We start from the raw sequence: 69,248 nt of genomic DNA on the forward strand, positions 1-69,248 counted from the left end.
CAACCACTCGATCAACTGGTTGCTAGATGTTGGAGGTGATAAAAATCCAAGGCGAGAAGGCCGGTATTTCCCGCCAATATAACTAGAAGGTTTTGAAGGCTTAAATAAGAGAGACACCTTACAGATTCTTGCACGGCTTTGTGAAGTCTAAGTTTCCCTGTCTGTTTCCATCCGAACCCTAGAGCCTGTCGTTTCGTCTTCCTCTCTTCTTTCGAAGAGTAAAATTCATTTCGCTTCCACAGTTTCGTCGAATCTTGAAGATGTTGGAACTGAGGCTTGTGCAGGGGAGTCTGTACAAGAAGGTTCTTGAGGCGGTCAGGGACCTGGTGACCAATGTTAACTTCGATTGCTCGGCCACCGGATTCTCACTTCAGGCTATGGATTCCAGCAATGTAGTTCTTGTAGTCCTCCTCCTGAGATCTGAGGGCTTCGAACACTACCGCTGCGACAGGAATCTGTCTTTGGGAATGAACCTCAAGTACATGTCCAAGATACTCAAGTGTGCCGGCACCGAAGATATCATCACTCTCAAGTCCGATGACGGCGGCAAAACTGTCACTTTCATATTCGAAAGCCCTAGTAAGTTGTTTTCCATTTCCCGTTTCGTTTCTTCTTCTCATTCGATTATTCTTTAGGTTTTTTCTGTTGATTTCTTTTCGATTTATTCTATTGCTTGATGATTTCCGTGAGCGTTTGGTGTTCTTTGTGTACACGCTTAGGTTTTCGTTTTTGCCCCTTCTTCTTTCCTTCTTTTTGCACGGAAGATGTAAAGAATTCATTTGTAGAGTTCTGATATTAGATTTCTGGTTTTCTGGTCTCTGAATGTATCAAAAGATCAAGATAAGATTTCAGATTTTGATACGAACCTAACGTACATCGCGAGCGACCATGTTGAAATCCCCGAAGCAGAGTACCAGGCCATTGTCCGCATGCCTTCGTCTGAGTTCGGCAGAATTTGCAAGGATCTCAGCTCCATTGGCGATATTGGTAACTGTTAAAAACATAGATTTCATTTGATTCAACATATGTTCGCGATTCAATTTGTTGAATTCAAAGACAAAACCTATTCGTTAATTTTAATCTCTTGGGGTGATGGTTTTGGCAGTTGTGATCTCGGTGACAGAAGAAGGCGTAATGTTTTCGTCAAGGTGTGATGCTGGAACTGCAAATATTTTTTGCAGGCCGAACGCCTCTGTCGACAAGGTATGTCTATTTGGCGTTTCGTTTCTTCTACAAATTTCCATTCGATCATAATCTTTAAAATGGGGACAGCCTCTCTGCCTTCTATTCTGACTTTTATTTAATCTTTGTTAATTTCGTTCTTTCCCTTTTAATCCTTGTGCGATTTAAACTGTTACAGCCAGATGAAGCTGTCATCATAGAGATGCAGCAGCCAGTGTCGTTGACGTTTTTCCTGAGATATATGAATTCTTTCGCTAAGGCGGGTCCATTGTCCAGTACTGTCACTATTAGCTTATCTTTGGATTTGCTTGTTATGGTTGAATACAAGATTGCAGAAATGGGATACATCAGATATTACATGTCTCCTAAGGACGATAACGATGAATATTACATGTCTCCTAATGAAGATGAAGAAGAATCTTAGTCTGACATCAAGAATGAGGACTGAAAAGTTCCAACATTTAGGGACGCCTGCCTTCCGATCCTTTCTTTGATTCTTCATGCAGGTACTTGGTCATATTTGAAGGTTTTACCAACAGTTGACGACCACTCTTAATCGGTAGTTAGCAGTAGTTAGAAGGAACCATTATTTTTTGGCCCGTGTGACATTTTAACTGTACTAGTGCCATGGAGCGACTAATACCAGTTCCTAAAACCGGTTACTAAATACATGATTGAGAGTTGTTCCAAAAGAAGAGGGTTTTATGATGGCGACATGCAAATCAAGTAACGTGTGGCATCATAAGATAAGCATCATCAGAATATCTTTCAGTGAGTAACTAAAAGATGGATATAATTAACTAAAAGCATATAAATTGGACAGAAGAGACCCAATTCTGTCCCTGAAAAAATTAGCAACATTCCTCCTTACTTTCCAAATAGGAAGACAAGACAAGACTACTAATGGGTCTCTTATTGAGATTGTCCTAGTTGTTCCTAAACTGGCCAATTGCTGTTGATACTTGATACAGGTGGAAAACCCTATCATTGGTTTCCAACAAAAAGAATTTGGAGAGCACAATATGTGAATCGAATGAGTAACACAAACTCAGCTCTGAGAAACTATGTAGCTGTGCTCTTGATAAAAAAAAAATAAAAGGATAAAATACATGAAAAATGCATCTGCATGTTGTTTCCGTACAGATGCTTCATTTGCTCCGTTTCTTTGCTTCACTGTAAAGGATAACTCCTATAACTGTTAGCGAGTAACCAAGCATTCCGGTCACTGATACAGGATTTCTGAAAATCAAAATAGAGACTACCACAGCCACAGCACCTTTTGCATTTCCAAGGACCTGAAAGAGTAGAAATCACATTAATCTCAAAGTGTTAATACCCAGTCTTTTGAGATGTATATTCAAGATGGATTCAACTTATCTTATAGCTACAAAGAAGAAGACCGACCCCAGATGAATAATTTGAAATTATTGTGGATATATTAAAGAAATTGAGACAAAAGACTATCCCAGTTTTTCTTACATGACTGCAATATTGCAATTTAAAACAAAGGAACAGTCCAGCAAATGTCTTCTCAACAATAGCTAAACCAATGCTTGACAAATGATGAAATCCACGTCTCCCTTATATAAGACAAATTCCATATATTCCAATTTGGAAACTTGTTGGAAATATGTCCATAACAGGTTCTAAAGAAACATTTTTCTTCTTACCCAGTCTATATTATACCAGATCTTAGTTATACGCAAAGGAATGCGGCAATTCAACTTATGCTAACAAAATAGGGTCAGCTAAATGGATCCTCTTTCTCTAATAAACTCTAATCAAACCATAGTTGTTACTAGCCCCAACCTATCTGACTTCTTCACTTCTGCTAGTCATTTTAGGCCTAACCCTCGCTCTGCTAGATGCTGCAATCTGAATCAACTTGCTCAGTTGGTATTTGAGCATTCAAAGGCCTCCATTGCACATATTCATGTCAGCTTGTTTGACATCTGCATTTAGTTCTTACATTCAGGTATTTAGATTCTCTTTCTAATAAACTGGGCCATGCAGTTTTTTAACCCTAGTTTAACTTGGAAAAAGTTAGCTAATCATAGTGGAGAAATCTTCTCAAAAAAGTTGACAAATAAATAACATTATTTGAGAGATGTCCTGACAAGTGTTCTCAATAACTATGGACCAACCTGCCCTGCCTCTAAATCTTTTTATCCGGCTGCTGGTCCATAGTTCATGGCATATGCTCTGGTGTGTTGGTTGAATAATTTTTTCAACTGAGTTTGTACCAGCTGGTATTCACTGATCCAGAACCATAAAGAGCGTATATGAGCTGATACCAACCCCTTGATCCTTGATGAGAATGGGACAATAAAAGAATTCAAATCATAAACAACAGCAAGAAATTCAGATCATTTAGACCACATTGGGATTGGTCAAAGTTGTAGCCCAGAGGTAAAGGCATCGAGACAGTCTCCTTGCAAAAATTGTTGAGGTAAGACTGCGCGGGGAAATTGCCCCTTGGGACTATGCTTGTGCAGAACCCTTTGATACCGGGTTCACACTTTTTTTTTGGGATTGGCCAAAGCTGACCCAAGTTACATTCAGCTAGGACTGGCTGATCAGTACTGGCTGGAACCCTGATCCAAGCCTGAGTTTGATTCAGCTATGACTGGCCATTTTGATAAGACTGGGGGAGAAACACGATAAAACTCAGAATGCAAAAGTCTTTCCAATGCAATCATTGCACAGGTTCTGAAATATACATAAGTAGGTCATCAAGAATAAACTGAGCAATCATTCAACACATACTAGTACAGGGGCAAGGTACCAACATCAGTACCAGAGAAACAAGAGGATATCAGACTAGATGCCAGCACTTGACAGCTGGTGACATAATCAGGCAGCATGTGGTCCCAGTTGCTGTTCTTTTCCAGATTTCTCATTACATTAGGAATCTCTTCTCTTGTCCAATCATGGGGGTGGAGGGTTGTTATCAGTTTAATTTTCCTGTTTTCGTTGTTCTTAATTGTCATTGGTCAGGCAGATTAGGTTAAATGTGTTCTGGTACTGCATTTTTTTCCCCCTACATTAGTTAAGTTTCCATGTCAGATTAAAACTTCCACAGATCTGGTTGATCTGGAAGGGTTAGAATCAAGCGATATAAATTTTTTAAGACATGTAGCAACAACTTGCTCTTGCCTTCACATCTCTAATGTATATTATGTGATTCAAGCTAACAGTGAACAGACTTTGTATGCATTTGGTTGGGGAACAAGTATTTTAACAGCCATCCCAAATGTAAGAAGTAATAATATTAAGGACTAGATTAACTATTCACAACCCCAAGCCTGTTGGTCCATTGGTGATTTCTAGGGGTCAAGTGCCTCATGAAGCAGCTTACCTGGGATTGGATGCCCTTGGTACCAAGCTTGGGCCACTCAACCTCTTTGGAGTGCAAATGGCATGTAGGGGGAGAGAGAGAGAAAGAGAAGAAAAAATCCAACTACCCCACAATCTAATTCCCCCCCCCCCCAACCACCAAAAGAGAGAGAGAGAGAAGAAAAAAGAAAAAAGACCAGTCATCCACATAAGACATTTTCTATCAGACTTATCCATCAAATTCACATATCAGTCAATCAAGTACACCTTTATTTACAATTTCTTAATAAAGGTATCATTATCTACATTTTTTTACTAGAGGTATCATCTACAATTCCATTGGAAGATCCTAACCAGTATTGAGTCAACAAAGAACCTGAATCCAAGGAAGATGCTAGCACTGAACTCATGACCGTGATGGATTACGGGAAAGGGTGATAAACTACTGATTAAGGCTGTCCAGAAATATGGTTTAACCTTCACTTTTGAATTTAAAACCAAATATGCCTCCATTCCGATCACCACATAAGCCCTAGAAACCCTGGATCACATTTCTATTTCTCTGCCACAAATCTAGCATAACCTCTTAGTGGCATAGCTACATCAAAGACTGGAAGGGAAAGACTTCTGAGTTCTGATAATTAATATATCCACAGACAAGCACCATTGAGTTGGAGGAAAATATACATCCATTTAACATATACTGTGCTTTAAGGTCTGGCAATTTCCTTTATTACTTAAAGCATGTTCATGATAACATAAAAAGACAAACTACAGGAGGATATTGTCAAGCATAACACATGAATGTTCTTCATCTCTGTGGCAATTCCCAGAATTAATGCCTAGATAACCTTCATCAAGAAGGTTATCATAACCATTATCTATGATAAACATTTCTTACCAATTTTAACCTTATACTTAATCACTTATATTGATCAAAACATTTCCCCCCATTATAAGGTTTACAAATCTAAAGAAGATCTAAGAACTTGACAGAAATGATAAAAATGTAAGAAGGGAATAAACATAGCAATACTGAAATTGAATCTAGAAACTTCACAAAAGACTAAAATCCAAAACTGAAATACATTATTCTAATCTCATGAGAAATAGTTTTTGCAGAAATGAGCATGTACTTGACCAGAAGGGCATACCTGAAGAGTCAAAGCACTGGTGTGCTTGGTGACCAGGAAGTTTGTCAAATTCACAAAATACGCAAGTGCAGAGTTGAAGAGAAGATACCAAATGATCTTGCTATCATCTCTTGCAAGTGCTATTGCGATTCCAACAACATTCTCCTCCATTATTAGTGAAGTGGGAAGAAGGAACACAACAGCAATTGGAGCCATGTACAACAGCAGATTCATGGAATTCAACTTTTCCCTGTAAACATTGATTTAAGAACTTCAGCATATCTTTATACTTCCATAACTACTTTGAATGCAAAACAAAGATATAATGCTAGAACCCAGACATGGTTACACCATTGATGTTCCTTACCCTTCAGAGGACAGCAAAATCCCTTGAAGCACCGACTTTAATGCCCTTGCAGCAGTAGCACCGATACACATTAGAAACCCAAATAAATGAAAACTTGGTTCCCCCTGCAACCATTTCACAACACAATCAATATAAAAGACAATAATAAGTACCTTGGGGTCCTAACAAGTTCCTTAGCTTGGAAACCTTGCCCCCATGGTGATCGACAGGTACAGACAGGATTACAAAACCATTGACCCATCAAAAATCAGCTGAGAGGCAGTGCAGAACTAGAATATCAACAAAGGCAATTACTAAAATTCGTAAAGAAAGCTGCTCCTTTGTCAATACCAATCCCTCTGCCCTTTTGATTTCTCCGTTTTGGCGGGTAAGATGAGTTTAGACAGACCAACCAAAAGCAAATAAATTACTCAAGAGAAATACAGCCTCAGTTTTGCATTTTTAAGAAAACTAAGAGACGCAAGCAAACAGAAAGTGAACACATACAATTAAAATCAAAAGCAACGTGGCAGAAGAAGAAAAAAAACAGGGAAGATGGATGGAAGAGGACTCACCCCGCTGGCAATGATGACCCCTGTAACGACAGGGATAAGAGTCATATAAGTCAGCCAAGCTTCCCTCTTCACCGTCATGATATAGGCGAACACGGCGGTAAAGAATGGTGTAGTGGCACCAATTGCCTGGTTGAACGACACCGGAAGGAATCGAAGCGAGACATTGCCGCTAACAACGGAAGCACAGAAAACGAGGCTAAGTCCAGCGATCTTCATAAATTGAACACGGGATCGGATAGTCTGCATTGGAACCATCTTCAACCAAGCGATGGCAATATAGCTGAGCAAGGAACATGCTGTCATGTGGCACATAGTAAGGAAGATCGGATACTTGAATCCATAGTTGCTCAGGAGATACTTGTTGAGCAATAAAACCCCGATATTGGACGAATACCATGCCGCCACGAGCCCAATCGTAAAAAAACGGCTCGTGCTCTTCATCGGAAAATGAGGTCAAAGTTGTCTAGGGCTTCTGTCTCTTCCAACCAAATCTGTACACAACGGAAGCTTGCCGCGGAAGAGACTTGGTAAGGTCTTTAACTGCAAAACATGGATCTGTTTTGGCGCAGCAACGGCAAGCGGTAGGGTTAAGATGTAGACTAAAACAGGGACATGAGGAGGAGCATTTGTAATCCGCAAGATCAACAACGGAGGAGTGATGATCTCCTATGGATCTGAGACAGTTTCCTGTAAGATTGCTTGTCCGAAGACTCTGCAATTCAATGTTCCTCTAAAAGGCAACGAAGAAGCTTCTTCTTCTTCCAAAGAAGCTTCTTCGGAAGAAGAAGCAGAAGCAGAAGCAGAAGAAGAAGGAAGAACGCGGTGGAGGAGAGGGGAGTTTTGATTTACAAGAATTATTAATTTTGTTTCCCCCTCTAATCCTTCTGTCCGGCGTCGTTTCTGGTTTTAAATATATATATATATAAGCAAGAAAAACGCATTCTGAAGCAAAATGTGAATATACGGAAATCTCGCTCCTTTGAGTCCTTTCTCTCTTTCCCTCTCAGGCGTCAACTTTGATTTTTCATTTCTTACGTTTCAAAACTTTTACCTCGTTTTTGGCGATTATGGGAACGGACCTTCCTCTGTCTCTCTCTCTGTCTCTCTCTCTCTCTCTCTCTCTCTCTCTCTGTCTCTCTCTCTCCCCTCTCTCTCTCATGCTCCTCTTTTTCTTCTGCTTGTCTTTAATTTCTTTCAAAATTGGCTCGGCCAAACTGTCAAGTGGGTTAGCCACGTAAAGGGTGTGAGACCCACCAACTTCAGTGGGTCCCACGTTATATAACGTTTAACTGCCATAGAGATCGGAGACACGACTATCACGGCGAAAAATAGGGAAGGAGGAATATATGAAGGAGGGTAGTGAGAGGTTGTAGATTATATTTTTCCTTCTTTTTTTTTTTTTCTTCCGAAAATAAATTCATTGCATGACAGAATTAATACAGATATCAGCATCTACTGTACAGAGTTTAAAAGTCAAGAATTCAATATCGGAGATTCATTGACAAAGTCAATTTATACAAAAAGATCTGCTACTAAATTAGTAGATCTAGGAACCATTTTTTTGGAAAAAAAAAATATGGGTCCCATGTGTAATTAAAAAAAAATAATAGATTTTATAAGAATGTTTTAAATATGGGTATTACTTTTTAATTTTTCACACTTTTTCATAAAATTTCACATATTTTGTGAAGCTTTGAAAATGCATAGCGGATGAAAAAGTTAGCATTCCATCTCCCCAAACAAGCTCTAACTTTCCCACCCCAAGTAATTAAACAAATCATACTTTTTGGATTAAAGGAAAATTTTGAGGTCAACAATAGTATACATAAAGGGCCTAAAGGCATCCAGGTAGGGTTAATTTTCTTGGGGGTCAAAGTAAGGTTAATTCAACAAAAGGCTTGGTGAAAATTTTGTGTTTTTTGTGTCCGGATGCAATGATTTAAATATAAGGCAATAATTAAAACAACCACTAAAAAATTTAAATATAAGGCTTGGTGAAAATTTTCTTGTTTTTTAGACTTCATCTTAGTTCGGGAAATTTAAACTCTTGACTCCATAGTTATAAGCTGTTAGTATTACCAACTAAACAACCACTCAAAATTACATAACAAAGAATGGTTTGAGCACGCCTGACTCTAGTTTTATACCCTAATCACTAATGCACTGATATAAGTTCTTTATCTTTTTTTCCACTTTGGTTTACACTTTGCTCCATTGTTACCATTCCTTTTCTTCTACCAAAAAACAACCAATTCTCTTTCCATTTCTTATGCCCTCTTCATGCCCACCAACTAGTTTACAGTAGACAAATGGCGTGTCTATTCCTCTTTCCCTCTAAAAATATAAAATACAAATATGAAGTGTCATAGAAATGATCAAGAAAAAAGGTTCTTGGGGTAGGCTAGTGTTACAAGAAATGACTAAAATTTGAAGTGTCATAGAATGATTTCGAAAATGGGAGGATAACAAAACCATTTCAAGCATATACTTTTTGAGAGAGAGATTTATCTTTCCCTTTGCCTTCTAAAGTGTGGGGGATAGTATAGCAATATCATAGGTATCAATACACATGCATTGACATATAAAAAAGATAAATTTAATTTCATTAAACTATGAAATTTAACACTAATCTTCCTATTCAATTGGGAGAATAGACGTATCATCTATCCATGTAATAGAATAATATCTGTAACAAACAGTTGGTGATCATAAAAAATTACAAAAAAGAAGTTTGTATTGACTTTAGAAGTGTGAAAAGGAGTTCCTACACAAACAATTACTAAGAGGGGAAACATAAGGTCGTATTCATTTTTTTTTTGGGTAGGAAGATTATCCATTTTCCAATAGTTGCTAAAGTGTGATATCAATATATTAACGTGGTTGATGAAGATGCTTCAAAGATGCTTCTTGCTACTACTATGTTAAGAAGGTTATAAAAATAGAGAATATAATTTCTTTTGGTCGGTGGACAGAATCAATAACAAGGTTCTCAAGGTTACTTGTCAATGGTATAGGTTCAACTCGAAATCATCTTAAAAAATTTCCACCATAACCCATGTGGGTTATTAAGTTAAACTTACGCCATATGCACAGTTGGAGCAAGAGAAAAGTTTGATGTAAAGAGATAATTGACTAGAAAAGACTCTCGAAGATTATTTTTAAGAAACATCCATAACTCCATTAATATGAACCTTAGAAATTGGAATTGCATCAAAAGTATGACTCACAAATACAATCTTTAGGGTTGTGGTAAATTTCAAATCAATTTCAGTGAGACTCAAAAATTAATAGACCTTCACTTTGTAACCAATTCCGAAACTGATGATTATTGATGAATGAACACACCATTTATCTTGCATTTCTAATAAATTCGATTAAGTGACTTGATCAATGTCAATTAGATTCTAATTTAATAAATAAGAGAACTTAAGATTCACTTGCTAGCAAGACATATATCACATGAAAAATATTTAGGGCATAACATTTTAGCTAAACCAGGAAAAATAGGCTCCATGAATTTTCAAAGGTTTATGATTTCCACCATGGGAGAAATTCCATTTGGGCTTGAAACTTGATTGGTTGTTAGAGGATGGTAGGACCGTAGGATCAATTGACCCTATCAAACCATTAACACCAACCAGAGAAGCTTCCACATTGAACTAGTCCAGGACTCCAAGTTGATAATAACAAAAGTTATAGATGAAGTCAACAACTCTTAACTGCCTAATATTTGTGTGACAAACAACGCACCTGCTGAGCAAAGGAAGAATTCAAAGATTAATTAATTATTTGGTAAAACTCAACTAAAGCATGATTTGAAGCGATAAAATGAAAAGGAGAACTGAACGAAAGTAAATAAGCCTACTTAATTATGTGCATTAAATTAACACATAATAATGTGATTTTTCAAACTTCCACCGTAGTGGGAGGAAAAGTAGGAAAAGTTCAAGACGACTTGATGTTTAGGTTACTTCATTTACAACTTCGATAAATTTTCTTAATTTAATTTATATAACCCAGTAATAATTCCAGATAAGAAGAAGTGAAGAACCTCACCTTGACCTTTTCGTTTCCCTTCCTCATGTGTGCAAGTGCATTGCATGTGGGATGCGTGAGGTTAGACTCAAAACTACGTATAGTATAATCTCTTTTGGTGAGCTTTTCCCTTTTAGTGACTGCGAAGATATCAACATTGTTGAAATACATACATAATTTAGTTTTGGGGGAGAAGAATTCTCTCATTTTTTGAAACACATGGGTACAAAAGGATCATTATAGTTTTACGAAGATAGAAACTTTAAAGGCATTCTAGTCTTTGCGTATGTTTGAGTGAAAATGTAATGCACGATTTCTTCATTAAAAGTTGTTGGCCATTGTCAACTGGACAACCTACTTTAATAGAGGTTTTAGTCTTTGTCAATTCAAATTACTTCATAATAATATAATTAAATAATATTATACACGATTCATTCAAACTACCAATGGCAGCTACTTTGTACTACCTTACAGTTGTTTATTGATTTTTCTTTTTCTTTTTTTCCAAATTTTGGATGAAAAAAATTAATTTATTAGTTGCACAGCTTGTGACAGCTACATCTTGTAACTTACTTCAGATTGATATTTGACCACCCCCATATACGTCCTTTGTTCTACATATCTTTAGGCATCTACTTATGCCCATTGGCCTCTCTCTGGTTCCAAGACAATTTTCTTCGCTAACCCCATTAAGTTATACACGAGTAGCCGTATATCACTGGCATATGATACATGAAAGATGGTGAAAAATATCAATTTTTTTTTTTTTTTTTGGTACTGGTGTTTTTTTTAATACTGAAAATGTAATGTCATCCGCAAGGGTCGAACCCAAGACCTCACACTGAGAAACATGGATCTTAACCACTCACCAACCTTGCATTGGCAAAAAATATCAATTTTGGATAGCTCTAGTTTGATCCTGAAAATACTTTCCAGGAAGTAACTTTTTTAAGTGCCGAATGCAAGGGATTAGGGAGGAAAAACTACCATTAACTAACAGAACGATATTTACATTAGTTCCAATAGTCCTGGTGCACCTCAGTCGCAACAAAAAGCGACCAAGTCTTTTGTCGCCAACCTTTAAAGCAAGAAGATTTCTATCATTTTTAATCATGGAGTTAAAAGAGTCAAGATGCCAACAGTGTCAACAGGCAGACCCCATACCTTCTTTCCCTCTCAATCCAATTCTCGGGTCCCAGTTGGGGTGAAAAATGTCGGCCAGGATTTTTATTTTATTTTTAAATAATACTCAAAACACTATCTTATCAAGGGAGCCTCGTATCACAACTCACATGTAATACATGAAACGAAAAAACGAATGTGTAAGAATTGACGAAAATTCTCGTCCAACACCGTAACACTCACGCGCATCAGAATTTTTGTCAGGCTTCACACTAGCGGAAGAAATTAACACCTCATCATTGTTAGTGAAGCTGTGCTGCTCTAAGCCTTTATCAGGCAACCGCAATATCGCAGGAGGGGAACACAACAGACAACAGCTTACTCCGAAGTACAGAAATTTTCATAAAAGATGCACTACTTGCAAGGAGAAGGAAAAAAAAATTAGCAGAACGTTTTCCTAAATTCTAAGAGTTTCCACCTATAATCAATTCCCACACCAAATCCAGGTTCTTCCACACGACGAATTATAACTTCCAGTAAACATAACACACGAAAACAAAGATAACTGAAATCTTAAACCCTTCCCTTCAGCCACACTATAACCAAGGAAGAGAATCTCAACTTATGTTTTGAAGACAAGGCGCTTTACCTGGTTCAAAATGAAGTATGATGATGCGCTACGTGCAGATGTTGAAATGTTTGAATATTACAAGGTGTTGGACCAGTTTAATTTACAAGATTGTTCCAACCATGAGCTGGATATTAGATAGCCATGCAATGTGAATGCATCATGTGATAGAATAAATCTTAACCATGTAAACAATTCCCATCTCAGTACCTGAATCAATCTTTTTCCACTAAAATAAGCAGGACACTTTCATTATTGTCATTCCAAAGAACCATCTCAACAAAAAGTGAAAACTTTCATGGATTTTGAGCAACTCATATAACCCGAAAATGGCAACTTACAATTCCTAGCAACAGCACTGCTGAATGATTGGGAGCTCCAGAAAACTTGATTGAAGCCTCATGTTGAAGATGATGAACAGGACCAGTAGAAAAAGAACCAGGAATAAAAGCAAGGAGAATAATTTATGCCAGCCTCCAACGTTCTCCTGCATAATCTGCTAGGTCTCCAAGCTCTTCTTCAATTCGAAGTAACTATGAATAAAAGATGTTGAAAAAGGCTATCAGTTAAGTCTATTCTTATGAGGCTTGAAGAACATTTAAGGCCAGCAGTAAACCATGCAATCAAACTGAACCAAGAATGGACTAATATGTTTGATTTTGAGTGAACAACTGGGGGGCCATGGGGTTACCATTTCAAGGTTCTATAGTAATCAACCACTTAAATAAGCCAAATATTAGGAAGTACCATACCAGATTAAGTGGTTAATTTATACATTGTCCAGGTACAATAGTTTCTATTTTGAGAAAAAATTTCAGCTTGTAAGAGACTCTCCCCAACATATATAGGTGTTTCCTATTTTGTTTATTTACACAAAATTACAAATAAAGAATGCAGCAATATGCTAACTACCAACAATTTGAACGATGTGTTAAGCTTATGCCTGCTTATTTCCGTGAGATTCGGGACTCACTAGCTGCAGCGAAGCCCATGATGGGATGCCAAAGGTGAACTAGTGAGATGTAATCAAGTTCTAGGCAGGGAAACCTGGTTCATTTCTTCATTAGATCTTCTATTGCACTTTTCCCTTAAATTCCTATATGTGATCACAGTATTCTGCAATAGTTTAAGACTAGTAGCAGCCCCATTCTTTGCTTTGTTTCCGGTACTTCTTTTAGTTGCTAGTTTGCAGAAAACTGTCATTGTGTTTTCAATACTTTCTAATTCATTTCTATGGTTTCTATTTTGGTTATAGTTGCTAATCTATGAGTTATTTATTGTCTCTGTTTTGGCAGTTTTTATCTTTTATGTACAGTGTCCATGTTCATTATCTAGTTACTGAAACCGTTCATGCAACTTTTTTATTTTGGTTTCTCTTGCTATTTGACCTTATAGTTGCTGTCACACTAATGTTTCTAAATTCTTATTCCAATTTGGTCTAGAATTCATATAGCTGACCACATTTAGGTGTGATATTGGCATATTGCTGCGTTGTTGACATTGTGCTGTTCTTCATTTTTACTTATATTTGTCTTTGAAAGGATCCATGTAACATACCCGAGTTAGTTGGGAACACTCAGTTGTTGTCCCTGTTGCATTATATAACTAAATATGCTCAAATCCAATCATTGCCTCTGGTTCAGACTTGAAGGGTTTATTCTTCCTGTTAGCCCACTTACCAGAATTTTGGCCCCATCAGAGGTGTCCATTCTCTGTTTAATTACATCTTAGTTTCTGGTTTTGCTGGACGTACCCCTTACAATTCTGTACTTACAATGATGTTAAGCCAAATTCTCAGCTGATTAGAATAACCCAACAATTTTCCCCTTAACCTTGAGTAATGAAAGAGAAGTAGGTGGAGGCTAATATACAATACTTTTAAACTAAAACATTGGTTACAAGCATATAAATATGGGACTTCAATATGTTCAGTATATTGGTTACAAGAATATCAATAATAAAAGAAGGATCCTGAACCATTTAAAACTCACTAAAACTATTCTTACTTATCCAAAGGAAATAAATATAATACTAAATATCTACTAGACTAAAACCCAATTCTCGATCAGGGTTTCCAAACGGGTTTGGGTTGGTCCAAGGTTGTGCACTCGCATCAATTCCCCAGGTGTACAGAAAACTCAACCTTGAATCTTGCAACATGGTAGAAATAAAGCTCATGAACAGGGGGTTGCTATAGGTCCCTTGTCTGCAAACTCCCCCCCCCCCCCCCCCCAAAAAAAAAAAAAAAAAAAAAAAAAAAAAAAAAAAAAAAAGGGGAAAGCTTTTGAGGGAGCATGCATGGTTATTCACTGTCGGGAAGAATGAATTGATGATGCTGAATAGCTTTCTCCACACCAGATTCCATCATCACACAATCCATTTTCTTCTGATATTCCATTACCACAATTTCCTATTTTACTTGAGACAGCATCACTGATGCTGCCTCATTTGGCTTTGAACAATTATCATCTACTAAACCATTCTGGGGCATGTGGAAAGGGACGCACATCTTTCTGTCAGGCAATGATCCCTTTTAGTTCTATCCATTCATGACCTAAATTCTGGTGCAACTTAACAGCTTATATTTTTACATACTTTGAGTAATTAGTAGGTTGCAGGGCTGTTTTGGTATGATTTCTGTTTCAATTTCCAGGGAGATATTCCTTCTGAAAATTGCCTGGTTTGACTTTTAGATCTTACTTCAGTGAAATAGAAATGACGTTCTGAAAAAGCCAATGAACCGTTTTGGATTTCTATTTCATTTGAATTTACCATTGCTATTTAACAAGCACATGGTTAATTTGATGGTTGAAGTAGTCATTTCAAGCTACAAAATAAAACACACCCTTCTTCTCTTAGTGGTCTTGCTGCAACCATGCCACCACCAACAAGAAGGCAACAACCTTCCCAAAGAAATATGGTGAATTTATTCTCAGAAATTTAACTAATAAACTGGTACATTTTTAATTCTTTAAATATTTCAACCAAAAAATGTTCAATTCTTTGATCAACGATTTATTTGTCGACTGTTTCATGAAATCAGTTCAAAATTTTTTTTAAAATTATACACAATCTGGCTGCAATAGGAATAATTAATTCCAGCTCTTAATTACAAGTAATTCTTTAGAGAAATTTTACATGTGGGTTCTCTTAGTCAAGCCTAAATTACGTGTTGGGTCCTCTTAGTGGGAAACCTTACATCTACATATAGGGGTCTCTTTAACACTGTGAGTAAACATTAGTTGAATTCAAATTTTAAAGACCAAAATACTCCCCTTATCATTTAATAAAAATAAATTTACAAAAATACCCCCATACCCTATTTTACAAAACCATATAGGTGGGTGAAGAAGAAATCCCTTCACCCATCTTCTTTCTTCACTCTGCTGGAAATCACCCACCACCGGGGGGGGGGGAGGAACCTAATCGATTATACCAGGGATTCCAAACTCATTCAGGTGGGTATCTTGGTTTTGGGTTTATAGTTCACAAACTATGGTTTATAACAGGGTTACAAAAGGGACCTTTCCAGTCGAGTGGTGACTTTGGTGCAATGGATTAACAGCTGGAATATTAAATCAGTTTAAAGCTTTGAGGATAAAAGCCGGTAGAGATTATTTAGGTGAAAAGCAATTAACTTCAGTGGATTATCAAAAGAGGGCATACAGGACATTGGCTCAATCACAGCAAGAATTTTGCCTTGTCAGCTGCCAATGCAATACCTAGTTATCATTGTTATCTGTTGATGGTATGTGATTGTCAAATTGTAGAACGGGCATGTGATTTGTTAAATTGTAACGTGAAATCCCGATTGAAACAGGTGGATGTCTCATGGTAATCAATTCAATCAAATGGAATTTGGTTGGTTGATGAAGGGCTCCAAGCAAGATTCAAGACTGCTTAATCTCTCTGGGTAAAATCTTTGGTTGGACATACCCCAAAACTTTAGGTCAAATATCTCACTATGGCAGCCATTTTCAGGGAATTGGAGCTGCAACTGCTTTGTCATTGCCACCTTTCTCTTTCAACCTCAAGGGATTTCAGGACTGGGTGATTTCTGGTAGGGTGAAGGTGGTGGGTTCCCCCCCCCCCTTCCATGTGGTGGGTGATTTCCAACAGGGTGAAGGAAGAAGACGTGTGAAGGGATTCCCCCTTTCACCCACCGATATGGCTTTGTGAAGAATATAGGGGTATTTTTGTAAGTTTACTTCTATTATTTTGTTCCTTTGAATTTTAAAATTAGAATTCAACTAACAGTTACTCACAGTGTTAGTGGCCCCTATACCTAGGTGTAAGGTTTCCCACAAAGAGGACCCAACATGGAATTTCCCTAGACTAAGAGGACCCACACGTAAATTTCTCAATTGTTTATTATCTAAAGATTTTTTATTTAGTCTAGGACACCTCCAAGTCAGTCATTGACTAGAGGAATTTGTTTTTTCCATTTGGATTTGTTTCTTTAATAATTCAAGTTATATGAGGCGGGATAGGTCTGTCCATTGCAGCCTGCAAGTTGGAAAGATTTTGTTTCCTTCCCCTTTTGGTCAGATTATATAAGCATGCAAAGGGTTACTCCCCACCAATGACTTAAGAGAATAAAGAAACTTTGCTTTGTTTTCGCCTGGGATTTCATGCTAGCTCAGTGGATTCAGAGTGTTTTGCAACTACGGATCCAGCAGTGGTGCTGTTTGACTCTTCAATATCTCAATTTTCTGGTTCCGAATTCTGATATATGTTAATGTCCCTGTCTTATTGTTTAATTAGTCAACTAGATCATAAGTTTGACTTCTCTGTACCCCAATTGTCCTCCAGCATCAAATCTACAGTCATGTGGGTATCCAGATTTGTAGTTTTAATTGAATTCTTCCAACATATTTGATTCAGACAGTTGGATAACTTCTTAATTTTACTGGTTTGTTCTTCATACCTGACGGACTATCTGACGTATTTTGGTCAAATCTGATCCTGTCTTTATTGAGCTTCTGTTTTGGGGGTTATTTAAGTTCGTAAGTATCCCTTGAGTTCTTGAAAACTCTTAGTTTTTAGTTGATCAGAAAAGTTTGTTGATCCAACCTTCCTACAGTTCAGACCCAACCAATGGCCAGGTTTCCTATATTATCTGTTACCAAAATTGACTCGTTGGTGGTGCCACATGTTGGTATCACATTCAAACTCAAACTTGCCATGTGATATTACTCTCCACCAAACTGCTACATGGCACATTCTAACAGACCATTAAGAGAAGGCTATCTAAATGAGTTGCATGGAAAAGTTGACCATGAACAAGACCAACATATAATGAATATACCTGGTTGTACTTTGCAAGCCGCTCTCCACGGCAAGGTGCACCGGCCTTGATCTGACCAGTAGCCAGCCCGACAGCTAAATCAGCTATGAAGGAATCTTCAGTCTCCCCAGATCTCTGAGATACCACGACTCCCCAGTTAGCATCCTTTGCCAGCTTCACAGCTTCAATGGCTTCTGTGACAGTCCCAATCTGATTCACCTGTGTTCAGCCCATCAAAATCACCAGAAATTAAGAGCCTTTCTGCAAAGCAGTTGCAGCAAAAGAAAATAAACCAAATCTACAAATAAGAGAAAGGCAAAACGAAAGTTGGAAGCAGAAAGCACACAATGGAGACAAAGAAGAAGGAGAGACCTACAACATGATGGGAAAGAAATAACCTTATCACGGTCTAGCCTCATATAATATTAAGACATCAAGCCATCAAACTCTCAGTAGGAATCCTACTGAGAGTCTTAAGTCTAGTTACAATAAGGGTAAAAGGTTAGCACAACACCAGCTCAATTTCAAAATTGCATGCGGGCACTCCTCATAAGACTTAGAGCACCAGCCTTAGTAAAATGTATCATATACAACCCCCCCCCCCCTTTTTAACTTCTAACATTTTCCCCAAGGAATGGTACTGCACGCAGTCCACGTAGAAAACCCTCTCCCATACAATAAAGAGTAATAACTTGGAAAGGAGATAATAACTATATAAAAAAAGGATCCACCTTTGAACAAAATGAATAGATATTAACAGAACAATAAGTCTTGAAACAAATATAGCAGTCATAGCCACTAGTGAACATAAGAGAACAAAAGTAGCAGTCATAGCCACTAGTGAACATAAGAGAACTTCATTCTATTCATGATACCAACTCAAGCAATCATAAGCAGCATAGTTGAATAAACCCAGACAGAAAAAAACAAAATGAGCAGCAGAGGATACCAAGCTTAGGTCAAAAGAATCATAGCAGCAACAACATAATAAGCTCTTCTCAAGGAACACAAGCAGTAACCTTCAGAAGGAAAACATAAAGTGCAGCATAGATCGATGCAAACCATTGATAAAAATACTACTTAAGTTGCTGCAAACTACTCATTAAAGTGCAAATTGATGTGAACCTCTACCTTGAGAAGAAGGGCATTATAAGTGGATTCATTTATTGCTCGCTCAATGCGTTTTAGATTTGACATCAGCAAGTTATCTCCAACAACCTGAAAAACAGCTCTCCCTTATAAATGTGCTTTTGTTGACGATGATCAATTTAATAAAATAAAAGAGGGATTAAAAACTCCAGTCATGATTTTCCATAAGGCCAACTAGGAAACACATGGTCCTAGTTACACCTGTAATCTCATTAGGCAATCCTAACAATCAATTTTCATTTGGAGTAAGCCACCATATAACCTTTCAATAACGAAGAGGATGCGTCTACCAAGAAAGTATAATACAAGAATAAAAGTAGCATCGTAGATTTAGGAGCATTTGGTCCGACTCTTCTGGATGCATATCCTAAATAGTCATGAGGTGTAGTAGGTCAGATCCAAGTTCATGGTTGCCATCTCGTAGGCCTAAACAGAATTTGGATATGTGGATTAGCTGCCAAAATCTTATTTTCCTAAGGAAATAAATGACAGACCTGGCATATGCCAAGACTGGAAAATGACTTTGTATTCCCCCAGTCCTCCTTGTCAAATGGCTCCTCAATTGATACAATTGGGTAATCTGAAATACCAACAGAATGTTTCATGTTAAAAACATTAAAGAGATAGAGGCCTTATTGAAGAAAAATATCAATTAGCTCTCAAGAGATTCAATCCACATTAAAATAGTTCATGCCTCAGCAAAAAATATTGATAAACTCTACCTGCACAGATCTGTTTGTACATCTCGATCAAATCCTCTCCACTCTTGAAATTCTGTCCAGACTTATTTGGAGATTTGAAATCTAAATCATACTTTGTTCCTGAATCACATGGAAACAAGCCTCCTCAATAACAACTGATATGAGTAGATACAAGTGACAGCACAATTCACAACCCCAAACCTCTAGTTATTCCTAATGATAGACCATGTGGCTTGAACAAAGATAAGGGAAATGACTCAAGATTTCATCACAACCCTTCCCTTAGAGTATGGGTGTTGAAACTACTACTTTTATAGTTAAAGTTTGTTAAATAATTATGATACAACAGCACAAGGAAAACCTAATCCTATAGCCAACAAATTAATGATACTTTCTCCTATCACAGTAATATGATTACCGATGAACTTTGAATATATTTTTATGAGAGAGATAAGAAGAAGAAAGTTTGACCTCATATACACCTAAGGCTATAAATCATTCCAAAAAAGAATCATGATTACCTATGCAGAACTCAGTAGCAGCTACATCCATTGCTATCTTGATTCTTTCATTATATCCTGTTCTTTCAATCGCTTCATTAACAAGATCCAAAGCTTCTGTAAAACTGCAAATAGAAATAAAGATCAGAACCCAATTATGTTATAAGGATATGCTGAGCTGCGCATACAACTTAAAAAGAATTGCGAGGTCTTCAATCTTGTGTGAGATTATTTATATATTATATATTATAAATGATAAAATATTTGTGGAACTTGAGATAGATAATCTATAATTTAAAAAACTAGCATTTGATGGAAATACTTGCCTGGAAATATTAGGGACAAATCCACCATCTTCACCAACATTGCATACATGTGCACCATATTTTTCAGTAATAACAGCCTGCCTTTTTGTGAATAGAAATTAAAATCTTTGAAAAAGCAGAGAAGCATGGGTTGGAGTAAAAGAATTAGAGGCATCTGAACATAAAAGGTCACCTAAAATGTTTTTGAAGCCTTCCCAACAGAATACTACATAAATGATCAATAAATAAATACAAAATGGATGTGCCCTGAAAAATGAATTTGGCACATGGATTGTGTAACCGTTAATCCAGTTTATTACAAATTCAAAATGGGGTGGGCCCACAGATTATGATAAACATACAAGCACACAATACCTGAATACAACAGGATTAACATCACATACATGGTATCAAAAGAACTGAAACATACGGTCTTTATACAGCAAGGGAGTCATTATTAATCCAAGTATATTCCTCTCCCCATACTGAGGAGGACATCAGTTGACGGTTTCAAGTCTACACGCAACGCCGGTGTAGATATCATTCCACGACAGCATCTCCTATGTGGATGGACGATGAATTCAGAGGCTATCGGATTGCTACCTCCCAATGGTTTGACAAGCAGCATTGCCCATAGATAGTTTGTTATTTTCTTTTCTCGAGTCCTAGTGGGTTGGGTATGGTTTACTATTAATTTTTGTTTAATTTGATATGTTTTGAGTTCTTGTGGGTTGGCATGGATTAGTGTTGGTCCAATTTTGGGTTATTTTGGGTTTAGGTTGATCCATGGGTATATCTAGCCCATGGGATACTTTTTTATTAACACTTTGAGGGTTTTCAACTTTGCCCCTAAACCTTTAGATTTGGGTAGAGGAGTTATTTAGGGTTTTTTTTGGGAATTCAGTTGTAGGGTTGGAATGGATTAAATTTTTGTATTTAAAGCCTTGTATTCAGAATCAATGGATGAAGTAGATGAATGAATTATTGAATGGAAAAGCTTCCCACGTTTTTCTCTCTCCTGGCGTCTTTTGCTCTTCTCCTCTTCTCATGGTATGTCTCTTTTTCCCTTGTTCTCTCTTCCTTGCATAAAACAAGTCCTCCACCCGTTTCTTTTTCTGTCCGGCAGCCTTCTTGTTGCCCTTCTCTCCTTTCTTTGTCACTTTTTCTCAAAAAAAGAAAACCTCCTTCTGTCCAGCATCTTTACTGCCTTATTTCATCTTTCTCTCTATTTTCTTTCAGTTGTTTATTCATTTTCTTTCTTTTCTATTCTGTCCGCCAGACCTAACTGCTGCATTCTTTCTTTTGTCTTTTTCTAACCATTGTTTGCAGTCCCCATCAGAGCCATTCTTCTTCTTCTTCTTCTTTTTTCTTTTTTCTTTTTTCTTTTATTTTTTTTTTTCCTTTTTTTTTCTTTCAGTAGGTTCATGAATATAAATGTCTAAGGTTTCTTTGCATTGTTCTTTGATGACTTTCTTGTTAGAATTCTGATCTTGACTAGGACAGCAAATATTCTTTTTAGGAATCTTGATAATGTTGCATTCAGATTTAGGGTTACAATGCCATGATCCCTATCCCCTTGTTTCCCTATTTTATTATTGTTTATGTTTAGTTATATTCATAAGATAGGACTGATTGTTCTTCCTCTGCTTTAATTGTCTTTATCTGAATGCTTAATCAGATTAAAACTGCTGCAAGATCTTTTTTTTAACCTACCTATTGAGAATAGGTGTATACCCTAAAAGTCTAGTAACCAACCTTGTAGGTCCCCTAGTTTCTACGGCTCCCCCTGCATCACATACCCTGACACACATGGTATTATAAAGAATTTTTAACATGAGCCCCCTCCGTTTCCATTAGAAACATGGCACACCTCCCCCAAAATCAACTTCATGTGCCTAACACTTGCTAATTAAACTGAGTATGAAAAATGCATTTTACTTAGGTTTTCCCTAAGGTTTTCTAGGTTAATTTAATTAAACCGGTTGAACCAGTGGTCCAATTTAGATCATGGTTCAACTTATAGCACTTGACTAATTAGTAGAAGCAGTTAGGACTTTATTTTGAGTCTAAGTTCCTAGTCAGTTAAGTTACCTAATAAGTTAAGGATTGGGTTAGGCCTTTCCTTCATGGAGCAGGAACCTATTTTTCAGCCTCTTACATAAGGCAGTGATAGGGTACTTCATCGAACACGAATTTCATTATTGATACTGCTGATTGCAAGCTTGGCTGCTGCATTCCTTCTTTATGAGAGAACTTTGTCCACTATTTAAAAGCTAGACTGATTAGCTCCATGGAATTTCAAGTCCAAGTTGCTGTTCGTGCTATGGTGCTTAAAGTCCAGGAACTAATTCTACGATGATTGGTGCTTGCAGTCCAAGTATTAGCTTCTTGGTGCTTGAAGTCCCATGTTTCCGCTGATTTATCCTTAAGAAAAGATTCTTAATAGCCAATAATATAATATTGTCTTTAATGCTGTAAGTTCTGCCAAGTTAATTATTACATGTCATGCCCTACTATCTTTATCAGTTGACATCAAAGTGAGTTGTGAGATTGACATGAAAAATGACATTCATGTGAATTATACCATCTTTCCAAATTAACACAGACCACCCCCCCCCCCCGCGCCTGGGGGGGGGGGGGGGGAACCAAATTCTTTCAGGCAATTGAGTAAAATATAATACAAAATATTTCCTGAACCCCCAAATTCATAGTTGAATGGTGAGATTGACATTGCAATTGAAACTCCAAAATTTGGCCATGCAACTCTGCAGGGGGGGGGATTCAGGATAAAGGTTTCACTATAAAGATGAGATCAGCATGCCAACCGCCACCAATCATGTAGAGAGCTCCTTGTATTAATTCAGAGAGAAAAAGCCAATAAGCAGCTTTTTAAAAGACCATCAGGATGGGGAATTGGAAACAAAACTCAAGAGGCACTAGCCATTTAGTAAAGATAATTTACCATGTCACACAATCACAATTTAAATACCCTGCATTTTCAATATTTGCTTCAGAATATGACGCAAAGACAAATAGAAGAACCAGATTACCTTTAAGTGATGGTAAGTCTCAGAACCCATCTGCATGGCCTCCTCAAATGTGTTTGCACCAGTGGGGAGAATCATAATTCCCTGATATTATTTACATGATAACAATTAGTTTTTGTTGACAAAACTTAAATTGTGGCTGGGAGATATTGGGATCATTGGTTTACTTGAAAGCAATTTGAACTATATCAGCAACCTCACAAATTTATGGATGAACCTCTAGATAGGAAAAAAGAACTAACAACAGCTTCATTCTCATAAAATTGGAAGTTGATAAAGAACAGCAAGGAGACACTGAAGCTCTTCACTTCAGAGCAGAAATAGGGAGAATAACCAGGTACAACTATGGAACACGTCGAGACATTAATGAGCATGGACAAAACCTAAACATGATTAGATTAATACTACCTATGATTTTTATCCTTTTCTTTTATTAATAATATATATATATATATATATATTTGGTGGGTGTCTGGTAGGAGAAAAGGATCAATAGTCTTAACATATTCTTGTTTAGGAACCAAATCCTTTCTAGCAAACATCCCTCTGGTTGTTACCTAAAACTGTGCATGCCATATGTGTTGCATGGAAACCACGTCTTCAAATCCTAGTCGTTGCTCTGAGCTGAAACTAAAAGAATTGAACTTATCTAGCCTAATCATGGTTCTCTAGAAGCCTAGAGGCCCAACAAGGGTTGGGTTTCAAAAACTTGAAGTACCAGGATCATAATGAGATCACAAAAGACCATAATTTAGATTTCCAAAAAATAATAATAGTAATAAATCAACAACACTTACCACCCCTATTTATTATATATTAACACCTATCACATCTTCTAAACACCTGCATCAGTAAGTAACTAAAACTGTGCTGTTTTTTCCACATTTGTTTTGTAACAATTTTTTCAATTTAGCCGTCAATTGTGGCAAGTTTTTAAAGTATTTGAAGTACCCCAATAACCGATCCTTGACATAACTTTAAGGCCCTTCCATGGGTAATTTTGGACTGTTCCTGCCTATTTTCTTCACATACTATTTTGGGGGTTTGCTTGAAACTTCATCTATATCCAGTAGATTAATCTGAATTCGATATGTTAATGATAATTGATAATACAGGCCCCCCCCCCATTCCATCAAGTTCTTTAGCTGACGCTTTGTTTCTTCTATAGCTTTCATACTGTAGGGACTCATAAGTGGGAGGTGGTGACACACAACGGCCAATCCTGAAAGACCACTCTTTTGTCTAAGAGTGCTTACCGCCACATGGATCATTACCTGGGGGAGGGGCGGGACACTGTGAGGTGGGTAGTTTACCTGGGGAAGATGCCTCCTAAAGAGTAATGGAGGTGCAATAAGTGTTACGTGAGCTCCTTATAATCAACTACCTCCTGATTACTAAAGATTAGTTGAGCTTCACATTAGATTATTTTATTGGTTAAATAACATTCTTTTACTTAAAAAAAAATTATTTGAATATTAGTCTGTTAGTATGAGATTCCCAGTCTGCTAGCTTAAAGACAGCATGACATTACATACCACCAGGACCAAGAAGAGCATGCAGTCTGATATCCATTATAAGATTAATTTTTTTCCAGTGAAGAAGATTTACTGAACCATCCAACCCTGGATAATTACCGCCCAAACCATCAGTAAGATCAAACCTCAGCAAATTTCCGAAAACACAATACCATGCAAAACTGATAGGCATTTAATATGTTACCAAAATAATATTCCCTTCATCCCCAAGGTATGAAAACAAAGGGGATAAGCACTAAAGAATAGAAGGATCATTTCATTGCTACAAGAACCTTCTCTCTCTTTCTCTGTCTTGAAGAAAAGGTAAGGTGAGACTAAATTCTTTCATGATATGCTCATAAAAGCTGGAGACATGATGGTTTGATTGTAAAAGATAAGACTTTCTAATACACCAAACATGAAATGTATAGACAGCCATATAAGTCTGGAAGAAAAAGAGAATCATAGAAGCTCGACTCCATGAACGTACTTACAGAACTTGTTAGAAAGAGGACAGCTAACTTAGAGAGCCATTAGGCATAACTATCTCAAAATGCTAAACAACCATTTAGATTTGTAACCTGGATTTATATAGGGCATACTTGGACGGCCAGATTATTCCCAGCATGCTTTCCACCACTAATAACTGTGAAGGCTGGGACAGGAAGCAGCAGGCCAGTATTACCCGAAATATCAGCAATGTACTTGTAAAGCGGAACCTGAGAAGAAAGCAAGAAAAGAGCAAGTCATTAAAACAATATAATACACACACAGTGACACAGGTAAAAGTTTAAGTAAACAAAGGAAAATCCATGCCTCTTTTTCAGCAGCACCAGCTTTGCAAGCAGCAATAGATACAGCTAAAATGGCATTTGCTCCAAGTTCAGCCTGCAGAACCATATTAAATGGATATGTAATGCCTCAAAATGTGCACAGCTGTCATAATTTCAAATGTTCTCCAGAAAGAGATCGTTCCCTTATTGAGGAACACCTCTTGTGATGTTTAATACAAGTAAGGATGGGGCATTCATGGTTCTGTCATTGTTCTTTCCAGTCAGGCCAATGACAATGAGATATTATAAAAACATCTGGCTTTTGCAACAAATGGCCACTAAGACAGGTAAATTGAAAAGGCACGTGGGTGACATCACATTACAAGTCACAATTGAGAACCGGATCAATCCCACTACGTATTAATTGCTGAACAGCCAATAAAAAAACTGGAAGGAAATCTCATCATGTTTAATATTAAGAGAGTGACCAGTGATGCAGTGCTAATCTGAACAATTGCAATCCATATTGAGGAACACCTATTGTGATGTTTAATACAAGTAAGGTTGGGGCATTCATGGTTCTGTCATTGTTCTTTTCAGTCAGGTCAATGACAATGAGATATTATAAAGACATCTGGCTTGTTGCAACAAATGGCCACTAAGACAGGTAATTAAAAAGGCATGTGGGTGACATCACATTATGTTTACCAAAAAAAAAAACATCACATTACGAGTCACAATTGAGAACCAGATCAATCCCACTACGTATTAATTGCTGAACAGCCAATAAAAAAACTGGTAGGAAATCTTATCATGTTTAATATTAAGAGAGTGACCAGGGATGCAGTGCTAATCTGAACAATTGTAATCCAGTGAAAGACCAACTTGCAACATGATTACCATTATAGGGACAGAACGTGATGAAAGAACAAACTGATAACTACAGGTAAACAACCTTGATATTCATGAACCTCTGGCCCTATGGTCAATTTGTCAATGAGAACAAGTCTGAATAATCTTATATCTAATCTAATGGTCAGATTTGACAATGTGGGGTAATCTCAAGGACAGCAAGTCACAAAAAGAAAGCATATTTCATAACAAGCACAAAACAGCAACTAGGAACCAAATTAGCAAGTCAAACTCAACATGGAAACAAGAAACCAGATCAGGAAACCAATTGACTAGCGGCCAGAGTTAGTAACAGAAAAAACAAATCAAGTATTTTCTGCTGGTAACATTATTTTCTCCCCTGCACGCCCTGCGGGCTAACTTCTGGCCCCCCCCCCCCATTGATATCCCAAGGAACAAGCTTATTGTTGTCTCCTGGGGCCTTAACTCTTCTTTGCGGTCTTCCTCTTAAATACAACTTTGTTTTCCTTTTCATAATTTAATTATTTATTCATCCAAGAAAAATGAAAGTATTTTCTAACATGATGAAGTAACAAACATGGATTTCAACTTTCCTAAACTTAATCAAAGTCTAATGCTTTTTCTTTTTTCCATAGTTAACTATCCACCTTGCACTATATCAACTGAGACGTCGAAGGGTTAGAAATATGTTTTTTTCCCAATCATTCACCACAATTACTTCGACACTATTTGTGCCTCTCACCGCTGCTAGTAATGAAGATGCCCACAAGGAAATATTCCCGGGGGTTGCAAAACATGAATGAATGTAAAGGTGTTTATTAAAAATGTACTGTTTAATTAGAACTCTTGCAACATCAACAAAGCCTTATCCCAACTAAATGAGGTTGGTTGCACCGATCCTTGCAAGGATGAAATATCATAAAAGAATATTATAAGAAAATGGCACAACAACTCACTAACAACCAACCTAGTTGGCATCAGCTATATGGATACTTGCCCTCCATTCAGCTCTATTTGAGGTTAGACCTGAGACAAGGCCTAACCTACGCATGTCTTTCCTCAGTAGTTCTCCTAGGGTATTTTCGGCCTACCCTTACCTCTTTTAGGTGCTTGATGGTAGTATTATATATAAAAAATAAAATTTCAACAGATGATAATACAGACCTGAACTCATATAATCAATTAAACCATGAATCTTGTTCTTTTCAACCACAATATCATGCATAATCCCCACGAATATGAAAAGGGCTATCGCATCTACTTAAATGGGAAAAAAGTATTACCTTATTTTCAGTTTTGTCCAAATTTATCAAAGCCTGGTCAATTTCATGCTGAGGTATTGGATTCATACCAATTAAGGCTTCCGATATCTTCTCATTAATATTCTTAACAGCTTTAGAAACACCAAGTCCAAGATATTTTCCCTTGTCTCCGTCACGTAATTCAACAGCTTCATGCCTGTATTCACTGAACATAACAAGCGTTGCTTAAACCCAACAAGAACAACCAACAATAATGTTGGTCTGATGAACAGAAGAAGCTGAAAATGTGTAATATATATGTTACTGGAAACATTTTGATGTATCACATGGAGCAATAAGTTGCATGTGTAAGAAAGAGCAGCAGAAGATGCGTTCTATCCAACTTAATATATGTAAGGAGGATGAAAACATGGAACTACGTTGCTTAATAAATCCCTACGGTTTGAGACTGACGAAAGCATTGAATTATGTTTATATCTGCTTCCGGAAAACACAGAGAAAGGCAACCAATGCGATAAATAACAAGAAGAATTCAGAAACTTCAACGTTCTGACCCAAAATAAATGAATCATTCAAGTAGGGGTGAACCTACATTCCAGCGGAAGCACCGCTAGGAGCTGCAGCCCGAAACATCCCCTTATTAGTGTACAAGTCGACTTCAACAGTAGGAATCCCTCTGCTATCAAGGATCTGCCTGGCTTTAATCTTCGTGATTACAGAAGGAACGGATTTCTTCATGTGATTCGACTGACATTATCAGAATGGAAGAAAAAACAAGTTAAAATGGCGGAATCCTATATTAACAGGCAATGTACCGTCACAAAATCACCAAGAATCGGAAAGAACCTACGATGAACAGTACAGGATCGGAAGCCTTTGCCCTAACGGCGGCATTGACAGCATCCTCGATTTTGCGGGAGAGCATGTACTTGTCCAAGTATTCTTGCACGGACATTTTGTTTAATTCCGCCGGAAATAGTTACGAAATATATCACTGAATCAAAGAGCTTGCTTCAGCTTCTTCTCTTATCGCACAATCACCTCGATCTTGGCTGTAACTCGGAAGGAAATAAAAAAAATAACTCTGTGCCCTAGACTGCTCTTCTTCTCTGGAGATCTGGTCCTTATAGCAAAAAGTGCTTTAGAATAACCATTTGCCGATTCTGTTTTTGCCTTTCAGTTTCAGATCGCGCCCTAGCTTTTTACCTTCTTCGCCCTAGCTTTCGCGCCTACGTACTGTTGGAGGTTGGAAGACTAGTTTCCACGCTACTCCAAGTGAGTCCAGCTGATCGGCTCACCCTTCAATTTTTGTATTTATTTTTTAGTAGAAACATTTGATTAACTAGAAAGAAATATATTGTTAAAAAAAAAACACTAGAAATAAATACAACGACTGGACGCTGGCCAATCCAACACAATCTCACGCGTCAGGGCCTCCTAGGCCAAGGAATGAACTACAGTGTTAGCCTCCCTTATAACAAAATAAAATTCACATGAAATGAGGGCACAAGTCAACCTACAAATATCAACAATTACATTCATCAACCTAGTAGGGACTGGAAGAACTGGATGTAGAAGCAAATTTATCACAGACATCAGTCTGATTCAGTGATGATATGAAGCCATCCTTCCTCTTAAAATGAAGACAGCTCACCCTTAAAATGCAAAACCCTAAAACTATATCAAATTTTTTTTTTTTATAATATAAAACTATATCAATTTTACAATAACCCCTCAAAATGTTTATTTCATTTGCAAATAGAACCATGGTTATATAATTTCAAAACTCTTATGCTACTCTTAATCAATTCTAACTGTTTATTTTTTATTTTTCATATACAAATAAACTTTTTATATATAGGGGATGGGACATTACATATACCATCAACTATGGTCATTATTAAATAAGAAACCTTGATTTGGTAATTATTGACATTTTTATCCAACTAAATTAATCCCATATAGTTGAAACTAATACATGGACTAGCATTGTCTTAATAAATTTTGTCCAATTGATCTCCATAGAACCTCAATTTTGATTGGCCATTTGGCCCCTTTGTCTATTTTATTCAATTGATATACCATCGTCATTATACAATGATTGACAATGCATCAAACCGATGAGAATTAGCTGGAGCCTGGATGCATTGTGCATATGGTAGTTTTATTCTTTTGGAAAAAGAAAAAAAATTTCAGTGCCACCCCCAAAGTTACTCCGTAAAATTAGACATGTAAACGGATCAGATTCGGCTTGGATACACTAGTAGCCAAATCATAATCCGATTAATAAATCGCTATCTACATCCGAATTCGAATCCGATATAAATTTAGAGAAGGTATCCGAATTCAAATTCGGAACTTTTTTGGATATCTGATAATAATCCGATCCAATAAATTGTTCGATTATTGATTGGTGATTGTCATTTTTTTTGTTATTTTCGATTTTCGATTACCGATTACTAGTTTCTGAATCCGATTATTAGCCCATTTTTTAGAGAAAAGTGTTTAGTACTTTACTTTAACCGAATAATTTCGGATTTTCGATTATCCGGTTACTGATCACCCCTGTAAGTCCGATTATCATAAAATTTCATATGAAAAAATGTTGAATGCTTTACTCTATCCGGATATTATCTGATCCGATAAACAATTATATGATTTCGAATCCGAATCCAAATCCGGTTGCTTAGCGGATGGATACAGATATTATATGGTAAGAAAAATTATGAATATGGATACCCTTAAATGAATACAAATACGAATTCAGAAGCGGATTTTGACTATCCATCTATAGGTGTACCTAAAATTAATGCCACCCAATTAGTTTTATAATTTATGGATTGGACCCCTATTGAGTGGAAATATATCAAAACACCTTAACCGTTAAGAAATCATAGACAACTAATAATGTAAATAAGTTAAATATTTCAAAAAGATAAAAATAAATTTAAACAAAAACTTGTAAGCTCAACTCGTCTATTTGTCTCCCTGCATACATGAATTATTCTTCATTCAATAATAAATCCCCGGAAAGTTTGGGAGCTACAATAATGTTTTTAAACAAATACATGGGTAAGACTGAAAATGGATAAATATAAGCAAACTAATACAAAAGCTGTTAGTAATAAGAGCCTAACTGATAAATTGGATAATTAAGATAAATTAATTATTTGAAGGGGTTGTCGATTCAGGATTTCACAACCAACAATATGTTCTTTCAGTAGAGACGACCAACAATTCAACGTTGAAAGGCAATAGAACGGAGGAATGGAACGAACCGATGGAAAGATCGCTTCTGGGAACGCGTGGACTGGGGAGAATACCGAGGTGAAACCATGAAATCCACCCGAAATGCCGATATGGGCATTTTCAAAACGGTGAAAACGACCGAAAGACGGGCCCGTTTGTCGCGTTAAGGATAACAACAATACTCCAGAACTTGTTTCTCTCCCATTAGTGTTACGGTTGTTCAATTTCCTTAGCGACGAAGGTAACCATTTTTATATACTGGTCCATGATCATCATCATCATATCACCTCTGTATCATTCCCCTCACAGCAATAGTCAAATCTAGAAGAAGAGTTTATGACAATGGAACAACCTCTACTGGCAGGTTGATGTGTTTTGGGCTATTTTTCTCTTTGATTGCTCTGTAATTATCAGTTTGCAGTGCATTCTAACGATATCGTCGCGTCAGGTCATTTGGAAGAAAGTGAGGTAGGAGGGAAGCAGAAGGAGCAACGGATTTCGTATCAGTATCTCGGAAGAAGTGGTTCTGTACTCCCCTCACCGTACTTGGCGGGAGCGGAAGTAAGCATCGAAGAAATTCGATCGGCGGCATCTTCTGATCACTACCCACCTTCAATCCACGCCCATTTGATTAGTTCACCTGAGCCCGAGCCAAATGGTACTATAAATATTGATTTTTTGTTACTCGCTTTTTGAAAGTTCGGTTTTGATTTTGGCGTCGTCTATGATGATATAAATATTTGAGAATTTTTTCTTTTCAAAACACAAAGCTGTGCATAGTGTTCGTTATTACCACACAGCACCGATCATGTGCAATACAATTGGTTGATGCTGTTCATTGGATGAGTAAATTTTCCGCTTCGTTTCGTTTGCAGCTAGACACAATTGCATTTGTTCCGTCATCTTGCCTTTGGATTTCTTTGCCCAGTTATGAAAGCAGCAATTTCTTAGTAAAACCCAAGAAAATTGTCGTTCTTCCTCAAACCCCTAATTCATTATTCTTTTGGTTATACGTGATTTCTTCATTATGTGTCAGAAAATTGGCATAATTTTCTGTTATGGTGAAACATAAAATTAGAATGTCTTCTTTTAATACTTGGACTTCAACTTTTTTTTAACTTTACAATGAGCTCAGTGCATTTGTTGGTATTCTCAACATTTGTATATGATTTCTGAAGCAGTAATTGCGTGGTAAACAGAACCAGCAAATATTGAATTTCAGTGATTGGTTATGGAGATTAGATGCGCAAGGGGAACTGAAAACTTCTTACCTTTTAGCAAATTTGCTTGGGGAAGATTGTGATTTTAACACCCAGTGGAAACATTGAAGTAGATATTTGATGTATGGCCACTGCTTGCTAATGTACATAGATCTGGGTATTCATTTATGACAAATTATCTGTCATGACTGTCTCAGAATCTCCTGCTATCTGTAAATCCACTTTGTTTCTTTAGTTTACGTTGGATCCGTATGTCATCAGCGAGGCGGCTCGATTGTCTGTTTTGCTATGGCATATCTTGGTGGCACACTTACAGATCCAACTCGGATTCTGGAGAGGGTGAATATCCTCTTCTAGATGGGTCTTGAAGGGCTGTCTTCCTTGTGGTTAGGGTAGTCTAAGCCTTCTTTGTTGCAATATGGGTTGGCCATTAGCTACGGGCATGTGCTGGAGAGTGGTATTTAACATTTCTATATGATTCTCAGCCTATTAGGATAGTTTCCACCAGCATGGCATTCATATTCGCTGCTCTCCATATATCTTGATTGTGATGAAATATGATCTCCATTATTCAATGGTTGATTATGGTGCATGCCTGTGTGCTTCCACTTAGTAGCTGATTGTGTTGACAAGTTGACTTAGGTGTTGTGACTGTGTGCCTTGCAGTCTTAAAGTTTAATGTGAGACAATTCAGTTGCATTTCTATATTCTGCAACTGCATGACTAGCAGTGTTATTATGGATGCCTGGATGCATGAGTGCAACCATATGGGATGCTTGTAGCTGAAACATGGTTTTTCATGCAAAAGTTGGGGTTTTCCATTTTTGCTTTTTATCAAGAATAGAGCACCATAAGATAGAAATTGGAAATATGTCTGGTAGTTAAAGCTGGCTTCGGTTGAGGCTCAACCGAGGGGATTGAGCTCCTCTACAGGGCTTAGCTGTGTGGCATAATCTTGATGGCTGACGGGCTGATGTTGAGATGTGTATGACCCAGCCCAGGCATGGGATGGCTCCCTGGTGTTCCTGGAGGTGGGGCTCCATGGAGATGAGGCTGATCCACACTGAGGTGCCATAGGGTTGACAAATACCATAATTTTGAAGAATTTATCAACTGGACGAGAATAAAGATAGAGTCCCATTTCACATGTCAATATTTACAGCAGTGAAATCTTATGGTAAGAGGAAAATCTGTCGACTTTATAAACCGTGAGTGTTCAAGTCCCCCTATCCCCCCCCCCAAAAAAAAAAAAAAAAAGAAAAGAAAAAAAAAGGGGTTGGTTCATTCCCTAACTCTTTTTTTTCCCTTCTTGGGTTCTTGTTAGCAGTTCCAATTTCAGGACAGTTTGGACAAGGCTTCCTAAGTGAACCATGTAGAATACCTTTTACCTTGTCGATTTATGATTTATTGTTTATGGACTTTGCCATTTGGAAGTTTTATTTTGGTTTGGAATTCCACTTTATAGTAGTTCCATGGAAAGCAATATTTGTCATGATCAGTGATAGGCTTTGTTGCATTTCTTCAGTTCTTTGCTTAAATTCCATATTTTAACATTGAGACATCCTTTTTGTTATTCTCTCTCCCCTCCACCAAAAAAGAATCATGCTGAAGGTTGTATTCTTTTCATTCATTCTCCATTTAACCATCAAGTTTCATACAATAGCTCATTTAAAGAAGGGTTGGACTGGTTTTATTCTTATGTCATAAGATTTATGCCAGCAAGCAGCATCACAAGACATTATGGATGAGGCAAAGGTGTGAAAAGTTGTAGCTTTTATAATCTCAATTCATGTAAGCTCTCCAGGCAATGTGGTAGTAATGGTATGGATAATATGTGATCTCACCTTAAAGGATATACATAGAAATAACCTTCAACACCTTAAGCAACTTTGTTTAACTGGAGTGCTTTAGGTGGTCCACATTCAGTCTCACCACAGTTTTCCTAATTTGGGGTTTGGAATGGTGTTTTGTCAGAAAATGTTTGTTTGGAAGTTGGGAGTGCATTCTTTTGCGTTTCAAAATTATGGATCTTCTTTTGGTTTGGGAACAGTTGAAGAAATTTAATGTGTATTTTTTTTTTTTGCTTTATCTTTTATAGTTAAGCCTTGCAGATAGCTAAAGTCTATGTTCACTGTTTGCACATCACCTAATTTGCTTTGTCTATCACTGTTTTGGGATCAAGATGTTGTTTATCAGGGTGGATATGGAGGTGGTCTTGGTGGATATGCTTCAAACGAAGTTCAAAGGTAGGTTGGGTTTCTAAGGCATTATTCTGATTTCAAGCTTGAATTTTCTTAAGGTTCATTCTATAGCTTAATTGCATCTCTCTGTTTTGGCAACCTTCAGTACTCCTTTTATTTTTATTTATTTTTTATTTTTGTATTTTACTTTTTTTTTGGGTTGGGTGGAGGGGGGGGGTAGATGCATCCTCTAGATGACGGAGTTTCAATATTTAAATATGTTAGGCAAAAAGGCCTGGGGTTGGGTTTGGAGTTGATATGTGGTTCGATATTTGCCATTTTGGTAATAAATGTCTGATTAACAATATTTCTACATGACAGGCAAATATTGGATGAGGCGGAGATACGGGAGTTACTCATTGATCATGTAGGCCACCGTTGCTGTTGGGGAAGTCGTCCAGCCCGGACCTGGGAGATACGGGGAGTGGAAAATTGCAATGTTTATATTGGGACTCTAGAAACTTTTATTGAGGAGAGAGAAATTACAAGAGAGATAGAGCCTTATCTTGGTGGAAAAATTAATGGAAAGGATAATGGACCTGAACTTGGACTATGGGAATTGGATCTGAGGTCTGAATTCCCTCTTCTATTTGTACAACACAAAGAAACACGGTCTCCAATCCCTCATTCAGGAACAATTGAGAAATGCACAGGTACTTATTATGGAGCCATGGGTTTTGTGTCTGTGAAACTAGAATGTCCTCAAGCTCTTTGGTTTTATTTATTTATTTATTATCATTTTTATTATTGTTTATTAGTTCATGATAAAAACCCATGGTAAACCTGAAGTATGTACGGTAGTGTTCATATAGTACACAGAAGGGTTTCTGAAGCAAAAATGGAACTAGATTTTCTGTTCTCATGGGCTAGTCCAATTTAACAGCCTTAGTGACTAACATTTCCATTCCATTTATGGTCTAGAAGGTCATGCTTGGTGCATTGGTCAAGTGTGTACTTGCTGACTGCTTGGAAATGGGTTCAAGCCCTGGAAACAGGGTGAGGCTGTGTATATCTGACCATATTGAGACCCTGCTATGTTCTGGAGCCTTGTACACTGGGTATGACTTTTCTTTTTATGTCTTTTGAGTTTTCCAATATTAATAGTTTCAAGTTCTCCTCCAAGTTCACCCAGAAATATAATTTCCATAGTCAAGATTAGAAGTCAGAGTGTTCCACTGTCAACAGACAACAGCTGCTTGATACTGGCACTCAAGTTAGCCATATTACCATTGAGACACTAAAATTGCAGCACCTTAACCTAGCTTACTGTGCATGGTTTACCAATATCTACATCACAGTTTCCATTGTAATCCCTCTGTATTGTACCACCTGACTATTCATTCTGTTCCACAGGCGGCTTGTGTTGGTGTCTAGCTTAGTCTGACCTCTTTTTGGAAGATTCCATTTTTAATTTCTCAGACCCATATCCAGTCCAATGGGAAAGACATTCGAACGTTTTTAATGGTCTACAATTGATCTTATCAATAATTTCTGATACCTAAAGCCTTGCAGGTTAATTCATTTCAGATATTCATTAGGGCCATCATGATAGTTTATAACTGCATAATATTTACATAGTGAGTCTCGTTCTGTTTCAGTTTACTGGCACTGGCCAAATAATCTCAGTCTGTTTCAGTTTACTGGCACTGGCTGCTATTTGGATAGTTAAAATGACTTCACATGAACATTATTCAGTTTAATGCTCTAGAGAGAAGAAAATTAATTGGGTCTACAAACATAGGATTACACAAAGAGGTGATCAGAGGTTTCCAACTCACTTCTGCAGTAGTAGTACAATGTGTTCACATTTGAGTTCTGTTCAGTAAGAAGGTCATCATTGGGAGGCAGCCAATTAGACAATATTCTTTCTGAAAATTACGGAATCCTTAAATTTTTCCATATTCTTCAGAAGGATATGTAGTCCTGATATAAGTCTTCAATTTGGATGGCCCTTATTCGCCAATCGCCACCCTACAGGATATACTAAGATGGGACTCGTTGAATGATCTACAAATTTAGAGGGTGAGAACTGAGAAAATGGTGCTTTGTCTTGCTAGTGCTGTAGCTTCTTGTTATTGTTATTTTTTATTGTAATTTTCCTTGTGCCCTATTATTTTTCTTTGTGGGCAATGGCAGAGTATGTACACTTCTATTTCCCAAAAATATTAGTTCATGCTGTTGGAAGTCCAGTAAAATTTAGAATGGTAAACTTGCAGATTGTGGGGGACGAGGAGAAATTCCATGCCCGACGTGTAATGCTGATTCTGAACCAGGATGTTACAAGAAAGATCAGATGACAAAGTGCCCTGTATGTTATGGCAGGGGTTTGCTTGCTCATAGAGATGGCTCTGACACAATGTATGTATTTTAAATGCCACCCCAAGTTTCAGTTTTGTCAAAATTTTTAGTTTTGAGAACAAAAGAATACTCTGTTTACATTAGTTCTAAGTGTACTGAAGAATCTGCCATGTGGAAACTAGCCTGCCCAAAAATTTGTCTGCCTTACATGCCAAATCTTGTTCATAGTATAGCACTGTACTACTGTGACTAGATGTGGAACATTTAACTGCTTTATGTATGTGCAGATGCGTCAAATGCAATGGCAAGGGAATGCTTCCTTGTGTGACATGTGCATCTCATGGATTATTGAAATGTGAAACATGCAGAGGTGGAGGATCTATGCACATGCGCAATGTCGCCATTATCAAATGGTAGGCTCACTTACTTACAGTTACGTCCATATATATCTGAATTGCAAACAATAGTGATTTCCCAGAGAGACAAATCTTCTCATAAAGCATGCCTTTTATGCTCTATGAGGATGCATTTGAAACTCCTCCCAACTGAAAGCTAGGACCTATAAAACTCTAGAGGGAAAGATTTAATGAACAAATATTTTCTAGAAGGCCAACGGAAGGTGATAGTGGGAATGTTTGATCCATGGCCGAGCCCAATGTGCCGCGCGAGGTGCTACTGTGGTATGACCAACTATGATGGACGGTGCATATTGTTGGGCTGTTAATAAACATCATATAGATAAACTCAGTGTAGCTGAAATGAGGATGCTAAAATAGATGAGTGGCAAAACTAGGAAGGATAACATAAGGAATGATCATATTCGAGTTAGTCTAGGGTAGCTTCAATAGGTGATAAGCTTCGAGAAAGTCATTTGAGGGTGGCATGGTCACGTTCAATGGAGGCCTGTAAATGCCCTGTACAGAGAAGTGATTTCATCCAGATTGAAGGAACTAGAACAGCTAGCGGCAGACCTAAGATGACCTTACGAGAAGTGGTGAGAAAGGATATGCGTAACTTAGGCCTTGTATCTAGTATGGCCTTAAACCCCATATAGTTGGATGAGGCTTCTTCTTGTGTATAAAATTATAATCTACAAGGCTAAGACAAAGCAAGGATGCTTGGTTTGGTTAAACTCACGTGTTTTGAACATCATAATTTGGCAAATAGGGATATGGGAAATTGTCTTCCTCAAAACCAAAAGTGATAGTTTAAGTCCAAACTAGTGTTTTACTTGTTAAAAAATAACTTCACACAACATTGGGCATACCTAGTGCACGAGGCTTCCGCTAATGTTGCAGCCTGAACAACCGCTTTGTGAAGAAGGTCATTTCCTTACTCAAACCTACAATCTACCATTGCGCCAAGTTTGGCTCTTAGGAGTTTGATGTACCGCTTATTTTTGGCCAAAATTCCAAAATCTGAAATATTAGTTATTCATAAAGTTGGCTCAAATCTCAAGTTCTTTGAGTTTTCCAGATTTTGCATTCAGTCACTTAACCCAAGACTGAAATTTAGCTGGAAATTAAAATTATGGGGTCATGTTTACTTGAGTGCATGCATCGTTCTCATTCCATTCTGGAAGTTTGTCCTGTACTCAATTTTCTGTTGAATAAGGGAACAAAGCTTTATCTCTTTGCAGGAAAACACTTGCGACACGAAAAGTAAGTGCCACAAGCGGAGCAGCTTCAGTTCCAGATGAGGTCTTCCATAGAGCCCGAGGGGTCCAGCTGTGCAACACACAAGCATACCAGTGCACACCTGCCTACTTTGCTGACTCATACTTCCTTAACAAGTTCTCCTCAGAAGTTATTGCTGATAGGGCTCCTGTTCCTCCCAGCGCAAGGGTAATATGCGAGAGGCATTCCATCTCTGTTGTGCCTGTTACGCGTATTACCATGGGTCGTCGTAATCGGTTTTTCAGTTTCTATATAGTTGGACTCAGCAGAGAACTGTATCTGAAGGATAACTATCCTTCCAGGTTTTGTTGGGGACTCTGTCCTTGTCTGGAATGGTTGAGGCGATAGTCAGGTGGATCAAATATCCATGGGTGCTGATCCTGGAAACTACCATGTTTACGTGTCTTGTAAATGCCGGAATATTTCCTATTGTGTGCCTTGTTTTTGTTATATTGTCATTGTGATTTATGCTTCCCATACTTTGTTGCTGTATTTTTCCTATTGCAATAGCAGTACCTGTCAGCTGATAGATGTTCGTTTTTCACACATTCATGAACTGGAAAGGAGTGTGTTTACCTCCCATATCTTGAAGTGATAGTCTTTCACTCTTCCATCTGTTCTTTATGAGTTTTGAGAATGTATGTGTACATGCACTTCTGTGAACCTGAGCAGATGGGTGAGGTGTATGTTTGCTGTGGCATCCAAAAAAGCATAAATAGTCCATTTTCTGGTAAAATTTTGCCACAGAGACCCAGGATGCACATCATTTCCATCTTAGGGATTTTAATTTTTGCTGCTGGCTGTTCAGGGTTTACTTATTTAGTGAGACCAAAGAATCCTTGCAACAGCCCTAGTGAGAGAGGTGTGTGGATGCTATGACAAAACAGAATTGATAGTCCGTTCAGCAACAAGAATGTCAATCTTCTTTCTCCATTACTTAGATCTTGTTGCCTATGTGATATCAGGTTGGAATCATTAAAAGAAAAGGTCCAGCTTGAGAATCTCAGTTCCTCAAGCATCATGTAAGAGAAAGTCCAATATGAACAGATATTTTGAGATTTGAGTAACAGTTCAAATAATGTTATAATAAATACCACAAAATGATGAATCGAAAAATAAATAAAAAACAAAAACACATAGATTTAACGTGGTTCATACACCAATATGGTATGCTATGTCTTGGGCGAAGAAGAAGATGTAGATAAGATGAGTGGAAAACTACAATAAGATGAGTAGAAAACTGCATAAATGATACGTGACTTTCAGCTAAATGGAAAATGAAACAGGGTTGTTCATACTTTAAAAGACTATCTTAGGTCATACTTTGATACAAGACCTATTCTATGCATATCATTTCTTCTTTGATTCTAAAAAGGGATGTCAGGATAAAAGAAGAAACTCAATGCGTTAAGCAACCTACACATATGCACTGGCTAATAAGAGTGTGTGTACTAATTGTATGAAGTCGGATATCTCCTACATGATTCTAAAACCATAACTGTTGAATATGGAAAATGTCACATATCATGATACAAGAGTTGCGCAAGACAGCAAAAAAGTTCTTATTGATAGTATCATGGACATGAAATTGACCTATTGAAGCTATTGGATATGGTAGAGCTATCAACCCTCTTATCAAGCAAAAGCTCTTGACGAGGCTCTTTCATTAGATGCTCAAGTGGCTATTGTATCTAGCCACTTCACTTTCTCGTCATTGATCGTTCTCCTCATACGAAACCCCATCAATTAAGCAAACATTTAAGCCATTAAAGTGGTTATGATTTCTATTCAATATTTTGATGAATAGATTTTGATCCTCTACTACCTCTTGCTTTCTTGTTCATTGCTTAAAAAAATAAAAATAAATAAATAAATAAATAAATAAAATAATAATTGTGTGAAATTTTCCAAGGGTCATGCCATATATGCTCTGTGTAAGTATAGTTACATGGTTAATACAACCAAATTAAATCTGGATTTCGTCGTGTATGTTAGATTGTCTTCTTCATATTAAATGAAATCGAAAACTTGGAGATAAAATTTGCCTTTTGTTTTGTGTATTTTTTTTTGTCTTATTTGATTCAAAGTATCTAATTTTTTAATACATGATGATTATTATTATTTAAAAATTTTGCCGACTTGCAGGCCTGAGAGTATTGGAGTTCCACTCTCAAAAAAAAAGTTTACTTGGTCTTTTCTTATATTTTATTTTCCGTTAAAAAATACAAGAAAAAAACTCTTATTCATGAACTCGTGGTTCTTAATTCTTACATACAAACACGTCTGTTGCTCTAAAACACTATAATTATTCAATTAATCCCCAGTTATCTCATTATTTTAAACTTAATCATCTGATATCATAGATTTTGTGAGACACCGGTGCGTTTCTTACATAAATTAATGTAATCACCTGGTTTTTTTTATTATTTATTTATAATTAAAAAAAAAAAAAGCACTACAAATCTCACACGCAAACATACAACGTGAAAGCTTTCAAGGTGTAACATTCCATCATGTCCCAGCAATCATCACCAGATAACAGATTTCATTTTTGACGGATCTCGCCATTAAAATTGATATCTCGTGTTGGGTCGATATCTGATAATTTCTCAGTGGTAGCCCATGAAATTTTCTTTCCTTCTAAAAGTTTAAATGAAATTAAAATAAGAAAATGAAGTTGTCAGTTAGGATTTTATTATCATATTCATGCTTTTTTTTTCTCGATGGATTGACAGTTGTGTGTTGACCTGGTCTCAAAAATTTTTTTTTTTTTTTGTCTGAAAGCAACCTGGTGAGTTGTGACCTAATTTAAGTAACAAAACTATGCCTAAATAACAGAAAATTGACATTTACCAAAGAAAATTGAGATATGTATCCTCAGATTTGGAGATCTAGACTTAGGGAAGTTACATCTGTGACTATGGTGGATCACATAAAATCATTGTTTAATTCTTGAAATAACATAAAAGGAAAATTTAATTTCTTCATGCATTTGGGTTTTTTTTTTTTTGTGTTTGCTTCCTTATTGACCTCACATAATGTAAAATTGCGAAGACTTATCACCGGAATGCTTCTCTAGTTTTTAAGATCTTCAAGAAAAAAATGGTAATATATTGATAAGTTTGTCTACCTCCATAATTTGTGTACTTATCATGTATCCATGTAATGTGGAAGTACTATATGACTATATCAATACAAATTTTAATCTAGTCATCAGTAATTGACATTGAATTCTAAATTTAAAATTGACACTGAAGGTTGATTGATATGTTTATAGAAGTGACGCACTCATAATACATGAACACGCTATAAGTAGGAGCTTAATTCAAAATTAAGGATCATGTTACATTTTTGATGGATTTGTGTTAGTAAGGTCTGAAGGTTACTCGATGAGTGTCTTGAGCAACTAGGCAACTACTTAAAACCTTATTAGTAGCCCTAAACTAGACATTTAGTTTCATATTTGATGTCTCTTCTTGGGAGGATTGAATATTATAAAGGATACAATACATGATACAATACATAACGCCGTTTTGAATAATAATAAAAGTGGACTTATTTATGGTATTATGATAGTAACTTCTTATGTATAGATAGACCAAGGAGGTCTCAAATTCAAGCTTCCATTCTTCTACATCTTTCGTCACCGCTTTCCCATAAATTATCAAACTATTCCTCAAATGGATACGATATCCCTCAGGCATATCAATACGATATCAATCTAGAACTTCAATTTAAATGGACTATTCTTAAGTTTCAAATTTTACCAATTGAAATTGAGTTGGGGCCGGGATAAAACCCCCCGTATATTAATTATATAAAACTCCCTTCAAGGACGTAGTCAATATTTGCATAAGCTGGTCCAGAAAACCTCAAATCTCCAAAAAAAATTTAATTAAAAATAAAATAAAATAAGAGTTGGGAATCGCTCAGAATCAGACTCTGCTTCCGATTCCCATCCTAGTTGCCTTTTTGGGTCAAGGAAGACTGAATTGTATTCCGGAATCCAAATTCCGTTAGCTAAGCTTGAGGGAAACAAACAATATTGGTAGCAATCAACCGCCAAAAAAACTTAAATAATCCTACTTAATTAATTAATTAAAAAAAAGAAAAGAAAAGCATATACGAAAGGGTATTTAAAAGAAATAAACAAACTACGGAGGGTAATGTAGTCACAAGATAGTTTGGTCACGTAGAGCTCTTACATTTATTAAGTGCTGAAGCAATTTAAGGTTGGATGGAGAGGAAAGGAGAGGGAGGAGAGAGGTGTTCGTTATAAATCGCCACCCTCTTCCACACAGCGACGGCAAAACCTCTCCCCTCTCCATTGTATTCGGAATCTGTATTTAGAAAACTCAAAAACAAGGATTCGAAGAATTCGAAGACGAAGAAGAAGAAGATAACAGAGACTTCCATTCTCTCTATGTAAATTCAACTCTTCTTCTTTGTTTGGGTTTTTTTTCCAGAACATTTCTTTCTGTTTTTATCCCTGGTAGTCTGTTTTTTTTTTTTTTTTTTTTGGTAAATCCCTGGTAGTCTGTTTCATTTCTATATGATTGTCACTGTAATGTCCACCAGTGCTACAAACTCATGCAACGGAAGTCCGAAAATCTCCGGACCCATGACAAGACGGAGAGTGAGTGATTCAATGGATGCAGAAAAAACGAATCTCAATTTGTCAAATGATTTACCAGACGAAGAAGCCGATTGCATTGGTTGTGATTTAAATGATCATCACCATAACCCTTTGATACGATTCATGTTGTTTCGCCTGAGACTGGTTTGTTTACCGGAGCCGTGGTTGCTTGGCATCGAAAGCATGATCCTTCAAATGGTTTCAGGGTTGCAGTCGTTGAAATCAGGGAAGAACATGGCTCGCAGAATTTTTCTAATGCTCATGACAGTGGCGGTTTTTACGGCATTTTTTAAGTTTTCGTTATTCAATACTTTCGATGCAAACGGGAAGAAGAGAGACGATGGACTATTTATTGTTCAGAACCTTAAGGATGATTCGGTTATAGCACACAAGGTTGTGAAGGAAGATGAACCCACCGAGGCTTCGCCCGCTAAACGGTTGTTGGAAAATGAAAATTCTCTGGTAAGGAAAATCGATATCTTTTTCTTTCTTAGTTTCTTTTACATTTTCTCTTTTCCCAGTTTTTATGGGATGAATGAGTTCGCGCCAGTTTCAGTTGTTTGAGGGATTCTCTGTATTAATTAATTTTCTTCTATTTCCGTATAACCATTAATGCATTCTTACATTTTGGATTTTGACTTTTCTCCCCCTCCTGCATTTAATTTAACTAGTCCGTAGTTTTTCAGTTGTTTCGGAAGTTTGATTTTCGGTTTCCTATAATTTGTGGTGGATTCTTTTCTAAATAGGAGATTTTTCTCTTCTTTCTAACTTGGGTTATTAAGTTTGACTATTTCCCTTGATTCTGAATCTCTCCTAGTTTTCTCCCCTGTTCTTGGAAGCATTTATAATGGATATCTTATACTACAGACACCTGAAATTTGGAGGAAACCAAACAGCGACAACTATGACCAGTGCATTCGTCTAACACAGAGTCAAATAAGTGAGGATTCATCTCTCAAATTTTAATCATGGTTAAGAACTTCACAGATTTATAAATGGCTTTTCTTTATTGTATATAATTTTCAGGGAAAGGAATGAGCACTAATGGTTATCTTATAGTCCATTCCAATGGTGGACTGAATCAGATGAGAACTGGAGTAAGTTTTACTTCTGCATCAACCAAGTTTTGGGAGGTTTTCAGGGATTCCCTTCATTTTTGACATGAAATTCTCTTGGTGCTTTTGGAAAATGCAGATTTGTGATATGGTTGCAGTAGCAAAGATCATGAATGCTACTTTGGTCCTTCCTTCACTGGATCATGATTCCTTTTGGACAGATCCTAGGTATGAATTGTTGTTTACATTTAGGTTTCAATACAACACTAGTGAAACAGAAGGGGCAAGCCTTGATTTCACTTTACATCTTTGCAGCGATTTTAAAGATATTTTCGATTGGAGGCAATTCATAGAGGTGCTGAAAGATGATATTGAGATAGTAGAGTCTCTTCCAGTCCAATATGCAGCTATCAAACCCATTGCGAAGGCTCCTATTTCCTGGTCCAGGGTCAGTGACTTGTGTTTCCTGTACAAGCCTTCATGCAGAGTTCTAATGTTCTATTCCCATCTTGATCTGAAAAATTTATTAACTTCTGCAGGCTAGTTACTACAGAGGGCTGATACCTTTGTTAAAGCGTCATAAAGTGATGAAATTTACACACACTGATTCGCGACTTGCCAATAATGGCCTCTCGAATTCAATCCAAAAGCTCCGGTGCCGTGCTAATTACCAGGCTATGCGCTACAGCGAAGACATAGAAGCACTTGGGGACACATTAGTTGGTAGGCTAACCAACAATAGCACCCCCTACATTGCTCTTCATTTGAGGTATTCTTCTACTGACATGATCTCTTTAGGAGGTTTGTGTTTTGTAAATTCTCTCCCTGGCTAACAAGGCGGATTATAATTACAGATACGAGAAAGACATGCTTGCATTCACTGGCTGTAGCCACAGCCTTACATCAGTGGAGGACCAAGAGCTTCGAATAATGAGGAACAATGTGAAGCATTGGAAGGAAAAAGAGATCAATAGTGTAGAACGACGACTGCAAGGTGGATGCCCAATGTCCCCTAGGGAGGCAGCTTTCTTCCTCAGGGCCATGGGTTATCCTCGCACCACAAATATTTACATTGTTGCAGGGGAGATTTATGGTAATAACAGCATTGCTGCATTACGCAGTGAGTACCCGAACGTCTTCTCTCATTCCACTCTAGCAACAGAGAAGGAGTTGGAGCCTTTTAAGCATTATCAGAATCGCCTTGCTGCTGTGGATTACATTATCGCAATGAGGAGTGATGTCTTTGTTTACACCTATGATGGAAATATGGCTAAAGCAGTCCAGGGCCATCGGAAGTTCATGGGATTTTTGAAAACCATCAACCCTGACAGGTATGTTCTACAAATGAATTTCAGTTACAATGGGGTTGGCATATAACTTTTGATGCTTTATACTAGTTTTTTCTGGGAGACATTTTTCTAAAAAATTGGAAAAGAGGCAACATTAAAGTGTGGAGGAATGGCTTCAAAGAACATAGTTCCCATCTGAATTACCATGAAGCACCAAAATACTAAAGACCACAAGCCCCTGACATTGGCTCATGTGTGCTTTCCTTTCTATTTTCTTTCTATACAGATACAGCTTTGTAAGACTGATTGATCAACTGGATAAAGGAAAAATCACCTGGGAGGAATTCTCATCAAAAGTAAAGAGTCTACACATCGATAGGGTTGGAGGTCCATATCGAAGACAAGGGGGTGAGTCCCCCAGACTGGAGGAGAATTTCTACGCAAATCCTTTCCCCGGTTGTGTTTGCGAGAAGCGCGAGGTGCAGATCACAACCAACATAGCAAAAGTGGATCTTAGACAAAGCCAAAGGTCTACATCATTAAGATAGAACTCTGGGCTTTTGATAAGAAGCATTCAAGAAACGGCATTGTTCCCTAGATAGATAATGTGGGATTTATGTCAAAACCTTGCATCTCTCACCCTGTCAGCAGATCTGCTGCAGCGGTGTCCAAGAAAGATCTTGAAGTTACTCTCACCTGAAGCTGCCTGCCGTTGCTAATTTCAATTTGTTTGCTTTACCAGGCAAAGAGAAGTAACACAGGCAGAGAAGACTACATAGACCAGAAGAAAAAACCAAACTAGTCTCAGGTGTACACATCATCATCCCTATCATATATGGGGACTGAGTAGAGTAAAAAGATGGAACGTAGATTCCTTTCAAACAGTGGAAGTACAGTCACTTTTTTACCTCTTTCCATTGATTGTATTATTATTCTTGTTTCTTTTTCATTTGTTCATCAAATACCATTGCCTGATTGGGCTTTGATCGTTGATTCCAAAAGAAAAATCATAACAGACATCCTTGTAGCAGGTGCCTTTTTCAAGACTTTCTTGCCCATCTCCAGTTTTGTTTCTTGATAAAATTATTCCTCGTTTCCATGCTTAAGCTCAACTGCTAGAGCGTATTCAACCAACTAGAACCACAACAATTCAGAGACAAAGCTCCGCACGCTAACAGAGAACCAACATTCTTTTATCTGCAGCAAGATTAAATTCGCCAATTTTTCAACTTATTGATTAAGTTGTTTTTGTTTGATTTATATTTATGGTCCTCTGTTCATGATGGGTTTCAAATGAGGCAAAAAGTTTCTTCCCATCCTTCATTGGAAGGGAGAAGAAGTAGAAACTTATGATCCATAAGGGCTCCGCAGCAATCAGATATGGCGGGGACTTTCTCTCTCACCGATTGGAACAGGATGATTAAAAAGCCTGTGACAACTTGGAGGAGAGAGACTCATCGCTCCCGTTCCAATTTCAAACTGTTCCATTGAGCTTCCAAGATATTTTAACTTGTGCAGGGAATGAACCCCAAGGCTAGGCTTGTTGGTTGTGATGATTTTGAAATATTTTCTTCTTTTTTTTTTGGGGGTCATTCCAGCAGTGATGTTTTAAAGGAGCAAAATCAGCCTGGGCTTGCTGGATAATCTCCATCATGTTTATATGTCAACAATATTACTAGGGTGACTTTTAGTGGGATTCAGTTCATGTTGGGAACTTTGGCTGATCAAACGTCTATTTGAAATCAGGTGAGCATTTCCCCAGTCCCCAGTATTTGTTCCTAAAACTTTAACTTCACTGGATCTAGAATTTGGAACAGTATCAGATCTCTCATTACATCTCTTAAATCCTGCATTTTTAAGGTGTGATTGGTGATGGTTCATCTACTTACTTTTAGCATGATCACAGTGGGTGTTAAAATGTCAATCATTACTCAATTCTGAATGATCTAAACCCAAGTAATTCTAAGGGTTCAGTTTTGACTTGTTACTGAATCTTCTAGGAATCTCGATGCCCCTATCCACCATTCTCCCTCCTCAAATCGCTTCTTTGATCTCCTATCAAATAGTGGTGACTTTACACCAAAAAAAGCTGCAAATTTCTCGGCAGACTTAATTCCTGTTGCACTGTGAGAAAAGCATGGTTGAATTTCATTTCGAAGTTACAAAGTTCTTCTAAATTTAAGATGTTTAATATGTGGAAGGTGTTCCATTATGGTTTGCCAACAAATCTTTCACCTCAAATTTTCAGAATGGTAGGAGAACATGTTTTTTATGAGACAGTTGATGAGGAAGATGAATGGCATCAATTCATTGGGCCCCTGGTCAAGGTGTATTTGGTTTGGTGGTCCTCAAAACTGGAGCATCGAAAGCTTGAACACTTTAGATTTTGACCAGCTTTGCTTGATTCTGTTCACATCTCTCAAACAAATGAAGGCTCAGCAGGAATGGTTCTTTACCATTATTGCTGTCACTAGTTACTATACATGGGATGCAAGAAATCAGGTATTCCTTGCACACCCAAAACCTGCTCCTATTGCTATAGTCAAATTGATAAAGACTGTATTTGCGCCTCGCCAATGGCGTTAGACATTCCTTCTCAGAGAGCACCAATATAGCAATGGAGAAGCAGGATCAGTCACAATGTGGCTTTCAACCTGATTGGTCTCGATTTTCTACCCCTATCTTCTAATTGCAGGGACCAATGAACCTAAAAGAAATACCTAAGGATGGGCATTCTGTGTAGCATGCTAGGGGAGTTGTGTAGTGAGAGGGACCAAAGTTTCACCAACACCATATCCTACGGATGCTGCCCTACAAGCATTGAAGAATAGTCTTCAAGTTTTGAAACCCCTCAACTTCTTGGGTTTCTCATTTTGGACCAATGTTGAGAAGCTAGGCTGGTTGTTTGGCCAATGCATCACTTAGACATTCTCTTTGAACTTAGTAGACGTTTTAATGTTTCTGGTATTGACATTATGAATTTTGGAGTTGAAATGTGTTTCAAATATGGGTTGTGCTCACCAGGCTTTAGCGCAACGCCAACAATGCGGATGCACCCTGTTTGCTTTTTGGTTAATGTTTCTTTTAGTTTTAATTAAAAAAAAATATCATGCTTCGTTTTTTGAGATTCTACTTCCATTACTTTCTAGAAGGATTTTGTCTTTTAATTCCACTAAAGATAAGAGGTTGTGTGATTCTTATATCCAGCTACCATGCACAGTGTTCTTAAGAGGTTGTCCTATTTTTTTGCATCATGGTCTCTGGTGACAGGGATCACAAAACAGAAGGCTCTGCACTGGTTGAAAAGGCTATGCAACAATCCAATGACAGAGAGAAGAGAGCTGGTACCACATGGGATTCATAATGCATGGCTGTCATTGCTTCAGAGGTAACATATCACTACTCTGAGTCTTCATAGGAAGCAGAAAACAATATGGAAAAACTAATCATCTTCCATCAAATTGGAATATGGTACAAGGTCAATACCGGAACAAACAACACTACAACAATGGGAGAGACATGTTCAGCATGACGACCATCGGAGCAACAAAGAGAAGAATGCAAGAGATGTATAACACCAGACCAAATATACTGCAGCCACTAAAGGAGGGATATTTGAGGAGGCGTTTTGAAGGGCATACTAGCAGCATGAACCTTGAAAGCACCAGCCACCTAAAAGAGTGTTCAACTATACCTGAACCACACAAGGCAACTCCAAAACCACCAAAACTAAAAATATGCTCAAAGGATACAAAATTGTGAATGTGAAGTGAGGTCGTAAACCAAGCTAACAAATCAGCTCAACCACAGGGAGAGTGACTGCAGATCAGGTCCATCACTGCTTTTTTGTTCTATGATCCAATAGGCTGTGGAAGATGTAGCTTATGTTGATTGACAATTGACATTCCATTGGGCTAGTCCCTTAATTAATGTGTTTAGGTGTTCAAATTGAAGTTTTCTTTCAAGTTATTGAAGATCTCCTTCAAGTTCACGACTCAAGAACAATATTATGAGTCACCCTTCATTCAAATTTCTATATCCATACATGGATTTCCCTTCTTGTAAGTTTAGCCAATTCAAAAGTAATTACCCAATCATCCCCCTCCGGAAGGAACCAATCAAGAAGTGGGTCTTATATATCACAAATCCACACTGAAGTTGTCTCCCGATCTATCAACAACAACAACAACTCAGCCTTATCCTTAACCAAATTGGGGCTACCTGGAGCCTTGCCAAAACCAAATTTCCCCTAATATTTGGAAATCATTCCACCTCCAAATTTCTTGACACATCAAACAGAGTATGGCTGACAACATCCCACACTCTTCTTGGCATTATACCTAATTTCCAAATCACATTCCAGATCAACTAATTGATAGAACAATGAAAATTCCATCCACCCATGGAATCAGTCTCAAGATCCAAATCTCCCATAGCATCAACCAATCATTTGAACATCAAGAGACATTCACCAACAAACATCCTTAAACCTGCCTAGCATGACCAACACATCAAACCTTAACCTAACCCAATTCTTGACCTAAATCCAATTTTAGCCTATCATAACTGGCCTGTTCATTACGTATCCTAGAAGAATTGGCTCCTAGTTGATCTCCAGTCAATCTAGGACATACTTCACGGGGGAAGGTCATAATATATATGGTCTTAATTCCATCTCATGGAGGGGCTAGTTCCTGACTTGAACCCGTGACTGGCAGTCTGCAGTGGAGTAAACTACCAATCTACTAAGGTAAATTCTATAACAATCAATGATCATTTTTTTTTTTGGGGGGGGGGGGGGTACAGAGGACCCTTAATTCCTCAATTTACATAGGGAAAAATGGGCAACAACAAGAACAAGAACAAGAAGCAGCCTTATCCTAACTAAATTGGGTCGGCAACATGGACTCTTGCCTTCCAATCAGCTCTTGTGAGGCCATACTAGTTATAAGGCCTAAGCCATGCATATCTTTTCCTTCAATCTGCAATTCAAATTAAACCTCTGTACATGGGCATTCAACAGTTCCTGCTGAACATGGCTGTGCCACCTCAAACAAATTTAGTAGCTTATCATTTTATCAAGCTACTCCCAGTCCGGTTCCAAAATGATCATTCCTTACTTTGTCCATCCTAGTTTTAGCTCTCATCTATCATCCATCTTAACATCCTCATTTTTGCTATGGCGAGTCTACATATATACTCTGTGATGCTTCTTAACAGCCCAATACTCTACACCATACACCATAATTGGTGAACAACAATCCTGTAAAATTTTCCTTTGAGTTCTAAAGAAATAAGTCAATCACAAAAACCCCTAGGGGTACCTCTCTTAATTCTTTGGGGGAACACTATCCTTTATATCACTTTCTTTATTTATGATTGAGCCAAGGTACCAAAGTTACTCGTTTCTTGGGTCTAAATTAAATTCTGGACTACAGCAAAGAAGAATACTAAGCCTTAATTATTTGAATTAAAAGAAAATTATATTTGTCAATGCATTGCTATTGTGTTTAGAAATGTAGAATCACTTTTTCATTGCCTAATCCATTACCCTTTTGCATTTGAAGTTTCAAGTATCATTTTCAGATAATTTTAAGTGGACAGTGCCAAAATCTTAGACCATGCACTCCTCCACCTTTAGGACCAGAACACTCAGTGCAGAGAAAGGGGCAGTATTTTACATTTGCAGCAGTGACAGGGAGGATGAGTTTAGAAACAAACAGCAAAGCTTTTGAAATCTACTCACGCCCTTCCTTGAGACCTTCAGGGTTTCTTCATATGCAGGGGGAAAATGAACCACAAGATAGCTATTTAAACTATTAGAACTTTTATCTAAGTCAAAATAAGAGGTTGACCCCCCCCCCCCCCAAAAAAAAAAAAAAAAAAGAAGAAGTCTGAGACAAGCAAGTCAGAAATCACTCTCTACCAAATGCTGTTGCAGTTTCTAGCGGTTGTTGTTGTTTTTTTTTTTTTTTTTTTGTGGGGGGTGGGGGGGGGGTGGGGGTGTTCCATATCGCATTCCAGAGAATTGCGGCATGGTCAACCTAAGCTGTAATGCAACTTTTGGAAACCTCAAAAAGCACTAGAAGATGAATTGGCTATTAATACTATCATACACAGTTTTATGCCTATCCCCTAATGCATGGTGGAAATGCTTTTGTTTCCAAAAGTGGAATACACCATAGCCTAGAATTCAAAATTTGAGCCAACCCACTAGAAAGAGAGAGAGAGAGAGAGGGGGGGGGGGGGAAGGGGTGGAAAAAAGGAGAGTTTGATTATGCTACACATGGTATGACCCAAATTAGAGTGGATGGCAGGACAAAAGGAGTGACAGCCATTAACCCCATATAATGCTCAAAAGCTTAGAAGGTTTGAGTAGATTGAGCAATTTAATATCACCTATGACTCCAGGGGTTCTTTAGTAGTATCATGAGATATATAACCTCTGTTCTGTATCATGGTATTATAATTTTTTTTTATCATTAACTAACTTCTGTTTCATTGATTACAAAATTTTTAGAGCATCCAAATAATGCTAACAAGGAAAAATTGAATGAAAAGGGGAAAAAATAACCACACAGAATATAGAATGGAAGTACTCAACTCAAGTAAGCAATCACTGGACTCCATTTTAAAGGTGTTGCCTAAGCATCTAGGTCCTCTCAAATGCCTTGGGTCCCCTAGATGCCCTGAGAGCTAGCTAGAATCAGTTTTTAAATGGAAGAACCAACTGAATATGAAAGCACCTATTGAGCAATACATGCATTAGAGTATCTTAACAACAAAGCATTATATGGCATGTGCATCTAATTTGTGCTTCCCCTTTTCTTTTTCATGTCCCCTCTGGAAAAAGTTTAATCATCTACAGATCATCTACCAAACAATAAGAATCCAACTCGTAATAAATTAGAAGGGCAAGATAGCTGCCTGGAAATGTAGCCTCTGATCCAGCACGAGGGCCACTGGGAGCATGTTCATAGGCACCAACATGGATGGGATATTTTATATCAGGACACAATGGGTGATAAATTTGAATGGTCCTGTGTCTGGGTGCAGGAGCTAGACAACCAGGCAGCGCTCTTCTTCCCAAATTAAAAAAGTCTTATCTCAACTTCCGTAAACCACAGTAATAATACTTGAATCTCTTCCTCCACCCACTGCTGCCTAGAAATCAATGCAAATATATGTGTCCTGGATAGCAAAGCAGTCATCCAGGTGTTAGCTAGGTGATACTTTTGAGTACACTGTTGAAAAAGATGAATTAAAGCGGAAGAGGGCACCGTTTCTGAGCAATAGGCTATTGAAGAATTACTAGTAGATAAAATAAAGCTTCAAGGATATCTCTAGCTAACAGTAAGCCAAAAATGTTAGTATAGGATCTAGGAAAGAAAGATAACCAATTACATGCCTAAACAAAAATTCTGTGTAGCCTACCTGGTCCAAAGCATTTCTCTGCCTTCAGTAGTGCCAAGTTTCTAAATCGCTACCTGCAAACTCAACATTCCAGACAACTCCAATAGAGATACTCTGTAAAATAAAAAATTTTAAAAAAAAAAAAAAATGTATCAAATTAGCGCATTAACAAGAAGAAAAGAATGGAAATAACTTGGATAACTTGCAATTGATGTTACCTCCAGTCTCTCAAAAACTAAAGTTTCAACTCTAAATTTAGAATTAAAGTCATCAAGAAAACAGGAAAATCAAATCATATTTGAAAATTCATATCCAAAAATAGCCAGTGAGAAGGTTTACCATAATTTGCAGTTCTCTGTACTGGTCAGGAAAACTCAACGAGGAAACCAAAGAGTTTACATTGTTCAACTCCGAGCTTCACCAGTCTTCCAAAATTAATTGAGCACCCGGTCTTTAAGGATGCCAATGATCTCCATAGTCTACCAAGCTAAATGATCTCATTATGTCTACCAAACTAAATCAGTTCTCAAGGGATACCGAGTCAAATGAGTGCTATCTATCACCACAATGAAGGTACATAAACCTGTTCTTTCAAATTTTGTGTGGCACTCTCAGTAGGGAAACCTCTAACAGCTCCAATTGTCCACTGTGAAATGATTCCAGCTGCAATTGCAAAACGAATCTGCCTCTGCAACACATCTTGATCTTCAAACATCTGTGGACAGGTCGTCAGCTTTCTCAAGATACCAGCCACAACTGCATCACCAGAGCCAGTTCTATCGCACGTGAATGGAGTTATAAGCACATCTTCTGTCCCAATCACCACTCCATCAAATGAGGGAGCATAATAGTGAATTCTAAGTGTTCCATCAGTCACAAACAATAATTTCATTCCATCATGCCACAATGGGGCAATTTCCTCTTTAGTATAATGATAACAAACACGACGGTCCTTTGTTTGCTCAAAAGATTCAGCATAATATTGTGGTCTATAATTTCTCCGTCTCTCATAATAATCTTCATCCAGAAGAAACTCTAACTCTTCCCTTGATACCTCAATGATATCAGCTTGGTTCCATGCTTCCTTGATCACCTCCCTTGTCTCATCACGAGATCTCCACAATGGCATAGGTAAATTCAGATCGAAAAAGATAAGTCCCCCAAATTTTTTGGACGCTCTAATGGCTCTAAACAAAGCAGACTGCATGGATGGCGATGTAAGAACTTCTGAGTTAAAATGAAAAACTCTGGCCTGCAAGGATATTTTCAAAAGAAATGATGATGATAATCAGTACATACAAGGCAAAAAGCAGATTCACAAACCTCTGCTCAGGTCCAATATATAATTCTAAGAAACGTAACCATAAACAACTACTAACTTAAAAATACAGAGTTTCACTATATCAACCAAAAAGCACCTCCAACACCAATTCTTACATACCTCTTTCAGCACGGCCAAGTCGATTTCAGAGCTCAAAAGGGAATCCTCTGCACATTCCCGCACAGTTTCTGCTCTCATCTTCCCATCCTCCAACTTGAGTTTCATATAGGAAACCGCAGTCTTTATCTTAGGATCAAACTTCACAGAACGCGTCTGAACCTTCTCCTTATTCATGGTATAAACCAACTCATTCCCAAAATCATCCTTCCCAACCTTCCCCATGAAGGCTGCTCGGCCCCCAAGTCTAACATGCGATATGGCAACATTCGAAGGGGGTCCGCCAGGAGCCCTGACGAACTCCGGAGGTTTCCACTGAAGCATCTTCCATTGGGAGTACATGTCAGGATGCATTCGTTGTTCAGAAACCCTAACAGTTGGCACAAACTCTTTCTGTGCCGCGCCAAAGCAGCAAATCAACGGGGGATGATCGTAAGAATCAATCCCATCGTCATAAGAATCTTCTTCTTCTTCTTCCGTTAAAATTGTAGCTTCATTCTTCGACTCTTCTTTAGTATCCTTTACTCCGGCAGCTCCATTGTCAACCTCTTGTTTCTTCGAACGGCTTCTTTTTCTTGTAGGGGCTGCGGCGGAAGATGAAGGTGAGGTTCCCTTCTTCCTACCTCTGCGGGTGGTTTTGGGCGCTTCCAGAGCACCATTATCACCATTAATAACTGCACTTACAGATTCTATTCCTCTTGCATTGCGCAGCGCTGGAGCTGCTTCGTGAAAACGTAGCTTACAGTTAGATAATCTTGTAAAAGATACTCGAGATTGGAAATACGAAACGGTTACGAAGGGCAAGGGTAACTGATATGCCGCCATGACTCATGGAAGAAGAACCTTGACACCGTTCTCCTCTTATCTTGTTCCCGATTCAAAAGAGTGATCACTGAGCTGGATCTGTTTTGAATGACTATTCTACCCCTTTCTTTTCTATCTATTCCTTTCAAGAAACGGCAGTTTTGAGTCTATTTGTGACAGCGTTGAGTGGTAATTTTGTGATTCAAGGAACTTTTCTCTCTAGGTGAATTCCTTGTAATTAACTAACAAGAGACATCGTCCCTCAACTTGGACCTTCTCATTTCTTCTTTGGTAGGAAATCGGAGAACGAAGATTAAGTTTCAGCGATAGATCTACGGTATCAACTTGAATCCAGGTACTCTTTCTCTCTCTCTCTCTCCCTGATCTGGAAATTAGGTCAAAAGCGATTCAATAACCTGATTTGCAGTTGCAATCAACCAAAACCCTACTCTCCATTCTCTCTCGATGTGAGCTTGTACGAAACCTTTTTCATCTTTGAGTAGTGAAGAAAGAAATTAGAACTCCAATACCACATAGCATACTATTGAACAAGCATATTTCTATCTTCGCAGTTTTCTTGTTTTCCTCTAAGTTGATCTTATTCACCTCCAATTACCTATTCGCACTTCTACCTGCGCGTGTATGGTCAACCATGTATGACTGCTCATGTGAAACGATACAAAATGTTTTGGTTATGGAACGTTGTGGATCTCATAATATTTTTTTGGTTTGATGATTCTTTTACCTTGTCTATTTGCTGCAATTTGGCTCTGTTTTTCTCTCTTAATATCTCTGTTTACATTAACATGCCGCAGTTTGTAGTTTCATCGAATTCATTAAAGTTCCCAAAGTGTCTTTACAGTACCAATATCTTAGGGCGTTTTGTCTGCAATCTATTGCGCTTTATTTTGTTGATTTTATTTTCTCCTTCCTCGTTTTTCTAACATCTGCTATTGATCAGGCATACTACTAATTGTTTTGATCATGTATTGTGTAAGTATTCCAAAGTTATACAGTGTAGATAGAATACTGTTGTGTCGTGATAAGGTTTGACCAACCATCTTACAAATTAATGAGCGGATGCTGTAATAATGATGTATGGTTTAAACCTAGATGTCATCAGATGTTATTGTAATTTGGTATTGTATTGTGAGGGACTAAAAAAATAGTTATCTTCCTCTTTCTTAGTAGGACTAGTTATTGTTGTGAATTCTTTCCTTTTGATAGTTTCCAGTTTGCTGGATTATGCATATTTGAGCAAATACCATAATGATTTCTGATCGGTAATACGTAGGTCTCATAAGCATATTTGGGTCAGTATGGAATTGGGGATCTTCAATAGCTGCAGGCAAGAGATTCTAATGTTCCTCTTTTTCAAGAAATACCTTCTTTCTTATGGCCCATTACTGCAGCACTCGTTCACTCCAAGTATAGTGTCCTTTTCAACCAGTAGTGTATCGGCCTGGCATTATTGAAAGAAGAGCTGCCAGGTAAGTCAATTGCATTAGTTAGGAGATGCAAGAGGGCAAGAAACCCTCTGACTAGTTTAATGGGTTCGGGTTCTTATGGTAAACTGCCTTGGATATGAGGGATTCCTGAATAAAAAAGACAAAGTCAGGTATTTGATGAAGATCTTTTGGTCAATAGATAGGAATGAGTGTTTTATATAGGGTAATATAAGGTACCATATGTAGCTGCTCTCTGTCTATAATTATTCAAGAAATATGTTCTATCCCATATGTGCCTTATGTTTCTTTTGGTTGTTTTATCCCATATGCTTGGTCCCTTGGCATCTCCAGATTCTAGTAGAGACTGTGGTGCAGTTTTGTACTTCTTTGATCAACTTTCAAAATTACAGCTTAGTGGGGACCCTATTCAAATGAGCCTCAACTAGTGGGAATAGTGAATAGAAATATGAGCCAAGAACTTAGCAGCAGGGTTAAAGACATACAAATAGCCATAAAAGCTAAAATACTTAACTTACTAGCCTTGTAGCAACGTTTGGTATTTTGCTGCATGCTAAAATATGAGAGATTGATGGTATGAAGGACGTAGTATTCACTCTCTGTAGTAGAGCCTAAATCCCTTCCATCCACCTGCCAACCCCTTTCCTTCAACCTCTCTTTGGTGCTCTAAATTTGTTACATAACATTTCTTTATTAAGGTGGTCAATCTGGTAGATGACAATGTTCCTTTGTGCCAAATCAAGTTTCAGCCTCATATAAACCATGGGATGTGTTTTGCATGTTGGTCAGCAGTAGATGCCATTTACATTTTTGTATCTTGTGGTATTTGTTGATACTTTCTGTAGATTCACTTTTAAATAATTTGCTTCCTGGCATGCTTGTTTGGGATGAAACCTTACTGTTTAGATGGTGGTTGACCCTCTGTCACATGGGCTCACTCCATTTGCATGTTACAATTAATGATAATTCACTAGCCCTTGGATGTGTGCTCCTGCATACGCTCACACTAATATCTTACATTTTATTTTCTGTTTCTTCCATGCAATTTACTAGATTATTGATCAGGACTGAACATCAGCTGCTTGTTCAAGCCATAATAGATTTTGCGATGGAAAAAAAAAATTCTTTCACTTGATGTAAAATTTTTGATAAGCATATGTAGTCTTTAGATGAAATCCATCCTTCAAATTTAATAAATATTAAACAATTATATATTTACTAGGTAGTCAGGCCCTAAGACAATTTATATGTATGTAGCTCCAAACACCACAATCATGATGCATGATTGGCTATTTCTTTGGTACTTGTTGTATATGATATATATCTGAAGCCTTCCTGTATGTATGTTTGAAACTTTTTTTTGGATGAATGAATAATATATTAAAGAACAAAAAACAAGAAAACTAGGTCTTTAAGAGGAAGACTGAAAAGAAGAGCTAAGACCCTAGGAGACAACAACGAATCTATTCCTTGGGGTATCATCGACAGGGGGATGGGGAAGAGCTAACAATCTAGAAGTAACATCAAAATATATGGCATTCCAAATGATGTTTGAAGAGTGAGATTTGGATGTTCATCTCCGAAGATTGTACTCCCACCAAAGATGATGAATGGAGGCACTGAAAACTAGCTTACTAGTCCGATCACGAATGGAAGAGCTCGAGAAGTTTCTGATAATCCAAGACCAATCACGAGCAAACCTAAAGGAATGCCTCGAACGGGGCCAGATGGAGGCAATGGCTTTTCTCCAGATAGATCTGGAGAGGGGGCAAGAGAAGAAAATGTGCTCAAGGTTTTCCTTGCTGTTCCAATAAAGGATGCAGTTGGGGTTAACTGGGATATGGCGGCTAATAAGGAAGGATTGGGTGGGAAGGGGCATGGTTGAGGGCTCTCTAGAGGGTAAGGGAATGGTGAGGGATGGAACCTTTGAACCAGACCAACGGAACCTAGGGGGGTTTGGGTTATGGGCTCGAAGGAGATTCTAGGTTGAGAGGGTGGAGAAGGTATTGGTGGGGGAAGGGAGCCAAACAGTGAGGTCATGAGGGGAACTAGTGAGAGAGGGGAGAGAATCCCAAACCTGTGTGAGAAGAGGGAAGGGGGAAGGATTCTAAGATCCATTAGTGATGAAGGTTGACAAGGGGGTGTTTTTGGGGATACAGGAAGAATAAATATTTCGGGGGCCAAAATGGTTGTAAAGAATGCCCATTAGGTGCCACGGATCGAGCCAGAATGAGGTGGAAGAGCTAGAGGAGATGGAGGTAGAAATAGCAAAAAGAGCTCAGGGTCGCAATAAGAGGATTTTATCCAGATCCACGAAGGATTAGAGGGCATAGAAACCGTCCAAAAAAATTTGCACGGAGCCAGGTAAGAATAGACCCAATTAACCCAAATGGAGTCATGCTTTGAGGCAATTTTCCAAATAAGTTTAAGGAGGTAGGCAAGGTTAACATCAGTGATCTGGCGGATACCTAGGCCTCCTTCGGAAGTTGGGGGTCAAATAGTCGACCAATTGATAAGGTGGAGGAACCGAGAGGCCTCCCGCCCTTTCCAAAGGAAGGCACAAAACAAGGATTCCATAGCATGGATGGTAGATTTGGGGATGGAGAAGATTCCACACCAGTAGGGACACGGAGATTGAAGTACAGAGCGAATAAAAACCACTCTACCGGCAAAGGACAAAAGCTTGCCCTTCCAGAGTTGAAGTTTCTTGCGGATATGATCAAGCATGGGGAGACAGTGGTGGTGGGTAAGTCTACTGGGAACGAGAGGGAGACCAAGGTAGACAACTAGGAAGGAGCTAGGCTTAAAGCCCGAGAGCTAGAGAAGAGAGGTATGAAGCTGATCAGGGACAGCAGGGAGAAAGAGGGTGAATTTATCGAGGTTGACTCGGAGGCCAGAGAGGGATTTAAAGAGTGATAGGGCCGAGAGAATGGAGGAGATGGATTGACGATCTACTTTGGAAAGATCATGAGATCATCAGTGAAAGCGAGATGGGTGAGGTTGATGGATTTGCATTTGGGAATGGGAGAGATGAGAAGTTGATCAGTTTTGGATTGGAGGATGTGGGAGAGGACCTCTAAAGCTAGGGAAAAGAGGTAGGGGGAGAGGGGGCAGCCTTGGCGGATGCTAACACTAGAGGAGAAGACGCTCACAGGAGAGCCGTTGGTGATCATGGAAAAACGGGGCGAAGAGATATAAATCTCTATCTAGTGAATGAAAGGGGAGGGAATCCCCTAGAGGAGAGTACATCACTAAGGAAGTCCCAATGAATGGAGTCAAAAGCTTTGTGAAGATCTACCTTAAGAACAACAACCTGGGAGTGGGTGGAACTATCAAAACCGCGGACAATTTCTGCACAAGGAAGGATGTTGTCCGCAATGGTATGCCCTGAGATGAAGGCAGATTGAATTGAGCTTACAAGGCCGGGTAAAGCCTTTTTGAGTCTATTTGCTAGGACCTTAGAGATGAATTTGTAGAGAAGGTTACAGAGGGAAATAAGCCTGAAATCGGAGAGGGAAGAGGCCCTTTGCTTCTTGGGGATGAGGTAGAGGAAGGTTTGATTGATGGAGGAAAGCTGAAAAGGGTTGAAGAAGAAGCTGCGGATAGCCTAAACAAGATCATTCTCAATGAAGTCCCAGGAGGCAAGGAAAAAATCCATACTGAAACCATTAGGACCCGGGGCCTTATTGGATAACTTCTTTATGTATATTTGAAACTTCCTTTTTATGGACTAATTCAGCTAGCACAGGCTAATGTATGGTATGTCTGCTCTCTGTCAAAAGGTTTGTTGGTTGCACCTCTCAAGAAATTGGGTTTTGGAAGCAGCATTATAGGGTCGCAATCTTGAATTTATGAATAGGGGTTTAACCTTGGATCGACGTGAAGCAATGTATATTACTGTATGTTTCCAAATTCAATGAAACTTGACAGAATGATTTGGGATGGATGGTTGTAGCTTGTAGGGCTGGGTGAGAGTGAAACATGTTTTCCCTTAGTGTTCTGATTGTCTAGATTGAGTAATGCAAACATTCCACAGGGTCAGACAAATGTTTCCCTTTGTTGGACTTGGGCTATGAATGACTGAGTCTCGTTGCTATACAATTTCATAAAAATTGCAAGCATTTGTTGTCTGTGGTTTATGATGATGGATGGTGTTCAATTGCTGAATATTTGATGAAAACATAGGATTAAGTGAAGGCCAGATGGTATAGATTGTGATTGAGTAACAGAAAGCTGTATATACAACCTGTGTGATTGGTTAGGTATGTGCTGATTCTCAAAATAAAAGTGAAAAATTAGAGTTGAGCTGAATGTATGAATTCTTTGATGGCTAGACTTGGATTTTGATGGCAGCATCTGAATTAAGTATGATTCCTACCAATTTGAGGTGTTTGTTCAATCCATGTGCGCATGAATTAAGTATCCTTATTTTGATTCCGGTTGCTGTATCTGAATGACAATGTTCTTTGCAGCTAGAGAATTGCCTCATAAAAGAAGTTAATCCTTTATCAAGCAGGACATGGGTTTGTGGACGTTTATGGAAGGACTGCTACTGATTGCAAATGCATTTGCTGTACTGAATGAGAACCGCTTTCTTGCTCCTAGAGGGTGGAGCTTCTCAGAATTCACTGGACCCAAGGCGAAGTCACTTAAGGGACAGATAATAGGGCTGATATATGCAATCCAGTACATGAGATTGCCCCTTATAGCACTCAATATCCTTTTTATAACTGTAAAACTGGTGTCTGGGTGAGGTTTAATTTGCTCTGGATCTTGTGAGATATGCATTTGAAGTTTTTGGCTGTTTGAGCAGTGTAAGAAAGCAGACATGACATATAGTGAATGGTGTGACTTTTTACATTGAGTATCAATTTACAAGCAACTTGGACAGGTGCCGTTAGCCATTTCATCAATTGATGATATGTGTATCAGTATTTTTACAAAACGACATTTTGTATTTGACTTTCCTTTACTATTTGAAAAACCAATTAAAGATTCCCATTATAAGTGGGTTTTACATGTTTATTATTTTTTAACCTTTTTAATTTAGCAAACAAATGATGTTTTACTGTTTGTTCCAATGAAATGTTGATGAAAAAACGACTAAAAGAAGACTGAAGTTGAGAATTGTTGTATGGTTGGGCTCTTATAGGTAATGGAGGTGGAAGTAATCATACTAGCATCTGCATTTAAGAAAAGAAAATATCTTTTGTGGTTTGAGGTTCGTGATGCCATTGTGGAGGCGAAGTTCAAGAAGTAGAAACTGTTGAGCTTCTTTTGGAGAAGGCAAAACCAGAACATTTTTTTGTCAATCAACAGCAGCTTGGAAATGGGTGTTCACAATCACATACACGTTCACCTAATGATCAGAGCAGGTGATCCAGTGTCACCATCCATCAGATATTCCTCCGTTCATGGAGTAGCTTCAGCTCATTCGCACTTTTCTGTCTCAAAGGTGAACTGTTCAACATTTAACAAGAGGATCAGGTCAATCTGGAAGCTACTAAGCATTCCTTATAGGGAAAGTCAGGGTGGAAATCGAACCATGAGCCAATTTCAGATCGTGGAATATGGTCCGCAGGGAGGAAACGGGTGTGCACTGGGATTCCAAAAGAATGTGGCGAACCATTTAAAAACAGGCCATAGCGTGGACCATGCAGCTGCTTGTTTCTGTGAACGGAAATGTTGTGGGAGATAAATCAGAGTGCCTGATGCAATCAAGCCAGAAGCAGATGGATCATCTCCATTTTAGGCAGAATAGGAATTAGAACCTTGGTCGGCATTCTGATTTCGGACAAAGTTGCTAAGGAGATGACTATAGATCATGTTATAACAGAGAAAATCAAAGGAGAACGCTCAGTAAATATAAGAATTATGGTTGATTATGATTTGTATGGACATTCAAGGTTACATGTCCAGGGATCTGAGTATGATTTCTTGGCAGCCACAAACTTAATTCCTGTTCAAGAAACCTTACGCGTCCATTACATGAAGTAAAGGTTTTCTGCCTGATGAAAAAAAGGGAGGCAGCAGTGCTAGTTTCAATTTCTTCACCTGATGATTTGATCCTATGATGCCTCCTAAAGAGCTTGCAGAACCTCAAAGATGTTGGTATGTAATCAATGAAACACCCACCATTCTTAATTTAATGCCCTATTTAGGTCACTAGAGAGCAATGTGCTGATTGCCACAGAGTTTTTTGAGAATTCCAAGTGCCCAACGAATAAGGAATTATTCAACACCATGGACACCAAAACACCATATGCCTTTCCACTGATCTGCAATTGGTGCTTGTTTTTAGTAACATGATGACATGAACTTACCAGACCATGTAAACCACTCTCTGGAAACAATTGCACACAAAAGGAATTGAATTTATGAAGTGATGCACTAAACCTTTATTACTCAGTCAGGTGAAATTCAATCTCCATCAACTGGTCTCTGCAGCCACTTCCTTGACATCTAGATTTACAACGCTCTCTTTCCCAAATAACATAAATCCAACAGTTGCCTGAAAGAAGAAAATTGTTCTTTCAACCTCATTAAAAGTTCCAAGAATAGATTTATCCCAAAACATTTCTATAAAGGCATTACACTTCCATGATTATCTGTTCAAATAGGAAGTCTGAAACAAAATTTGCTTACTAGCTGTTAATAACAAGGGATTACTATTTGATAGAATGGTGTACCTTTCCAGTTTTGTGATTTATATCTTTCAGACAGCCTGTGAATTCAGCAAATGGCCCAGACACAACTCGAACAGAAGCACCAGGTGAAAGGAGCTTATCTTCTCCTGTTGATGGACTACTTGAGACAGGCTCTATAACTTTTCTTAAACGCCTCTTGGGCACACCATTTTCCACAGATTCTGTGATATCTCTGTATCCTGGCTGCACCTCCGCATTGAAGAGACTTCCTTGTTGCTCTCCAGCAAAGGCTTCATCAGCTTTTTCTTGCTCTTCTTTAGCTTGTCTATAAATGGCCTCCATATCTAAAGAAGAAACTGGCCTGGGCCTGTTGATCTGTCGTTTTCTGTAAGAACAGAGAACAGTTCCATGTTATAGTGTTTGATTCCCCATTAGAGAACATATGCACGGAAAGAAGTTAGGGGACTATAGGATTTTGTAGCACACAAATCAAGATCCATAAAATCATGAAAAAACCGACTAACTTGACTATTGCAATTTCAACATCAGTTTGAAAAACACTTGGGTTCTAGACTCATCACATTAAAAGTGAATTTGATTAAACTGGTTATGGATTTTTTTTTCAGGCATGGCTCTGAAAAATACTTGCAAGAGATATGAATATAAATTGCCTGTACAACCTCAAGATCCCCTAAACTTACTCCGACACCGTGACAAGTAGTTTCTCACAAGCTTATCTAATGAAAAAAAGGGTCTCTTACGTATTACCAACTTTGGATCCAACAAAGCCACCAATGCCATCACATTCTCTGATGAAATCATGAATCTCTTTGTTCAGTACACATCTTAAGAAGATACACCCAGGAAAGAGGGGTTTGGGTTTAACGGAGATTGAGCCATTCTTTAACTTCCTCTTAACCCTGGTGGCAGGAGCATACACCTGAAAAGAAACAGTAAGACCTGCTGTAAGAACCACCTTCTATTTGGTACAATCATGTCTGGAGACTCTGAACATTATGCTTAACTCCAGCAGGGAACTAAAGTAAATTTCAAAAATGAACAGAAGGCAATGAGAAGGTGGGATCTGTAATGGAAAGAAGAGAGGAGGTGCTGAATTATCTCTGTTTAAGCTATTCTCTTTGGTAAGCTAGACAATAACTTACACGAAAGAATTCAACCCAATCAATGAAACTAATCAGGAAAAAGAAAAGGAAGGGAACATTCTTCATACAAATCTTTAGTTGAAAACAAGCATATATTGAAAAGTTTTAACAGGCTTGGTGAAGAACTTGTTTGTTCTTTACTTTCTTCCAGCTTCCGCTGTAAGCACAGTAGGATAACAGTTTCAAGATTTTCCTATGAACAATTCAACTACCTATTTCAAGTTAAATAACTATAGCGAAAAATTCAAGCACATTTACCCCAAAAGAAAATTCAAGCACTGCAACCCAGTAATGCCAAATGGTGCCCAATACGAGTAAATCAAACCCGTTACTAAAGCAATAAAATAACTAAATGATTATTTGACGAGATCGCCAATCATAGAAGCCTAAGTTCCAATAACTGCAAGTAAATCAGATTTATGTCTTGGAACACCCAAATTTTTCTTTTCTTTTTTCCAGGGATAGGTATTCTAACATCATAATTCAAAGAAAATCATAGCAGAATCACCTTGAATTCGAAATCTGGGTAGTTTCTGGCAAGTGCTTGAGCGAGACGTTCGGCAGTTTCCTGACTAGAAACCCGCGAAACTCGAACACCCCACCACTGAGGACCCAAAAGAGCAAGGTTGTCGAGGTTCAATTCTTCTGTCCAAGAAGTATACCTCTTCTTGGGCTTCTTCAAGAGCTTCTCCTCTACTTCTTCTTTCCAATTGGTAGCGTTGCTCTCTCTTCTCTGGTTCCGCAGCTGTCTCCTCTCCCTAGCGGTTAATTGTTCGCTATTAACAAAATCGCTAGTTGCAGATATCACACTTCTGTGACTTGTTCCATGAATGCGAAGTGATTGGAGAGGATAGAGAGATTGTGGGAAGGATAGAGCGGGGTGATGCCAGCAATGACTCCATATCAGAAGCCCTTGCTTCATCTTCTACCTTGTCGGGGAAATTAATCTTAAGATTTAACTCATTCAAGTGGACGACTTAAGTTTCGGTTCTTTCGATACTTCAATTCGAATGGACATACTTGTCCCTGGACTCTTAGATGATGCCGGCGGCCATAATTGATTCCTCTAGTTTTCGGTTCGGTCTTCGTAATACCCGAATTCGTTCGAAAACTATCAAAATATAATAGAATGCGGATATGGTATTACCACTGTCCGATCTAAATCCGATCTAAATCCGATCCATTTACACCCCCATTCCTATATAAAAATAGTAAGACCAGATCTCCCTCCTTTCACATCTTTACTCGCTTCCAATTCTCTCTCCATTTATTTTCACGTAGAGAATCCAATTAAAGTTTATCTAAGTAACGTATCAAGCCATTGTATTTTGGTGTGGTATAGGAGTGCAAAATATATTTTTTTCCATAAGTTCTTCGTATCTCTTTTTGACTGCATTCTTTTTTCATTTTTCAGTGAAATATTTTCCACTTTCATTCGGTCATTTGCTAAACTTGTTATTTTTATACACAATGCAAACTAGCTATGTCTTTGGGCATGTGCATAAATTTTCTTACTTCATGTGCATTACTTCATGCATGTGACTTACTAACATCCTCTGGAGTCCATTTCCTTTTCCCAACCACCATTGAGTTTCTTGCTTTTCATAAGAACCAGAGAATAATGGAAATAAGACTTTATAATTTTTCACCGTCGTGTGAAGCTAGATAACTCACATGGCCCCAACTTTTCAACCAATCTGCCATGCTAGTATGTTGTCCATGTGCACTTCTCCATGACATTGAGCATCCAAGTTTGGCAAATGAGCAATGAAGCAAACAGTGAGTTGTTGATTCTTCTTTCATTTTGCATTCCCCACACATTGCATCCATCTTAATTCCTCTTTTGATCAATTCTTTAGAAACAACAACATTTTCATTACAAGCTTTCCAAATAAAGTTCTTGATCTTAAGCAATGTTTTGCACTTCCACACCTTTTTCTAATTAGTTGAATTCAGACTCTCCCACGAATGAGATTTTGATGAAGATAGCATGGTGCCTTTCTATCTTCAATTTCCTTCAAATTTTGAAATAGTCTATAATATGATTTTATAGAGAAATTGTCATCTCTAGTACCACCCCACACTTGAACATCATCTAAGGAAACAAAGAAAGTGAAATTTTTAGTATTGCTGTAGCTTCGGTTGGGGAGAACCACTTCCTTATTTAATCTTCTTTTCAGGTCCGCTCAGGTGTAGTAATCAAATCGGCCACAATTTCAATATGACACCCTTTGGATTTAGATGTGATGACTCGAAAGCCTTCCAACTCTAGAATCCATCTATGCTTTCATACCTTAATTGATGTCCCAACTCTAATTTTCCACATCAAACCTTTGTTAAGCACCTTTATTCCTTCTAGAATGCTTCTCCATGCCCAAGAAGGTTTATTCACTGCTTTAGCTTCCAAGAATGGAAGAGTGGGAGAAATAAATCTCTTTAAGGAATACTTCCCAATCTGCAAATGGTTTTACAACCAAGGATCTCTCAAGATTTGGTTGCTTCAGTTAGATTTGTAGATAGATGTTTATTCTATGCATGTTGGAGATTTATATTTCTCAAAGAATGCCCTGGTTGGGTTCTTGGTTTATGCAACATCATCCGGCAAAATAAATTTCATGAATCTCTTCCCTTTAGAGTAACTTATCAAATAGATGATTCCTACAATAGAGAAGTTAGACACCACTTCAACATATTATAAACCTTTCTAAATTTCATTCGGGCTTGCCCAAGCATCAAGTTTAAAACTAGCACTTTAATATACATTGAAGAATGAAAATATAAAACTAGAACATAACCAACATATTGAGATCATTATGAAGCTAAATACTTCTCCAACTTCTCTACTTCTTCAACGCTTCCAATGTAAAGTGGCACACGCTGATGTATCTATTACCAAAAAACAAAATTTACTAGTGATCAGAAAAATTTATAAATGTAATATGAATAAAAGATGTAAGTGATATTATAGGTAGATCTCCTTTTTAAATGTCTCACCTCAACTGGTTGGATGTCAAGTACTCTTTGGTGGCCGTCGGATCCTTTCCCGCCGGCTTGCTCAACTATATAGCTCATGGGTGCACATTCATACAAGAGCCTAAGTTTCCCATTCTTGCTCTTCTTGTCCCTCGGGTAGCCATAGATTCCGCCGTAGAGAAGGGTCCGGTGAAAATCGCCGACAAGACTACCAATGTAACGGGCAGAGTAGGGCTTCCCACTGGGTCCAGGGTCCTTGAGGTCATCCATGTACTTCTTTAGCTTGTCATCCCATAACTTGTAATTTCCCTCATTGAAAGAGTAAATTTTACCTGCTTTGGGTATCTGAACGTTCTCTTGAGTTAGAACGAACTCACCATACATTGGGTCCAAAGTGAAGGCAAACACGCCTTTACCTACTGACAACACAAAGATCACCGAGCTGGAGTACATGCAATACCCTGCAGCCAATAAGTTGTTGCCAGGTTGGCATACATTCACCACACATTTCTGTGTCACTTGGTCTAACTGCATGATTGCCACGTGGAATATGATTTTGTGATGATAGAATTACAACAACAGCCAAACAGGGCTTAAGATTTAAGAAAGAAATTACCGTTTCCGAGTCATCATCGAAATCGGCTAAGCACTCGTCGTTGGGGCTGTAAATACCGAAGATTGATCCTGTGGAGACGGCAGCATCAATGTTGGAAGATCCATCGAGTGGATCAAAGACGACAATGTAGTTTCCTGAGTAACTCTCCTCCACCGCAACCGGTACATCCTCCTCTTCTGATGCGATGATGCCCGTTCTTCCACTTGATCTCAAGCAATTAGAGAAAACCTGCATCGTTCATCAAGTATACCTTTTTGCAGTCTTGAAAAAAAGAACGGCCCAGATTGAATTGATGAATCTCTCTAAATTTTTTATTGAATAATTACGAACCTCATTGGAGACGACGTCGAGTTTCTTTTGGTCTTCGCCTTGGACGTTAACGGCACCCTGAACGCCAGTGAGGTTGGAAATGCCAGCTCTTTGGACGAGGGAAGCGATTTGCTTACATGCAGTGGAAATGCTAGAGAGCACAATAGTGAGCTCGGCGTCGATGACACCGGCTTGTTCTTGCTGCAGTAACCAATTCGTCAGGGTCTGGATCTCATACGCGCTTCTCTTCTTTGTAGTCGACGTTGTCTCTGGCGCAGTCCCTACAGCCATGCATCGAACCCCCGAGGAGCTGTAATTACCTTCTGGAAAGCCGTGCTTTTGATTGTTGCTTGGGCATATGAGTAGTGTCTTTGCGCCAGAGACACATAGGTGTAACGGAGAACGGCGGGAACTTGAGAAGAGGATTTGTGATGACGTAGCTGAGATTGCTACAACCATGGCTACTCCGCTTTGATTCCTCTTTGCTGTTTTAGTGGATCACTCACTTTCTTAGAAGCCCTCCTGGTTCATCACTTTGGTGTGTTTCCTCGAAGAACTTCATCGCTCAAGAAGGATATGAGACCTGTGGAGGTGAGAATGTAAGGCTGGTAAGAGATTTCAGTTGGAACGGACCCCACTTATCCTCCTCTATGGTGTCTGTTGTGATCCCTGGTTTACTAGAAGATCCAAAATTCCCACAGAATGTCCATGAAAGAAAAATGTTAAAAAAAAAAAAAAAAAAAAAAAAAAAAAAGGAAATTTAAGAAAAAGCATTTCATAGAATGGAATATCAATAGATATACTCTCCGCCTAAGGAAAACATCTGCCGCCCTGGCCTCTTGACGGGCAATACTGACCCATGCAAGTATTAACAGCTACATATCGCCCGTACGGAGGAGCACACGGTTTTTAACTTCATAAATAGTAGTTGGTTTTAGGGGTACAAGTTTCATCTGACGTGTTAAGTCTGCCTTGAGCCCGAATAGGG

The 69,248-nt window shown here is 38.1% G+C and overlaps 9 protein-coding genes across 9 annotated transcripts in view; 4 read left to right on the forward strand and 5 right to left on the reverse strand.

Moving 5' to 3' along the window:
- LOC149027787 (DNA sliding clamp PCNA-like) overlaps window positions 1-2,153 on the forward strand; it is a 2,250-nt gene extending 97 nt beyond the window's left edge. Inside the window, exons 1-4 of the mRNA XM_089165861.1 lie at window positions 1-579; window positions 835-987; window positions 1,106-1,203; window positions 1,361-2,153. The exon at window positions 1-579 is cut by the window's left edge and continues 97 nt beyond it. Of these exons, the coding sequence (XP_089021987.1) occupies window positions 261-579; window positions 835-987; window positions 1,106-1,203; window positions 1,361-1,606 (816 nt within the window). The 5' untranslated portion in view covers window positions 1-260 and the 3' untranslated portion in view covers window positions 1,607-2,153. The remainder of the gene's footprint in view (window positions 580-834; window positions 988-1,105; window positions 1,204-1,360) is intronic.
- Window positions 2,154-7,479, reverse strand: LOC149027788 (putative sugar phosphate/phosphate translocator At3g11320). Its single transcript, XM_089165853.1, has 4 exons — window positions 6,573-7,479; window positions 6,019-6,122; window positions 5,673-5,901; window positions 2,154-2,477 (listed from the first exon to the last, which is right to left on the reverse strand). Exons 1-4 carry the CDS (start codon window positions 7,011-7,013, stop codon window positions 2,331-2,333), a joined length of 921 nt encoding a protein of 306 aa, XP_089021979.1. The 5' UTR covers window positions 7,014-7,479; the 3' UTR covers window positions 2,154-2,330.
- Window positions 7,480-11,766: 4,287 nt separating this feature from the next.
- ENOC (cytosolic enolase) lies at window positions 11,767-29,058 on the reverse strand. Its single transcript, XM_089165874.1, has 13 exons — window positions 28,619-29,058; window positions 28,361-28,515; window positions 27,790-27,973; window positions 25,677-25,748; window positions 25,463-25,579; window positions 23,350-23,430; window positions 20,321-20,397; window positions 20,016-20,119; window positions 19,516-19,614; window positions 19,288-19,373; window positions 18,776-18,862; window positions 17,666-17,863; window positions 11,767-12,890 (listed from the first exon to the last, which is right to left on the reverse strand). The coding sequence occupies exons 1-13, from the start codon at window positions 28,721-28,723 to the stop codon at window positions 12,822-12,824; spliced, it is 1,434 nt and encodes a 477-aa protein (XP_089022000.1). The 5' UTR covers window positions 28,724-29,058; the 3' UTR covers window positions 11,767-12,821.
- Window positions 29,059-30,992: 1,934 nt separating this feature from the next.
- On the forward strand, window positions 30,993-39,271 carry LOC149027790 (chaperone protein dnaJ-like protein). The gene is made up of 7 exons (XM_089165884.1): window positions 30,993-31,381; window positions 31,466-31,675; window positions 34,420-34,483; window positions 34,799-35,130; window positions 36,694-36,835; window positions 37,063-37,188; window positions 38,415-39,271. The coding sequence occupies exons 1-7, from the start codon at window positions 31,354-31,356 to the stop codon at window positions 38,797-38,799; spliced, it is 1,287 nt and encodes a 428-aa protein (XP_089022010.1). The 5' UTR covers window positions 30,993-31,353; the 3' UTR covers window positions 38,800-39,271.
- A 3,686-nt stretch (window positions 39,272-42,957) lies between these two features.
- LOC149027791 (O-fucosyltransferase 28-like) lies at window positions 42,958-46,008 on the forward strand. Its single transcript, XM_089165891.1, has 8 exons — window positions 42,958-43,549; window positions 43,955-44,027; window positions 44,114-44,184; window positions 44,282-44,370; window positions 44,458-44,590; window positions 44,682-44,911; window positions 44,997-45,473; window positions 45,718-46,008. Exons 1-8 carry the CDS (start codon window positions 43,004-43,006, stop codon window positions 45,977-45,979), a joined length of 1,881 nt encoding a protein of 626 aa, XP_089022017.1. The 5' UTR covers window positions 42,958-43,003; the 3' UTR covers window positions 45,980-46,008.
- A 5,673-nt stretch (window positions 46,009-51,681) lies between these two features.
- On the reverse strand, window positions 51,682-55,154 carry FLN1 (fructokinase-like 1). Its single transcript, XM_089165904.1, has 4 exons — window positions 54,286-55,154; window positions 53,184-54,096; window positions 52,866-52,958; window positions 51,682-52,622 (listed from the first exon to the last, which is right to left on the reverse strand). Exons 1-2 carry the CDS (start codon window positions 55,105-55,107, stop codon window positions 53,404-53,406), a joined length of 1,515 nt encoding a protein of 504 aa, XP_089022030.1. The 5' UTR covers window positions 55,108-55,154; the 3' UTR covers window positions 51,682-52,622; window positions 52,866-52,958; window positions 53,184-53,403.
- Window positions 55,155-55,277: 123 nt separating this feature from the next.
- LOC149027793 (protein transport protein yos1-like) lies at window positions 55,278-61,522 on the forward strand. The gene is made up of 2 exons (XM_089165926.1): window positions 55,278-55,441; window positions 61,025-61,522. The coding sequence occupies exon 2, from the start codon at window positions 61,072-61,074 to the stop codon at window positions 61,303-61,305; it is 234 nt and encodes a 77-aa protein (XP_089022052.1). The 5' UTR covers window positions 55,278-55,441; window positions 61,025-61,071; the 3' UTR covers window positions 61,306-61,522.
- Window positions 61,523-61,665: 143 nt separating this feature from the next.
- On the reverse strand, window positions 61,666-65,332 carry PTAC13 (plastid transcriptionally active 13). Its single transcript, XM_089165914.1, has 4 exons — window positions 64,871-65,332; window positions 63,961-64,139; window positions 63,242-63,584; window positions 61,666-63,063 (listed from the first exon to the last, which is right to left on the reverse strand). Exons 1-4 carry the CDS (start codon window positions 65,282-65,284, stop codon window positions 62,983-62,985), a joined length of 1,017 nt encoding a protein of 338 aa, XP_089022040.1. The 5' UTR covers window positions 65,285-65,332; the 3' UTR covers window positions 61,666-62,982.
- A 1,720-nt stretch (window positions 65,333-67,052) lies between these two features.
- Window positions 67,053-68,835, reverse strand: HCEF1 (high cyclic electron flow 1). The gene is made up of 4 exons (XM_089165937.1): window positions 68,282-68,835; window positions 67,952-68,179; window positions 67,357-67,863; window positions 67,053-67,248 (listed from the first exon to the last, which is right to left on the reverse strand). The coding sequence occupies exons 1-4, from the start codon at window positions 68,717-68,719 to the stop codon at window positions 67,174-67,176; spliced, it is 1,248 nt and encodes a 415-aa protein (XP_089022063.1). The 5' UTR covers window positions 68,720-68,835; the 3' UTR covers window positions 67,053-67,173.
- Window positions 68,836-69,248: the final 413 nt, after the last annotated feature.

The sequence above is a fragment of the Hakea prostrata genome, chromosome 1 (genome assembly GCF_041222555.1).
Source record: "Hakea prostrata isolate BN-2017 chromosome 1, UWA_Hpros_2, whole genome shotgun sequence".
Taxonomy (NCBI): Eukaryota; Viridiplantae; Streptophyta; class Magnoliopsida; order Proteales; family Proteaceae; genus Hakea; species Hakea prostrata.

What these genes read in the sequence shown, in the direction of transcription:
- LOC149027788 (XM_089165853.1), bottom strand. Translation starts at nt 7,013, where the DNA reads ATGAAGAGCACGAGCCGTTTTTTTACGATTGGGCTCGTGGCGGCATGG. An exon ending in GGGTCATCATTGCCAGCGGG is followed by an intron (nt 6,123 to 6,572) that starts GTGAGTCCTCTT and finishes AAATGGTTGCAG; the next exon opens with GGGGAACCAAGTTTTCATTT. An exon ending in ATTTTGCTGTCCTCTGAAGG is followed by an intron (nt 5,902 to 6,018) that starts GTAAGGAACATC and finishes CAATGTTTACAG; the next exon opens with GGAAAAGTTGAATTCCATGA.
- ENOC (XM_089165874.1), bottom strand. Translation starts at nt 28,723, where the DNA reads ATGTCCGTGCAAGAATACTTGGACAAGTACATGCTCTCCCGCAAAATC. An exon ending in AGACTTACCATCACTTAAAG is followed by an intron (nt 20,398 to 23,349) that starts GTAATCTGGTTC and finishes ACAAAAAGGCAG; the next exon opens with GCTGTTATTACTGAAAAATA. An exon ending in CCAGTCTTGGCATATGCCAG is followed by an intron (nt 18,863 to 19,287) that starts GTCTGTCATTTA and finishes GCTGTTTTTCAG; the next exon opens with GTTGTTGGAGATAACTTGCT.
- LOC149027790 (XM_089165884.1), top strand. Translation starts at nt 31,354, where the DNA reads ATGACAATGGAACAACCTCTACTGGCAG. An exon ending in ACCTGAGCCCGAGCCAAATG is followed by an intron (nt 31,676 to 34,419) that starts GTACTATAAATA and finishes TTTGGGATCAAG; the next exon opens with ATGTTGTTTATCAGGGTGGA. An exon ending in AATGTCGCCATTATCAAATG is followed by an intron (nt 37,189 to 38,414) that starts GTAGGCTCACTT and finishes ATCTCTTTGCAG; the next exon opens with GAAAACACTTGCGACACGAA.
- LOC149027791 (XM_089165891.1), top strand. Translation starts at nt 43,004, where the DNA reads ATGATTGTCACTGTAATGTCCACCAGTGCTACAAACTCATGCAACGGA. An exon ending in TGGAAAATGAAAATTCTCTG is followed by an intron (nt 43,550 to 43,954) that starts GTAAGGAAAATC and finishes CTTATACTACAG; the next exon opens with ACACCTGAAATTTGGAGGAA. An exon ending in TCCTTTTGGACAGATCCTAG is followed by an intron (nt 44,371 to 44,457) that starts GTATGAATTGTT and finishes ACATCTTTGCAG; the next exon opens with CGATTTTAAAGATATTTTCG.
- FLN1 (XM_089165904.1), bottom strand. Translation starts at nt 55,107, where the DNA reads ATGGCGGCATATCAGTTACCCTTGCCCTTCGTAACCGTTTCGTATTTC. An exon ending in ACTTGGCCGTGCTGAAAGAG is followed by an intron (nt 54,097 to 54,285) that starts GTATGTAAGAAT and finishes ATATCCTTGCAG; the next exon opens with GCCAGAGTTTTTCATTTTAA.
- LOC149027793 (XM_089165926.1), top strand. Translation starts at nt 61,072, where the DNA reads ATGGGTTTGTGGACGTTTATGGAAGGACTGCTACTGATTGCAAATGCA.
- PTAC13 (XM_089165914.1), bottom strand. Translation starts at nt 65,284, where the DNA reads ATGAAGCAAGGGCTTCTGATATGGAGTCATTGCTGGCATCACCCCGCT. An exon ending in ACCCAGATTTCGAATTCAAG is followed by an intron (nt 64,140 to 64,870) that starts GTGATTCTGCTA and finishes GTTTCTTTTCAG; the next exon opens with GTGTATGCTCCTGCCACCAG. An exon ending in GGATCCAAAGTTGGTAATAC is followed by an intron (nt 63,585 to 63,960) that starts GTAAGAGACCCT and finishes CTGTTCTTACAG; the next exon opens with AAAACGACAGATCAACAGGC.
- HCEF1 (XM_089165937.1), bottom strand. Translation starts at nt 68,719, where the DNA reads ATGGTTGTAGCAATCTCAGCTACGTCATCACAAATCCTCTTCTCAAGT. An exon ending in TCGACGTCGTCTCCAATGAG is followed by an intron (nt 68,180 to 68,281) that starts GTTCGTAATTAT and finishes TGAACGATGCAG; the next exon opens with GTTTTCTCTAATTGCTTGAG. An exon ending in TCGATGATGACTCGGAAACG is followed by an intron (nt 67,864 to 67,951) that starts GTAATTTCTTTC and finishes GCAATCATGCAG; the next exon opens with TTAGACCAAGTGACACAGAA.